Below are 69223 nucleotides of genomic sequence, written 5' to 3' on the forward strand. Positions count from 1 at the left end.
CCCAGCTGCTGCTTTCAGCACACGGCCCTTGGCAGGAGGCAAAGGGAAGCAGGCCGATGGGTAGAGCTGCCAGAGGCGCTGTGGGAAGCCAAGGGCAGAGGCAGGGTGAGGCAGCACAAGTGAGATCCTGCACAAATCCAGCCTTCCTTCAGCACAGCCGGCATCTCCAGAGGGTCCTGCTGAGCACCCACCCAGCCTCGAGCCTCCTGCTGCTCTACAACCTGCTCAGTCAGGAGATGGACGCATCCCTCCTTCCTTCCTACCCCTCCAAGTGCTTTCCCTCTCTTCCCTTCTCCATATGTGGGAGATGTTCTCCCTGGCTCTGTTTCTTTACCAGTCAGAAGCTAGTCATCCACAGGGAGGTCACATGCTGTTGCCAGGGAAGCAATAAATTTAGGCAAATAAAAGATAAAGAACACAGCCAGATTATTGTAAGACAAGGGTAATGCTTTGAATTTCATGGCTCTTCATGGAGCCAGGCACAGAAATCCCACCACCAGTGATGCTATGTAGACCCTTCTGCTTGGCACTGGATGTGTTCTTGCTCCTGCCAAGGATTCTGGGCCCTGCTCAGCTACACTACCAGCAGGGTACCCTTTTAACATGTTTAAATAATCCAGTCAGTAGGTTAAATATGCAAAACACACAGCACAATCTAGCAAATCAGGTTTTTTTGAGTATTTGGAACTGCTTCATCCTGGCTGCTGCAGCTTGGGAGGACAGGGATGGGGTCACCTTTGTCTCTACCCCAAAATGGCCATGTTTCAGGGTGATGGGCTGATGCTCGTGTTGCACAGTGGGCAGAGGCTCTCGGGCCTCCTCCATCAGGCAGTTTGTTAATGAAATGTTAATGCACAGGCTGTCGTCATCTGGCAGCACCACCGCCTGCCTTATGAAATAACTCAGCATGACAGCTCTGCTTGCTCGCAGGCAAGCCCATGTCTGGCTTCTAATCTGGCATCAGAAAGCACTCCCCTTCCTTGAGCTGCAGACTAATACTAAATGTTTCATTTGCATTACTCCAGATAACGCGCTGGAGAGCGTGGGGAGAAGGGGATGGCAGCCAAGCTCCTCCAGAAGCCCACACGTGGAGCGTTGCACCAGCCCCATCACGCTGGATCTGCTCACTGCGCTTGCCGCCGGCACTGTGGCCCTGCCAGGATTTACATTTCAGATTCCCAACGTCAGCCAGCGTTCATGAGCTCCGCGGACCGGCCCGTGCAACTTTCTTCCAGGGACTTTCTTCCCATGTCATCAGAAGGGAAAAGTCACGAGGATAGCACAGAATCGCTCCGGGCCCAGCGTGTGCTCAGCTGCAAAGGTCTCGGTGACTTCTCAGGCATATGTTGGCTGGCACAGTGCCAAGGCTCCCTGAGCAGCCCACACGACACAGGCAGAGGGGATTAATCTCATGCTGTGTGGAGATGCTAATACAATAAGGGTTCTTTGTGGCATTAGCTGGAATCATGAGACCAGCTCTGAGATGTCATTGCCTGGCAGCCGTAGGGAGTGCCAGCCAGGAGCTCTCTGTAAAGAAGGAGCCTGTCTCCTGTTCCCAACCCTAAAGCTGCTGTGGGGTAAGGAAAGTGCAGTGAGCTCTCCTTTTTCTGGTGACAGCTTGTTTGGGAACAGCACGCAACTTCTGTTGGTGAATCCAAGGACAGCTGAGGGAACAATGGTTATTTTAACAGGGCTAACACATTTCCATGATTTTTCCAAGAGCTGTAAAGCTGTGGATGCCAAGGGGATGCTCAGAACCACAGGATCACATCTTACCCCACTGAAGTCTCCACGGAGATTTGCAGGACTTGCGTTTTGCTATAAAAAGTGTTGCAAAACCAGCCGAGCTCAATGAATGGTTTGTGTTGGTTCCAGCAGACACTTTCATCTCCCACATCAGCTTTGTACCCACAGAGCTTCAGGGCCTGATCCTATCCTAACCCCTGTGCCAGCAGGGAAAGCTCCATCCTGCCCAGCATGTTTGTGCCGCTGGACAAACAGCATCAAGCACCAGCAGAGAAGGTGGGTAAGGGTCTATGAGGTTTGTGTCCCTCACAGTGCCCTGAGGGACACAGACTCCCTCACAGCATGGAGGAGACCAAAGCCTTTCCATGGCGCCACACAGGCAGTGAAAATCCCCCACAGAGCTCCATGAGAGTCTCAAAGGCCCACAGGGCTCCATGAGGGTTTCATGAGGGGACCAAATCTCCCACAAAGTTTTATGAGGAGACAAAACATTCCCAGGGCTCCATGGGAGTCCCAAAACTCCACATGATTCCATGAGGGTCCCAAACTGCCACGACCAAACCCCCACAGGGCTCCATGGGGAGACCAAACCCGCCACGGAGCTTCACGAGGAGACAAAACGCCCCCGGAAATCCATGGGGGGGATCTCAAAACTCCTCATGCTTCTATGAGAGTCCCAAACTTCCTCCATGCGGGGACCAAACCCCCACAGTGGTTGGTGAGGGCACCAAACCCACACAGTGCCCCGTGAGGGAACCAACGGCCCTCCTCCCCTCGCCATGGCCACGGCGTTCCCCGCCCAGCAGCCCGAGGAATGCCCGCTCCACAGGGAACGTTCCCCGCTCGTTAGCCCGTCCCGCCCCGCCGAGGGAGCGGCAGGGCGGGCAGGGCCGCCCACATAAGGCGGGCTCAGCGCGGGCTGCCCGGGGAAGAGGCGGCAGCAGTAGCGGCTGGTCCGGGTGGAGCCGTCATGGAGATGGGGTGGCTGCTATGGAGCACGGCCGTGCTGCTGCTGCTCCACGTCCTCATGGAGCTCAGCCCCACCGTCAACTTCGCGCTGCGCATCGGCTTCTACTGCGTGCTGTGCCTGGTGGCCTCGGCGCTGGCGGCCGTAGCCTGCCTGCTGATCAACGGCGGCCGCACCGTCAAGAACATGAGGTGAGAGGGGAACGGGGGCCGGGGACAGCGGTGTCACCGCCCCGCCGCTGCCCGGAGCTCCTGGGGTGGTGGCGGCCTCTGTCACACCGGTGGCAGCGCAGCCCCGGGGGTCCCCTCTAGGCTCAGGGGTGGCTGTCCTGGCCTGTGGCAGAGCCCTCGGCAAGGCATGTTTGGGGATGAAGTGTCTGGAAGGTGGCGGTGGTGGCTTTTTAAGGGAAAGCTGGAAGAGAGCGGTGTTTGTTGAGAGTAGCAGAGCGCTGGAGCAGGCTGTCCAGGGAGTGTGAGGAATCTACCTGTCTGGAGACATTCCAAACACACCTGTGTCACTGGGTGACCCTGCCGTGGTAGATGGAGCCGGTGTCTAGAAGGTTCCTTTTGATCCTGACAGTTGGGTGGTTGTGTTTGGGCTGTTTCCTGCCCCGGCAGCAGAGGCTGGCAGGCTGTGTGCCATGTGCTGCCGGGGCACGGCTCTCCTGCAGCTGTTGTCCGGCCCTGTGTCCCCTGACAGGACACCTGTGACAAGGGCCAAGGGGCTGCTATCATCCAGCACCTCCTCTCCGTGCCAAGGTACATTCTATGTACAGAGCTGGCACTTCTGCTGGCAGCACAGGACAGCTCATTTCCTGGTTTTGCTGTCCCCTTGGCAGCTTTTTACCTCTGCTGAGCATGTCGTGTGGATGCAGCGGAAAGGAGAGCCTTAACATCCTTTAGGATCAAAGGTTGGCAGCATCCGAGCAGGTGGAGCTGGACTTTGCTTTGCAGTGTGGCTTTCACATGTAGGACTCAGGGCGGAGGGAGCTGATGTGGTGCCTTGAGGGCTGTCCTCTGCCGGTCCCAGCTGGTGCCATGGCCCCAGGCAGTCTGCTCTGTGATCTCCAGCCTGGCTCTCTCTCCAGCTTTGGTTGCCTTGGCTCACTCAGGAGCAGCTTTCCAACACTCAGCTAGCTCTGCAGCTGGGAGAATTTATGATGTCAGTGATGGAATTGCTATCCTTTTATTTCCCCCCCAAAATAAAACCTCTAAACTTTATGTAAACTTCAAGGAATTATTTGGGAACAAGAATTTGCATTGGATAACTCCTCCTGTTGAAACCCAGGCTGAATTTTGGCCAGAGCCACCCTTTTCCTGTAACTTAAGCCTGTTGTTTCCTTGTAGTGGCACTAGCTGAAGATTCTGGTGATGTATCCCAGCCCCTGGGAGGTCCATGGCTGAGGTGATGCAGTGAGTTCCTTATTTCTCCAACATCCCAGGCTGTTTATTCCAGCTTGGGAAAGGGGGCTGGAGCAGAGCTTGTGCTGGTGGACAGACAGTGATAATGGTGTTGTTGCCTGGCACAGAACACCCCGTTCTTGCTGTGCTGCTGGCTCCAGTGTTGAGCTGGTGTGACTTGGAAGAGGTTACCCAGGGTGTCTGATAGAGATAGAACTGTTTATCTGGGGTAAAACATCTTGCACGAGCCTCCAATCTGGTAAGCAGATTTCAGTAGTCCTTGAAAATCAGAGCATCCCAAACAAGCCCCTGTGACTGGCTGTGGAGCAGAGCACGTGAATCTGGGGGCTGCTGGCTTTCATACTCACACTGTTAGGGATGCACTGAAAAGTCCCATTCCCTGTCATTTTTGTGCTCCTTGTCTCTGGCAATAAGTGCACTGGTTTTACAGCTCTCTGCAGCTGTGGCTGCACCACGTCTGACTCAATGATTCTGACAGAGAAGTCACTTGTGGGGTTGTGGGGACTCAGATCCATCCTTTAACCCTGTGGGTGACGTGGCCAGCCCAGCAGGTCACCCCTGCTCTTTGTCTGCTCTGAGCTCTGCCCCTTTGCCTCTTTCAGCAGCTCACGCCACATCTTGTGCAAGGAAAGTCTGTCCCCGGGCTGGCAGGAGGAAGCTGGATGGTTGCTCTTGAGTAATGTGTAACCAGCCTCTCCCAGCAGCCAGTGAGCACTGTGACTTCCAGAGCGGTGACCTCTTTTTTGGTTGGCAGTCAGAAGGGAGGAGAAGTGTGATTTAGGTCACCCTGGTGGCCTGGCATCCCCCATGACCTCTGTGGTTTGTGTCACCCTGCCTCTGATCACCTGTACTCCCATCTCTTCACCGGCACTGCACCCCTGTAACCTTGGAGCAGCCTGCACCCCTGTAACCTTGGAGCGGGCTGTGGAGCTCTGCATTCCTCCCTGTGTCCTTTCCCCGGGTGTGGCTCTTTGCAGCAAGTTGAAATGAGGACTGATAACAGTGTCACCTCGGGGCATTGGCCTGGCCTGAACTCCGGTGTCACAGCCAGCTCGGGTGGTCTGCATGGGGGGACACCCCACGGAGATGTGAACCCTGCTGTGGGTAGGAGCAAGCTGGGAAAAGTGCTGTGGCTCAAAAGTTTATGGCGACTTTCAGAGAGCAGATGCTGGGAGCTGCTGTCAAGAATGAGATGCTGTCCAGGTGCTCACCTCCCACCTGAGTGACAAGATGCCTCTCAGCAGGATGGTGCTGCACAGTTTCCAAGCTGGACCCTGTGGTGGGGACAAAGCTGGCTGTCCCTCACTCTCCTGCAGGAAGGAAAGCTCCGTCCCCTGTCTGCCAGGGGAGAAGGTGGCCCTGAGGCAGGACATCCAGGTGCTTGCTGGAGGTCAAGTCAGCTTGAATCAGCTCTAGGGAGAGCAGATCCAAGCTGGTGGCTGTTCCTGGGAGCCTTGTTCACGTGCAGGCTCCTCTTCCACCTGTCCTGTAAATGGCTGTTCCCTTGCCCAAAATAGCCCCTGTGTTCTGCCAGCTTCTGCCTGTGTCCTTTGGCCTAGCTGGAGAGTCCCCAAGTGCCCCGGTCAGGGGGTGGCATAGATGGGCCCTGCTCCTGTGGGCTGACAAGGAAATGTGCTCCAGTGCTGGCATGGCTGTTGGAGTGTTCCAGCTGGGAAAAGCTGGGAGCTCTGTCAGACCTGTACATCCACTGGGGAAGGGCAAAAGCTTCAGCACGGTTTTGCTTGGGGGCACGCAGCCTCTGCCAAGCCACGTGGGGAGCATCCTGTTTGCTGCCTGCATCCTTGCCTTGTGCAGGGAAATGTTTCTCACCTTCATTCCCCTCCTTCCTTGTGCACCCCGGGTTTGTTTGTATCACTGAGCCCCATCTCCCAGCACTGCAAGGAGCAGACCTGGCACAGCCTTCCTCGGGTGTCGGGTGTGCTGGGGAGTGGCAGCTCCTGGGAGAATTGTTTGACAACTTTTGGGGCCCTGCTGCTTGCAGGAGGAAGAGCCTGGTAGCACCAGGGCAGCCCAGAACCCTGGCACTGAACAGCACTCCTGCAGCACATGGGACCGTGCAGGACAGACACCTGGGTGGACCACAGCACAAATAAGACTGGAGGTTCTCTGTCCCAGAGCTCTTCTTGTCTCCTTCCACCCCCACTGGGTATTGCAGGCCTTGGCGCCTCTACTCTGCTGCTGTTTTTTTTTTTCCTTCTGCAGAATCATCAAAGCTGTTGTCAAGACCTTCAAGTATTTCTTTGGCTTGAGGTTTGAGGTGAAGGGACTGGAGAACTTCAAGGTGGAGGGCCCTGCTGTCATTTTGTCCAACCATCAGAGCATCCTCGACATGATGGGTGAGGAGCTGGTGGGAGGGAAGAGAACATTTCTCCTGCTCACCTTTGGGAGAAGTCCTGCTTGTACCTCCTGGACAAGCAGCCTTGGTGCAGCTTCCCCATCAGTGCTGGTTGTAGGGAGGGTCTCCTGTCACTCTGAGCAACCCCACACCTCTGCAGCCCCCCAGGTTCTGCTGTCCTTGAGGTGCTGGCCCAGCACATGTGCCAGGGGCCCTGCTGGACTCCCTGGGGCTGGGGAATCAGCTGCTGTCACCTGCAGCCACCCTGCCCACTAACTGCTGTGTGCCAAGCCTCCTGCTCTCAGAAGCCAGGAGAGAAGCAAGGCAGCAGCCTGTCCCTGGTGCCCCTGTCCTTGTCCCAGGGGTGACTGCTGGGTCTTGCCCTCTGCCATCCCACTAGGGCTGATGGAGGTCCTGCCCGACAACTGTGTCCAGGTGGGCAAGAAGGAGCTGATGTACATGGGCAGCGTGGGGCTCATCATGTACCTGGGTGGAGTCATCTTCATCAACAGGAAGAGCACCAGCAGTGCCAAGATGGTCATGTCAGAGGTGGCCAAGACTATGGTGGCTGAGAATGTGAGTGTCGCTGCGGAGCTGGGTGGGGTGGCATGGGGGCATTGTGGCACTCCTGGTGCTCCTGGCTCAGCTTGGCAGAGCTGGCTGGTGGCTCCCACCACTGCAAGTGGATTTCTGGAGCAGAGCGTTGTCTCTCCATGTGCAGGTGAAGGTGTGGGTATATCCAGAGGGCACGAGGAACTGCACTGGGGATTTGCTGCCATTCAAGAAAGGAGCATTTCACCTTGCTGTCCAGGCACAGGTAACGGTGCTTTGCCCCTGCATGGGAGCTCTGAGTGCTTTTGCAGTGGCACTGCACACTGGTCATGCAGTGTGTGGTTTGTTTGCTCTCAGATGAGCTGTGTTCCCAGATAAACCACTGGTGTCAGAAGTGCTGCCCTGCAGCAGCCAAGGGCCTTTTCCATCCCCTCTGGGAATGGGCATGAATGGCTGTGGACAGTGGAGAATTGCCCTGTCCTCTCTCCTGCCTGCCTCAGTCCTGGTGTCCCCTCTGGAGGGAGGGCTGTGAGGGACAGGCACACTTGATCCCTATTTCCAGGCTTTCCTGGCAGCATGGCAGGGCATTGCCAGTGCCCAGGGCTTCCTGGGGGCATGGCTGCAGCCCAGAGCTCGCTCCTGGCAGGGAGCCCAGTGGGTTCTTTCCTGGGGAAGCCCAAAGCTGACGATTCATTTCTCAATCCCCCAGATCTCAATTGTGTAGTGATGATTCAGGATTGTTAATTCTTGTGCTTTAGAGCAACATCTGGGCTTGCTCTGTGTGAAAATAGCTGCTGCCTCCCTGGCAGCCATATGGCAGTTCTTGATGTGTCTTTTCTCTCCAAAATGACAGCATCCATGAGCAGTTAGTGGGGGAGCAGGCCAGAGCTGTCTCAGGAGCAGGGTGTTTGCCTGGGCACAGTGCTGGGGCAGTGTGCCAGAGACTGGGATGACTCGAGGCCTTAGGGGAAACTGGTGCTACAGCAGGGATTTTGGGAAAGGGAAGAGATGCCAGCTCTCTGACTGGGTTCCTTTGGCCAAGCCCAGGGTGTAGCCTGTGTTGTACCATCCCCATTCCTGCCTGGGTGATGCAGCCAAGGCAGAGCCTGGCAGCTGCTGGAGGAAAGGATGACGTGGAACTGGTTCCTGCCTCTGCTACACCCCCCTGAGTCACCAACTGTAGATCCTGGCTGTGTTACCAGCACTGCAACAACAGCTCTGCCTGCCCTCCTGGCCCTGTGTCTGTGTGAAGCTTCCCCAGGAGCAATTGATAACAACTGGTGACTCCTTTTCTTAGAAACTGAGAGCAGAGCAGCCACCCTGCCCCAGACACGTGCCTGTACAGCAGGCAGGGCCTGTCACAACAGGCAGCCTGCAGTGTTTGATTGCAGGACAGAAAATACCTGGGGTTTGGAGCCTCACTTGGGTCGAGGAGCCCTAAAAGCCAGTGCTGAGCTGAGGCTGGGGTGGAACTTGGCCCTGGTTCCTAGAGTATCCCTGTGCCTTGAGTCTTTGGGGAGTGCTTTTGATTCCATTTGACTGCTGATTGTTCTGCCCTTTGGGAGTGGGTGTTGCTGGTGGGGCTGTGTGTGCCCTGTGTGTCTGAGAGCCAGGCCAGGTCAGCTTTGCAGCATGGGATTTGCTGCCTGTCTCTGGCCTGCCCTGAGCTGCTGAAGTGTCACTAACTCCTTTTTTTCTTCCCTTCCCAAGGTCCCAGTGATCCCTGTGGTGTATTCCTCCTTCACCAGCTTCTATAACCCAAAGACAAAACTGTTTACATCAGGTAACAAACAGTCACTTGGAGACAGGGTTGCTGTTGTCCTGTGTGAAGATCTGGCTCACAGGGGTGTGGGAGGGAAGCAGAGCTGGGGTGAACAGGAGGAACCCTGCTGGGAGATGTTTGGAGGCAGTTCAAAGCACTTGGCACCAGAGCCTGGGCTGGGTTAACTCAGGAAGGGCTGTAATTAAATACACTGGGGGATGTTTTCATTAAAAATTGGGTGCCACCTCCTGCTCTGGGCAGGCTCTGGCTGGGATGGCAGTTTGGGGCGCAGGGGGATTATTCTGGGTGGCACAGCTGTTGGAGCTGGGATCTAACTCTGCCTGTGCTCCAGGGGTGGATGCCTGAAGCCCTGGGAGGGGCTGAGGGCTGTGCTGGGGCTGTCCAGGGTGGGGACAAGGCACAGAACAGAGCTCCTGTGGTGAGTGGGTTTCTCACAGGCTCCTCTCTTGTCCCCAGGCAAAATCAAGGTTGAGGTTCTGCCTCCAATAGAGACCAAAGGGCTGACGTCAGACGATGTCACCGAGCTCTCTGACAGATGCTTCAGCACCATGAGGGAGACCCTCTTCAGGCTGTCAGGCCACCCAGGCCAGGCAAAGGACTCCTCCTAGAGCCTCCTCCAGTGGTGTCACCGTGTGGTGGTGGCTGAAGGGACCTACCTGTCTGTTCTCGCCAAATACTGAAAGATCTTCTCCTCCTCTGCAGTGATTTCTAACTCTTGGGAGCACCACAGACTGGTACACACAGGGTGTCAAGCCAGCACTAAGGTTCCCCTCTGAGTGGATTTCTCTTATGGGTTCATTTTCTCACTTTGCAATATCTCCTTTTTTCTGAATTTCTCAGGCATCAAACTTGTGCTACCAAAGGGCTCAATGACTAGAGAGGTGAGTTCCCCCAGCTCTTGCAGCTAGCTTGGGGTGACAGCAAAAACCTGCCTGGACCCTGAGCTCTGCCTCGTGTGACTGTCCCTGCAGCTGTGTTCCTGCAGGCTCAGCTCCTGAGGTGGCCCTGTGATGTCCCAGGTGGAACCCACCAGGCAGCAGTTTGTATCAGCACAACCTTGATGCGCCAACAGGGCTGAGAACTGGGGCGAAAATCCAGATTTTGGCTTTTCAGCAGTGCTAGGAGTGTGGTGTCCTGCCTGGACAGCCCAGAGCACTCCCACCCACCAGTGGGACACACAGGCCTGTCCCCTTGAGGTGCCCTCGTGTCACAGCAGCATCACGTTGGGAAACTGCTGCCAGCTCCCCGCCGTGCTGGTGGCTCAGCCTGGTCACATCCCTGCAATGCCCCTTCTGGAGGCAAAGGGCTCTGTCGCGCTCCGTTTGTCACTTGTCATGGTCAGCGCTGGCCGAAAGATGGTGCCTGTCCCGCGTCTCTGCTGCTCTGCGGGGCGGAGCCGCTGCCCTCCAGGGCTGTCAAACCCCTGCAGAGCCACACGGTGGGTGAGCTGCAGCTGGAACGCGGCTGGGAAGGCTTCAGCTCCCCCTTTGGGGGATATAAACCGCTTTTCCAGCCGGATAAAACGGGTTCCCCTGTGCCTTGGGGTGATGGACCAACAGAGCTCCTGCATCCCTCACCGGGACCTGTGGAATGTTGGGGCTGGCTCAGGTCCATGGTTCTTTAGCTTTAGCTCTCCTGTTCATGGCACAGGGGGCCTTGGGATAAACCAGCTGGGGCTACTCAGGTAAGCAGCACACCCAGCTCCTGCAGCCTGCTCTGGTGCAGGTGTGTTTGTCTGGCCTCAGCTGGGAAAGGCAGGGAGCTCCATGGAAGGAGCCCTGGGGCCCAGCTGGTGCTGCCAGGGCCTTCATTGGAGGGGCCTTAGTACAGACTCAGGGGATGGGAAGGGTCGGGGTGGGAGGATGGGAACCAAACCAGCACTTTGTGAGAGTGGCAGATAAAGGGCTGTCATGGAGGGTCAACCCAGGAGGGCCCTGGGAGGGCTCCTGGGGAGGGGAACCATGTCTGACTCCTCCTAGGAGGAGGGAGCAGTGCTTCTATGTGCAGTTGTCTGCTGTTCACTTTTAATTGGGCTGAGAATGTTATCTGCTTTACAAAAAATCAACCAAAAAAAAAAAAAAAAAGGAAATTACACCTTTGGTTATTTAAATAAAGGAGCCTCCTTGTCTTTTGTGGGGGCTGAGGGAGGAGGATGTGGGGTGCTGAGCTCTAGCAGGGGTTGGTTTGGTGATGGAGGGGCAGGGGGGGGTCCTTGTCACCACCCTGTGACCCCAGACAGGAGGGCTGTGCCTCACCCAGCCTCACTGCTGAGGCACCATCCACCTCCAGAGCAGAATGGGAGCTGCAGGCATGGGCACCCACTCCTGTACCCAGCTCTGCAGACACCAGGTGCTCCTGTCCCTGCTGTGACACCTGGCTTGGGGCTGCAGGGACTTGTCCCCACCTTCTCCCTGCGACAGCAAGCCCAGGGAGCGTGAGCTGGGCCAGGTGTGTGTTCCACAGCCAGCCCTGTGCCTGCTGCTCCCTGGGAGCTGTTACCCCAGGATAGTGCTGAGGGGCAGCTGAACACCCCCAGGTGACACACAGGCAGTCTGGCACAGGCAGGCACTCATGGCACGAGGTAAGGCATTTATTTGCTGCCTCTCCAGCAGGGAGAGGGCTCAGAGTCCAGTTTGGAAGGAACTGTGTTGCCTCTGCTGAGGTGAGCTGGAAGAGAGAATGATGAAGATGGAGCTCAGCCTTCTCCTGCTTTCTCCTGCCACCCTATGCCTTCCTGTGATGCTGAGGCTTCGTCCCCAGCCTGGGGCTGGAGAGGGAGAGAAGAGCTGTGGGCACACTCAGCTTGCTCCAGGTCCCCAGGCACTCTGCTAGAGTTCGTTCTTGCAGGAACCTGGGAAGATTGGAAAAAAAAAAATAAATTCAGCCTGATAAATTCAGTCATTAGCCTGGCAGAATGAGACTGAGCTGAACCTCTGGGAATGTCACCCACACTTGCTGCTTTCCTTTTGGCAAACAGCCCCAGGCTGGCTTCATCCCCCCCACACTCAGGAGTGTCACTGTCACCTCCCTGGCATGTCACAGTCCTTGCCTGGGCCCTGTGCACAATGTCCCCAAATCCAGTGACAGTAACAGCCTGTGCTGGATCAGGGGCCAAAATCGTTATGGCTCACAGAGCTCTGACCTGGTGCCTCTGCTGGTGGTTTAAAGAAGAGAAAATGGGGGTTTTGGTCATTGCACACATCCCCACTGAGCAGTAAATTGGGGAGTGCAGTTGTAGGGTTGCATTCAGTTGGGAAATGTTCCACCAGGCACAGAACAGGGATGGCTGAGTGACTCCATGGGATACCCTGTGAGCCCAGAGCTCACTGGGGTACAACAGGACAGCTTTGTGTCCTATGGGGACCATGAAAATAGACAAAAACATGGGGTTTTTTGTGCTGAGACAGACTTGGGAGAAATTAACTTCAGGACTTTGGAGTCATCCCTTGGAATGAATCCATGTTACCTTGTGATACTGCTCACATTCCTCGGTGCTGTCACTAATAATATGTGCAGGGCACTACTAGAAAACCCAGCCTGCTGGAACACTCAGTGGTTCTGGTAATTACCCCTTTCTGAGATGGTTTTTAAGTGTCTATTTGCAGCTACTTTGTCTTCAGACAAGTTCTTTGAATTCTTTTCCTCTCTCAGCCATTACTGCAAGCACTGAACTGGGACTGAATATGCCCTGAACCAGTTTCTCCTGAGTCTTTCCAAGACTCAGCAAGCTGCTGTTGCACACCCCAGCCGTGCCTAGTTTCTGGAATTATTTAATGGGAAAATGAGCTGCAAAGAGCTGCCTATCAAAAGAAAAGAGTTCAGATGGTTGTGTTCTGCTTGGAGTCCAGGTGAGCACCACAGGGACCCGAGGGGATGCTGTCCCTCTGCATGGTGGGGACACCAGGCAGGACCCCCACCTCCAGCCATTTCACACATGACAGCTCTCACTGGGGGCCCTTCCTCACTTTGCTACCTCAGAGACCCTCTCTGGTGCCCTTACTGGTCTGTAAACTTCCAAAAGAAATGCCTAAAACTTCCCAGGCTCATAAATCTGCCAACTTCTGCACGCTCCCTAAACTTCCCTGATTGACTTTTTGGGCTGTTAATTTCCCAGGAGTTGGGGGATCTTTCCTAAGGACTGAGTTACCAGAAAGGGACAAGAGTTGTGAGGTGCTGCCTGCCCAGTGCCTCCCTCAGCCCCACAGCCACGTTTCCATGTGCCAGTCCTACAACTTCTGGCTGCTACGTGGGCAGTCAGATGGTGCAGCCATAGAAACAGCTTTGAAATGAAGCTAATGGGCTGTTTGTGTTCATCCTTTATTAATTACAGGCTGCTGAGCTTGAGGCAGATCCAGATTAACAGTGGCATATGTGTTACTGATCTCGCTGGCCCACATGGCTGCAGGGACATCCTCTCCCACTGATTTTCCAGGCACTTACAGGTCTCCAGCCTCTCCTCCAGGAAGGAGATCTGCTCGCTCAGGGAGTCAATCCTGTCCAGCTGCTGCAGGGAGTGCGACAGGCGGCTGATGGGGTCTGCACCCACGTCCTCAGGCGGCATCAGGTTGTGGAAGGGGGCCAGCACCAGCTGGAGCTTCTGCAGGGAGAAGGGGAGCTGTGAGTGCATCCCCCCGGCCAGCAGGACCACCCGGGGGATGCAGCACCCACCCGGGAGGGCTCAAGGGGCTGGAAAAGCCGTGGCGTGGGCGCTGCCGGCGGCTGCTGCGGGGAGCACAGCTGGGATGGTAAAAACAGAGCCGGGGAGGAGGGAAACCCTGGCTGCAAACAGCCCCTGGTGGGAGCAGGGCACGGGGATGTGCTGCCACTCACCTGCTCCAGCGCTTCCACTCTGCTCCTCAGGTCCTTCATTTCTTCCTTCATTTCACTGGAGGCACCTGAAAAAGTGACCAAGGGGATGTCAGTGAGTTAAAGCCCACTGCTGAGGGAGGTGGAAGCTGCTGGGGAGGAAGACACGGCTGCAGGGCTCTGGCCAAGCCCTGCTGCTTTCCACCCCCAGGGTCATCCCCCAGAGCATCAGCTGGACCTGCTGGCATCTGGTCCAGCTGCTCCTGCTGCTGCAGCACCTGCAACAAAGCGGGGAGGGTTTCAGGCACTGGGGTGATGCTCTAAGGACAAGAGATCTGGTGGATCCTGGCCTTTTGTGCCCGTGCTTCCACAAAACACCCAGCTCTGCCCTGTGCTCAGTGGGCACAGGGGGTTGTCCCTGTCAGGGCCCTGCACAGGGGCAGAGGCAGGTGGGGCAGATGCAGGCTGTCCCAGATGTTTGCTGCTGATGCCCGTGCTGGCCACAGCGCATTATTACTCACGGTACGAGTTTGAAGTGTCACAGCGCGTACCAAAAGTAATAATGGGCCGTCACCAGCGCCGCTCCTCGTGGCTCCACAGCTGCCCTGCAGGAACCAGGATGATGAGGGAGAGAACAGACACATCCCAGACAGCTCCAGCCACAGCCAGGCCCTGCCACCCTCACAGGGATGGATTTGTGCTCAGGGGAAGCTGTTTGGGTGGGAGAAGCACTCCTGGCTCAGAGAGAATAAAGCTGAGGGGCTCTGGCTGTTGTCCCCTCTCCCATCTCCTGCCATTCTGAGTGTTCCCTCAGCTCTCACTGGGGCTCAATGTGGGGACAGGATACCTGCTTGGCTGGAGGTGTCTGTCCCAGGGGCTGGCACCAGGGGCTGGCAGCCCTTGGCATCGGCAGCCAGGCTGAAGCCGTCCTGGCAGGCGCACTGGAAGCTCCCGGCTGTGTTGATGCAGAGCTGGCTGCACCCGTGGCTCTGGCTGGCACATTCATCCACGTCTGGAACACAGGAACAGCTCAGTGAGGAGGGGACAGGGTGAGGGACACAGGGGGGCTGCAATGGAACCCAGGGAGTGCCCTCCAAGTGAGCTGGTGTTTGGGCTGGGCACAGCTCTGGGTGTCTCAGCGCCTGGGGACAGCCCTGGATAAACCTGGGCTAAGCTGGAGGGGGTCTGACCTCCTCCCCTCCTCCCCTCCTCCTGCTCCCCCCACAATACCACCAGGAGGAGAAGCTGTGGTCAGAAACGTCCCAGCTCTGGCCAGGCAGTGCTCGCTCTCATCCCGGATTTACGGCCGGGGTTTTGGTTCCCGCCAGCTGTGGCGAGGAGCTATCAGCCTTTCAAGTGTGTACAGAACCCAGTAACCTCTCCTCACACGGGGGAGTTATTAAAGCTGTTCCCACAAAGCAGAAAGAGCTGAAGCTCTTCCCACGCCCGGGCAAATCTGTTTTAGGCAGTGGGAAAATCCTTTCCCTCGGAGCTGGAGCTGTCAGCGATGGGCTCAGCCCTGCCTGGCCCAGCATGGGTCAATGCCACACGCTCCTCCTCTGCCTTACAGGAGGCTGGAGAGCTGGGAAAAGCTGGGAAATGCCGTGGCAGGGGTTTGCAGCACTGGTGTGCAGCACACTGCCTGGTTTCTCCATGCTGTGAGGAGCACTGGGGCTGTTCCTGTGCCTGGACATCACCAGGCTTCCCCTCCACCCCCAGATATTTTTGGTGCATGGCTTTTTGGTCTCTGCAGTAAAAGGGCATTTTAGTTTACAGCAAGAGTTTACAAAGCCTGGGAGGGATGATCACAAACACACAATCCCAGGCTGGCCCCACAAGGGCTCTGTGCTGCAGAGAGGCTCACAGCTCTGCTCACTCTGACCCAGCACAGAGCAGCAGGCACAGAAAATGGGGCTGCACAGGAGGGAGCACTGAGGGAGCCAAAGGGAGCCACACTCCCCATCCTTCCCTGGAGCAAGTGTCATGTGTGTGCAGAGGGACAGAACCAGACACGGCCCACGGTCTGATAAGGGATAAGCTCTGACAAGGTCCCTGTCCCCGCTGAGGGGTTGGTGTGGGGCAGAGGACACCCAGAGCCCCATGGCAGCTCTCCCAGCAGCAGGGTGGGTGTGACACAGGGGCAGGGACAGGGGGACATGGCCAGTACCTGTCTGGCAGGCTCTCCCTGTCCAGCCAGGGGGGCAGGAGCATCTCCCAGGGAAGGCACAGCTCCCTCCGTTCTGGCACGGCTCCCAGCACACAGCTGTGACAGGAACACAGCACAGCATCACCCAGCTGCTCCCCAGCTCCCTCCCTGCCCCCTGGGGCTGTGCACACCCCAAAACAGCAGCACACAGCTGGGCTGAGCTGCCCAGAGGGAACAGAGCTCAGGATGGATGGGAGGAAGAGGAGCTGGGAAGAAGCTGAAGGCCCTGCAGGCAGCAAAGGTGGGAAGGAGGAGGGCAGCAGGCAGCAGCAGCAGCCCCTGATGCCACACTGAGCCATTGGCTGCTGCTGTGGTTCGTATTTGTTGCCTCCTGACAGCATTTCTCATCCATTTCTGCTGATTTAGATGGGAAGGAATTGTTTTATTGATCCTCTGGTAACTCTAAAGGTAATAAGCGATCCCAAAGGAAAAAGGCCCAAGAGGCAGCAGGGAAAAGCTGGGAATTAATCAGATATTGAACCACATTTGGCTGTGATGCTGAAAATTTAATTCAGGGAGAATCCACTGACAAGCGGAGGGTTGGTAAATGAGAGATGTGGTCCTGGGGCTCCCTCCAGGGACACGAGGGCTCTGGGGACAGGCAGTGGCACCGGGGTGACCCAGCAGCTCCTTACCTCTGTTACAGCCCAGTGTGTGCCCGTTTGCTCTGCTCCATCCAGGACAGCACGAGGCCATGGGCTGGGGCAGCTGCCTGAACCTCTGCCTGTAGGCAACCCTGTAGATGGTCCTGCAAGGCAAGGCTGGGCTGAGCAGGGCACCCCAAACCCCTGCCCTGCTCTCAGGGGCTGGGATCCCCATGGCTGTGGGGGGAATGTCACAGACATCTTTCATGAAAAATCTTTTCTTCAGGATTTTTCTTCTTAAGAAGCTGAGAGGCTTCAAGAACAAAATGTAAACAATGGTTATCTGTGGAATGCAACAAGCAGATCTGTGATTAGCCCATGTTAGTTGTTTTTAATTAATGGCCAATCACAGTCAGCTGGCTCAGACTCTCTGTCTGAGACAGAAGCTTTTGTTATCATTTTTTCTTTCCTATTCTATTCCTAGCTAGCCTTCTGATGAAATCCTTTCTTCTATCCTTTTAGTATAGTTTTAATGTAACATATATCACAAAATAATAAATCAAGCCTTCAAACATGAAGTCAAATCCTCATCTCATCCCTCTACCTGAGACCCCTGTGAGCATGGTCACACGGGACAGAATCCCCACACCTGTGGGGGGACGGAATCCCCAGCGTCCCCACGCCTGTGGGGGCACACAATCCCCAAAATCCCCACAGCTGTGGGTGCAGCAGGGTCTGTGCTGCCCCTGGCACGGACAGGAGGGCTCACCTGTAGGTGCTGCAGAGCCTCTGGCCCGGGCAGGTGGTGAGGTAGGGCTGGTACACGGGCTGCACGTGGGACTCGGTGTGGGCGCTCGGTGTCGCCGTGGCTGAGCACACCCTGCGCCTGGGCACACAGAGCTGGGTCAGTCCCACACCCTGACACGGCCTCAGCTCCCCTCCCTGCACTGGGGTGCCCCAGTGACCTGGGAAGCCACTTCAAGCTGTTTGGGGTCAGTGACACAATTCTGGAGCGGCGCGGGCGCTTCCTCCCCCGTCCCAAGGGACCCAGATTTAGGGATGATCTACTCATTGCATCCATTGTCTCCCTTCCCCTAAAATCACTCACTTTCTGGGCGGATTTTTCCTTTCTGAGACATTCCTGAAACGGATGCCCCTGTGGTCACTGAGAAATTAATGATTTCACAGGAAGGGTCAGGCTCACCGCAAAAAAAAAATTAGAGGTTGGACAAAAGGCACTCCCCAGCCTTGCTAAGATAAGTGTTATCCAGGCAAAAACTTTCCCAAGGTTGACAGCCAAAGTGGTCTTGGTTAAACATCCTTTTTTCAACAATTTCCAGCCCAAGCAGGTCAGTCCCACTGAGGAACCCATCTCCTTGTCTCAGCCTCCCAGTTCAATTAGAAACTAAAATAAAGAGCCTGGGAATTAGCATGGACATCAGATGGTTTCCATTAACTCCAGAAAACTCCTCTCAGCCTCATGATTAATGTTATACAAGATGCAATTTTTAAATGGCAATTGTTTGCTTTGTAAAATCCAGAACAAAGTTTTAGCTGCAGCCTGTGCGTGTGAGCGAGGAATTCAGCTGCGGTTTCAATCCTAGACAGAATGTGAAAGGTTTGACACTGGAGGAGCATTTCAGTGTAAGAACAAACTTTGTAGAAAATGTGAGCTGTGTCTGGGGGAGGGTTTGGAGCTCCAGCTCCTCTCGGCTCAGGAAGAAACTGGGGCAGTGAGCTCTGGGCTCCCCCAGAGCAGCAGGAGCTGAGCTGTGCCTGCCCTGGCTGTGCTGGGAGCTCTCCCAGACCCATTTCCCACAAAGGGAAGGGGAATTGCTGGAGCTGCCCCTGCTGGGGAGCACAAAGCCCAGCCCAGGGTTTCCACACCTGTGCCTGGGTGTCCATCAGAGCTGGAAGCTGCATCCTCTTCCTATGGGAGCTGCATCCTCCAGTGACAGCTTGTTCACAGGGCTTGATTTGTGTGCTAGCAGGATTTCACACATATTTTCATGAAGGATGTGCTTGAAAGAGAATGTAATAATTCCTGAACAGCTCAGGACCTGATGAGCTTTTGGGACAAAAAGCCCAGAGCGTCTTTGTGTCCCTGCCTGGAGTTAAGCAGAGCTGGGACATTTCCTCTGAGAGATGCTTTAGCTCCAGTGAGAAAGCAAACAACCAGCAATGGGCTGCTGAGGCATGGGAGAGCTTTTTCCACCTCCTCACCATCCCAGAGAGCCACACAGGGCTGTTCCCCCCCAGAGAGGACCTGGATGGAGAACACACCTGAGAGCTGCAGACAAAACAAAGCCTTACCCTGCTGGGGCAAAGCCCTCCGTGCTGGCGGTGCTGAGGATGAGGAGGAGTCCCCAGAGGAGGCAGCTGAGGCTCCTCATGTCCCGTTCCTCCTGCAGCACTGCGTCCTGCTGTTCCCTGGGATGTGCTGGCTCCTTCCTACTGCATGGCTCGTCCTTCAGCGGGGCTCCCTGCGGGCAGGAGGGCACCACTGTCAGTGGGAGGGCATTGCAGGAGAAAATTCTGAATTGAAAGAGAGATTGGGCACTGGGATGGGCTGCCCAGGGGGGCAGCGGAGTCACCGTCCCTGCATGTGTTTATAAAAAGACTGGATGTGGAATCAGTGCCATGGTGTGGTTGATAAGGAGGTGTTAGATCAAAGGGCTTCATCTCAAAGGTCTTTTCCAGCCTGGGTCATTTTGTGAGGTGTCCCTGCCCAGCTGGTGACACCCAGCAGAGCCATGGGGACCAACCCTGGCAGGGTGGGAGCTGCCCCAGGCACAAACCCACCCTGCCCTGCTCATCCCATCACTGTGCACAGCATTAATTCAGGAATTACCCTTGATTTACCCCGGGGGATGCCTGGAGATGCTCTCAGGGCACCAGGGGCTGCCCAGCTGTGTTGAGGGGCAGGGAGGGGATGTGTTTTGCCTCCAACTCGCTGCCAGTTCCAGGCAGTGAGGGTAAAACAATGGCCTGTCATTTCTTAATGCACACAGCATTGTAAAGCTGTGCTTTCCCACCACATAAAACGCTGAAATCTGATCTTCTTCTCTTTAAAACACAAATTCGTGACAGAGAAAAGTGCTGTAAGGGCCATATGTACCATCTGCAGAGTGAGCTCTGAGCACAAACCCAGAGGTTTTGATTTTCCAGCACAAGACAAATACAAAACAAAGCTGAAGAGGGTCAGTAACTATATCCTATTGAAACAATATCTCATTTAAACAAAGCACTTGGCCTCCGGAGGGCAGCAGCTGAAGGAGGAAGAAATAAAGAAACCCACCTTAAATATGCACCAATTAAAGAAAGAATCTTCTGGTTAAATTTTCTGAAATGGGAGACTACACAACAAGAAACCTCCTTCTGAGACTGCAGATTTGGTGAGCTGCAAATCAACTTTCTAAAATCCCCACACGCTGTGGGGCAGGATTGGACTGGAAAATTGCAGTTTGATCCCCAAACTCCACTGGGAAATCCCAACTCTGAGGCAGGATTTTACAAATAACCATGGCAAATCTGCAGACATGCAGGTCCCCAAGCCCTTCTCCAAGGATTGTCCTTTCCTTGGTGCAGGAGAAGAATCTGAGGCAGGGAGAAATGGAGATTCACATCTGGGGAGAACCCAGCCTGGTGCCTTCCTCCTTCATGTCAAATATCAAATATCAAATATCCCAGCAGATTTCCATGCAAGCCCAGCCCTGAGGATGCAAGGAGGATTTTGGTGCTTTAAAGCCTGTAGTCCTCCATTGTTCTTCAAACAATGCAATTAGTTTTATTTCCTAATGAAGAATTCATGGTACCTCCACCATCAGGAAAGCAAATCTCACTTGTCCTGCAGGAATTTTTTTTTTTTTTTAATAGTGAAGGAGCTTTCCCTGTCCCCATTCCTCCTGGAAACATTCCAAGGACACTGGTGTACAGACACACACCAACTCCCCTTGGCTCCATCAGCCAGCTTTTCCCAGGGCTATACCGGGACACAAAACTTCCCTGCAACCCCAGATGCTGAATTCTGGAAGCCAAACTCTGCCAACCATCCCCATCCTCCCACAGGATTCCCGTGGCTGCCATGGCAGCTCTCCTTGTGGGGATGGCAGCAAACGCAGGGCACGAGCCTGAAACACAGAGTTTGTTTTTTCACTTTGAACTGGAGCTGCACTGCCCTACCTCGAGGGCCATAAAATTATGGTTGCTTAGTACCAGAAAAAGCTGTAAAAGTAGAAAATATCACAGTCTAGACTCATATTTTTTTATGGGTTTACAAAAATCAACCTCTTTAAAGCTGCTGAGGATCCTCCAACCTGTTGCCACCATCTATTCCATGCTTAATAAAGCACAGAACTTGAGGAAGAAAAAAATTTTGCTGAAGAAAAAAAGAAATATTTTTTTGTCTCTGCCTTTTAAGCCTCTCACATGAAGAGGTCTGAGAAGTGAAATTATGTCTTAGGGGTCAGCAAACCCTCTTTGGACCACGTGCTCTGCGAGTCTGGGGGTCCCCATCCCACCAGCCAGAACCATTCCCAAAATTCTCATAAATTCCCGAAATTCTCCTAAATTCCCAAAATTCTCCTAAATTCCCCGAATTCTACTCTGGCCTCTCACCTGCCACAGCAGCCGAGGGGACACACAACCCACGGCGCAGGTGAGCAGCACTTTCTGCAGCTCTGCCCACGGAACCAAAACTCCAGCTGAGGGCAGCAGGAGGAATCGCTCTGGCTGCGGAGGGATGAGATGAGATGAGATGAGATGAGATGAGATGAGATGAGATGAGATGAGATGAGATGAGATGAGATGAGATGAGATGAGAGAACCCAGCCCCGGGCGAGGATGCGGTGGCTCTGCCGGGACCCGAAGCTGCTCTTTGCCACACAGCCCGGCCTGGTTGTGCAGGTGAAGCCGGGATCCCGTGCCCTCAGAGCCGAACCGTGCCGGGAGGGGCAGCGCCAGCAGCAGGGGATGGATTCTCCCTCTCTGACACCTCCACCGCGGGATGGAGCGGGATGGAGAGGGACACGGGCATGGTGACACCGCCGAGGGGGCTGTGGCACTGTCCGGAGGGACACGGGGACAGCGTCACCATGCAGGGAACCGGGTACCGCGGGGGCTGCGGGGACACAGGTGTCCCGGGACGGCTGTAGGGACACGAGTGTCCCGGGGGGCTGTAAGGACACGGGTGTCCCAGCACGGCTGTAGGGACACGAGTGTCCCGGGGGGCTGTAGGGACACGGGTGTCCCGGGGGGCTGTAGGGACACGGGTGTCCCGGGGGGCTGTAGGGACACGAGTGTCCCGGGGGGCTGTAAGGACACGGGTGTCCCAGGACGGCTGTAGGGACACGAGTGTCCCGGGGGGCTGTAAGGACACGGGTGTCCCAGGACGGCTGTAGGGACACGGGTGTCCTGGGACGGCTGTAGGGACACGGCTGTCCCGGGGGAACGCGGATGTCCCGGGGATGCTCCCGCGGCCGCATAGCCGGAACCCCGAGCCCTCCGGCCGGTCCATCCCCCCCGGCCGCTCCCCGCGCTCGGTACCGAGCCCCGCTCCGCCGGTACCCCCGTCCCCGCTGGGGCTGCGGCCGTGCCGAGCCCCCTCCGGCCGTAGCGAGCCCCCCCAGCCGTGCCGAGCCCCCCCGGTCTGTACCGAGCTCCCCCGGTCTGTACCGAGCCCCCCCAGCCGTGCCGAGCCCCCCCCGATCTGTACGGAGCCCCCCCGGTCTGTACCGAGCCCCCCCGGTCCGTAGCGAGCCCCCCCAGCCGTGCCGAGCCCCCCCGGTCTGTACCGAGCCCCCCCCGGTCCGTAGCGAGCCCCCCCAGCCGTGCCGAGCCCCCCCGGTCCGTGCCGAGCCCCCCTGACCGGGACTCACCGGTGCCGGTGGCGGACTCGCTCCGTCCCTCGCCCCCCGCGCGTTTCCTCCCCCGGCCCGAGCCGGTCCCTCCGCCCCGGCCCAATGAGCTCCGGGCGGGGAGGAAAGCGGAGCCTGCCCGCGGCTGCCCGGGGCACGGCAGCGCCGCCGGGACCCGCGGGAGCCATGCGGGGACACGGCAGGAGCCCCCAGCGCCCCGCCCGGGTGAGGGACACGCGGCGTGGTGTGCCGAGCGTCGCTGATGGGGACGGGGTTGCGGGGACACGGGTGGGTGTGGAGCCTTACCTGTGACCCCAGGGCCCCACACGCGGTCCCTGAGCCCCCAATGGCCCGGCCCGGCTGGGTGGGCTGGGGATCAACAGCGAGAGATCGCGGCTCGGCCCCGCAGACCCCTCCGGGGATGGCCCATCACCAGTGCAGTGCCCAGGGCAAACTGAATTTTCGGTACTAAAAATGACTGTCCTGCTCCGCGCTCCCCACCACTGAGGATTTTCGGAGACATCGCCCCTCCCTGGGTTAGAGACCTGCTCCAGACCCTGTCCCTAATCCCCCTGAGCTCATCCCAAAGTCCTGCAGGCGCCGGTGAGGAACCACCAGGTTTCCAGCAAATCACAAAGGATGCTTAGGGGATTCCTCAGAAGCCCCCCAGCTGCAGAGGGACTCTCCAGGGTGACACCCAACACCTGCCCCAGCACAGCCCCAGCCCAGCTGCCTACAGGCTTCTCCTCTTAAACACCCGGTATTTTATCAAAGCTGCTCGGTTTGTGCCAAAATGCCACTTGTTTTGTCTACATTTTTGTCTGGAAAATTAAAGCACAGAGGGTTATTGTTTTTCAAGTGACTTAGGTGCCTGCCCATGCACAGAACCATTCTTGAAGATAGCAGGGATCTGATGTGCAAATGAATGGCAGGATACAGCCCCCTGGGAATATTTGTTCCCATTAAAGCCCTGTAAGGTTTTTTGAAAGCATGTAAGCATTTAAAGGAAATATTTACCAGTTCAACAAGAATGGCTCCAGGAGAACAAGTGAGATCACTGGCCCATCCCCTCTGTTTCCTCAGGGATACGCTGGGGCTGCTGGTGGAACTGGAGCTCTGGGGAAGCTGATGGGTGCTTGGGGCTCTCAGTGTGAAAGGAGCTTTGGTGGGAAGGGAGAAGAGGGGAATCCTCTCTGGAAGTGCTGCTGGAGATGGAGATCCCTCCCAGCAGCAGGGAAAGGTTTGCTGGTGCTGGTGGAGGTGCAGCTCTGTGCTGTAAATCATCTCACACAGGTTTGTTCACCCTCTGGAGCCATCCTACCTCTGGGGAATGATTTCAGCTCCCTTAATTTCATCAGCACAGGCAACTTCTCCCAAGAGCCTTGGAAGCACAGTAATTATCTTGTTATGAGAGAGCGTACTGTTTTTTTTTTTTTTTTCTGGTGTATGGGGGAGATGAACAGAGCCTGAATTATTGTCTAATAATTGCAAAATGCACGTGGAAGCCAGAGCTTCTCTGTGTGGCCATGCTGAAAACACAGGGTCTCATTTTGCAGCTGAGACAACTCACCTCACCCACGGTGCTCCATCAGGTGTGCTGGGCAGGGATCCTTTGCTTGTGGAGCATCCTGGTTTCTCTCTGTGAGGACAGAAAAAGCCCAGTGTTACACTCCCCTGGTCAGGCAGGCAGAGAGCAGAGACCCAGCCCTCACCCACCACGGACCTGGTGCTCCCTGGACACTCCCGAAATCCCCGCAGGGTGGTGGCCACAGAGCCCCTGTGGCACTGAGCTCACGCTGCTGCTGTGCCACAGAGGCACAGACACTGTCACACCCATGGCAGGGCACGAGGAAACCCATCCCCATCCCACAGGGGGGTTTGGGAGCATCCCATGGCCCTGATCCTCCCTCACCTTGCTGTGATCCCAGTGGGAATCAGAGCCACGGTGCCTTTGCAGCTTTTAGGGCTGAGCAGGCTGGGGGATGAGCAGGGGCTGATGAGCAGAAGGGATTTGCTGAGCAGGATCTATCCCCTCCAGCAGCTCAAGGCTGGGATTTTCCAAGGACCAGGAGAACAGGAGTGCAGCTGGAACACTCTCCCAGATGTATCCCTGATTTGTGATCCCATCTGCTGTTCCCCAACACTCTATTTTACCATTACATTCTATTTTACCATTACACCCTATTTTACCATTTACCCTCATTTAAGGACAAGCATCCCTCACTTCCCAGGAAACCTTTGCACGAATCTCTGGGATTCCAAGTGTAATTTGATGGTGAGGAAGAGGATGGACTCATCCTTCAGCTCCTCACAGGACTCAGCACGCTCCCCCAGGGACCCCACTGGAGCCTGCTCTGCCACAGGCAGCCACTCCTTAAATGCACTGAGCATTTTAAAATTCTGCCAGTATTTTAACTGCAGAAAGTTTCCTTTCCAGTTCCATTTATTGGGTCAAATCGTTGCTGAAGAAAAGTGCCCGTGTCAGCTGCTAAAGAACTGCACACAGCCCATTAAAAGAGCATTTAATCCTCCGCTCTCAGGGAGGGTTCTGTGTCTTCTGTGCTAATATTCATTATGCTGGGAGGGAAATCCCCCAGGACAAGGCCTGGCAAGGTTCCCTTGGAAGCAGAGGAGTTATGGCAGTGCAGGGTGGGGGAAGATCAGATCTGCTGGCACTGTTAATGTCAGTGTGATGAGCTCCTGACAAAGGCAGCAGGGGATTCTGGCTCCTGCCCGCGTGGCCGCCCAAATTCAAAGTCCTCCCTTGCCCCACGTTTTACATTTTCCCCCCACAGCTTTCTCCCTTGCACACCACAAGTGTACTCCCACGACATCTAATATTAATGCTTGTCTCCAGGCCAGCAGAGAAATGTTTCTGCCCAGCCTCCCTCTTGGATCCAACCATGTGAAAACCTCCTTGTCTCCCACTGCATTTACCACCAGCGTGAGCTGGGAGGGACGGCGAGGGCTGAGCACATCTCAGGCTGAGCACCAGGTGAGATTTTCACCCACATCCCAATTTCCTAGAGCCTGCCAAGCCCCCTGCACCTGCCTGGGCATCCAACATCCCCCTGAGAGCATCCGTGGGGATTGAGGGCTGGAGATGAGGGCTGGGAGCGCTTCCCGGTTTGGTAGAAGGGTGGGAGGTGTCTGGGGCATGAAGAAGGAAGGATGAACAGTGGAGAATTAATGGATCAGCACCACAGGCCCACATCAGGAACCTGCTCTTTAGCATTTCCAGCCCCTGGCAGCAAATGGGACGTGCCCAGGCACACGAGCTCTCCCAGAGTGCAGTGACAGATGGATGGGGACACGGGCAGCAGTGACACACATACAGATGCAAAACCTTTCAGCCCCCCAAGCCGTGGCTGACCCCACACCTGCAGTGCACAATGGGCTCCACGGGGGTCTGGCACAGAGCTGGAGCCACTGGCTAAAGCAAAAGGGAATTTTTGGTGCTTCTCAAAAATAGAAAAAGGAGGAATGGCTTTTGCTGTTCCAGGACAAATTCTTCTGCCCGGGACTTCATGAGGCTGTTTGTAAACTTTACACTTTGGAGCAGCCCCTGTTCTGCAGGGCTCTGTGAGGAAAATGACCTCCCACTATTCTCCTCTGGCCCACATTGTTCTCGGCTGCGTCAGCTGCACTGCAGCTATCTCAGAGGAAATCTAGGAGCCCACTGATGGCAGTGGGATAAAACCAGGTCAAACCAAGAAAAGGACTTGACCCATAACTCTTGCCACCAGTGGCTCAGGACTCTGCATATTAAAACTGAGACCTGAGCCCCACAAAGTGATTTAATTGTTGGCCTGAGTGAGGATTCACAAGCATTATTTGTCTCAGGACCAGTGTGTTATAACTTAAGGTGCCCATAGGGACAACCAGCAGCTGAGCTGGAGCTGTGCAAACACAAATGCAGGAACAGGGCACACCCCATAGCCAGCTTTATTTTCCCTCCCATGCACACTTGAATTTTTATTTACATTTAGAGGAGAAGCAATGGCTGCAGTGTAAAAACTGGGAAATATTCATCCCACCCAGGAATAAACTGAATTTTGCGTCTCTCTGTAAAATTTCCCCGGCAAAACCTGGCAGTGAAATTTCTCAGTGAATCAGCCCATGGGAAGTGTGGTGGGATAGCTGCAGGATGGCTCAGCCCCTTCCCCATCCCAGGGAGCAGCTCAGCACAGAGCCTTTCCCACAAAAAATCCTTGCTCTCATTGTCTTTTCTCTTCCAGGGGAAATTTTCCAGCTGCAGGAACCTGCCCTAGGCAGGACAGGAGCTCACTTTGGGACAGAGGAATGAACAGTTCTGATCCCCCCTTCTGTTTGCAGAGATATTTTTGTTTCCCAGCCTGGTCTGGGACCTCTTCCCCGGTGTTCCTCCCAGCCCTCCTGCCGCTGGGACAGCGGGCCGGGCTCATTTTCCCCGATTTGCTGCAGTTTGTAAATCTGCCTGCCCGGGGCCAGCCCCATCTGCAGCACGGAGCCTGGGAAAAGGCTCAGACGGATTCCATTTCTCGTCCTTACCTCCGGGGGAACCTGGCAGAGCTGGAACAGCAGAGAGGGGCAGCAGCTCCATCGGCGCATCCAGGGAGGGACGGGAGGACCTGCGGGGGCAGATCCGCGTTCCCACCGCTGCCCAGAGGATGAGGATGCTCCAGCCACATCAGCTTTCCACAGCCTCCCAAGCACTGCCAGACCTTCCCAATCCAGCTGGAAATTTATTGAATCACTGGCCAAGGCTCGCTGTTTCTTTCTGTGTTTGGTTCTCTGCTCGCTGCTCCGCGAATGTTGGACCCTGGGGGAAAATGTGCTGGGTTATTTCTACCAAGAGCCCCTCACTGGTGTGATTCTGCTCCGTATTCCTGCACAGCCAGACAGCGCCTGGTGCTCCTTTATCCCAAAGGAGTAAAGTTCTCCTCCTGCCTGCACTGTGCAATGCCACAGACGAGGACAGCAGGACCCACAGACAGCATGAAAAGCGCCCAGCACCGTGGTTATAAACTGGGGGGCTTTGCTGAGCTCCTGGTGTGCACACCCAGCACGATCCAGGCTCGGCTGCTCCTCAGGAAAAGCCTTGGTGGGACAGCCAGGACAGTCCTGCCCATATCCCTGTCCTGCCCATATCCCTGTCCTGCCCATAATTCCTGTTTGCCCCACATCCCCTTCCTGCCCCACATCCCTGCCCTGCCCCACATCCCACCCGGGTCTGGGGTGAATTCAGCAGCACTAGAGGAGAGCAGGGAGGATGGGCAGCCTGGGGATGTACCCTGGGTATCCAGAGAGCAGGCACAGGGAAAAGGGAGGCAGTCACAGAAAGAAAAGAGATTAGCCAAGAATTCCCAGCTATCTCACAGGAATTTGTGCAAGTGTTTGCAGCCTCTACATGCACAGGAGGTAAAATTTACCCACTGGCTTCTCCTCCCCGTGAAAACAGCCTGAATGCCAGTGGGGTGACTTAAAAACAACAGTGCTGGAGGCTGTGCTTAGAGCAAAGCCCTGCTCAGCACGTGGCTGAGAGCAGATCCAGCCTCACCAGGAGCAGGTGGAGGCTGCCTCACACACCTGTGTGCTCCAAGGTTTGCTTTGCACACCTGTGTGCTCCAAGGGATGCCTTGCACACCTGCTCACTCCCTGCTGGGTGTTCAAGCATCCCCAAAGCCGCCAGCATCACGAGCAGGGCCAAAACCCACTCAGAGCTCACAAGGACCTGCTCCCAAGGAGCTCATGCTCCTGCTGCCCACAGAGCTCACAAGGACACATTCCTGCTGCCCACAGTGCCAGCTCCCTGTGCCATGCCATGCCATGCCATGCCATGCCATGCCATCTCATCCCATCCCATCCCATCCCATCCCATCCCATCCCATCCCATCCCATCCCATCCCATCCCATCCCTCCATGCCTCCTGGGGCTCTGTGGTACCTTGGGTGCCCCCCTGTCCCCTGGTGGTTCCTGGTGGCTCCTGGTGTCCATCCCTGCCTTGCCACCCTGTGTCCAGCAGCCTCATTGTCCCCGCTGTCCCCGCTGTCCCCATGGCTGGCTGCTGGCTGTGCACAGGCAGGAGGTGGCTGCCGAGGTGGAAGGGCGGCTTTTTATGCTTTTCTTCCTGTATAAATCAGGCCGGGGATGGACAATCCCAGACAGGACTTCCTGTGTGTGTTGCGAGCTGATAACGGCGCCGCGAGGAGAACAAACACGGGCGCCCCGAGGGGGAGAGGGGCACGGGGCGGGACCCCCACGCCGAGCCCACCACCAGGGGAGCAGCCACCGGTCCCTGGGGACAGGGGAGGGACGGGGCTGCAGGCCCAGGCACCTCCTGAGCTCACACCAGGCCTGGGATGGGTGGGACCCAGCCCAGGGCACATCTTGGCAGCTCCCGCTCCCGTTCCCCCCCCAAAAGGGGACACTGGGGACCCCCACAGCACCAGGGACATGTGGCAAGCATGGCAGGGTTGGTGGCCACCTCCTCAAGAGGGGCCATGTCAATGCTGATCACCATTGGAGCGCCTTCTGGGGTGTTTGTGACCCAACAAAACTTGGGTACAAGGCTGTGCTCGGGTTGTTGTCACCCTGTCACGCTGTGCTGGGTTGGGAAAGAGGGAGGTGTGTGGCTTGGGCCACTAAACCTGCAGGACACCCCCTGACAGAGGGGGAAGTGTGGCAACAACTGCCCTGATGCCCTGAATTTCAAACCCATTTGTGTGCAAAACTGATTGTATTCCAAATTTAATTTCTCTGTGTGTGTGTGTGTGTGTGTGACCTCAGTTCTGGGCAGCCAAAGCAGCAACAATTCAGTTTGTAAAGGGATTTTGGAACCTCCATCCAGACTAAAACCAGGCATTTTGGAACTTCCATCCAGACTAAAACCAGGCATTTTGGAACTTCCATCCAGACTAAAACTCCTGCGCAGGCTCAGGGGAGCGCACAGAGTTACTCCCACCCTGATTCAGCAGAACTGTGCTCTGGGCAAATCCCCCGGGAGCTGCAAAATATCCCTGTGTTTATTTATATGAATGCATGGCTAAAGAAAGCCCCCTCTTGTTTTCCTTGGCAGAAAGGGCTTCAGAGGCTGCCCAGCGCCAGGTGATTGTGTGCCCCATGTGTGAGTGCAGCACTCCCAGCTGAGGGAATCTTTGGGAGCACAGATATCCAGGGAATCTCACAAACGAGTCCCTGAGTGCTCACACTGACTGCAGGGAGGCTCAATCTCCCTCTTTTCCTCTCAGTGATGGATTTTGAGCAGCAGCTCCCCATGGAAAGGCTCAGGGGTGGCTTGTGCCACATGAGGGATGTCAGACCCAGGGCTGAGACCTCTCCCCACCATCAGCACACACACAGATTCAGCCCTGCAGTGCTGAACACCCCCAGAGCTCTCCCTAAAACTCCACACCCCAATTTCACCATCTGCAGCAGCCCTGCCTGGCGCTGTGCCATCTGTGCTGGGATGAGAGCAGGTCACAGAGGACACCACGGGGACACCATCCTGTTCCAAAATCCTGTTACAAATCCTATCACCCACCCCCCCTGAGCCCACACTGACTGCAGGAGTGAAATGGGACGTGTGGAAAACCCAGGTTTGGAGCCCTGAGCAGTCAGCAGGGGCCACGTGAATGGAAGGGATTAAATCTGAGCTTGGGACACCAGTGTAGGACCCAGGTGGGCAGAGTGACCCACACAACCTCTGGGATGCTCCTTGTGCACTCTGAGGCTCAGCCACCCCTCTCTCCTGACAGACAGCCCAAGGGAAGCCTGGTAAGAGAAGAGGAGAAAGTGAGGGAGCAGAAATTTAGTATTGTGCAAGTCTTGAACACAAGCAGCAAAGGCTGGGGGAGAAAGAAACTGCAGCTCAGGGCTGGAGGTGTGATCAGAGGATATCAGATATGTCATTTGCTTTGCTCTGTGGAGGTTTATTCACAGAATCACAGAATGGTCTGGATTGGAAAGATCTTAAAGATTTCCAACCCCCTGCCTTGGGCAGAGACACTTCTACTGTCCCAGGTTGTTCAGAGCCCCTTCCAGCCTGGAATTGGACACTTCCATCCACAACTTCTCTGGCAGCCTGTGCCAGACCCTCACCAGAAACACCCCTGTGGGTGTATTGACAACCATTAATTTATTTTTGCCATTATTTGACAACAGAGCCCAAATCCTAAATGCAGAGCCTTGCTTTCAGCAAAGATCCAAAGCACGTATTTTGAATTCTCTGCCAAAAGTAACAGCAAATTATGGATCAGGTAAGGACTCCCACAGACCTGACATTGATTTCATGAAATCCCAGACTGATCTGGGTTGGAAAGGATGTTAAAACTCATCTCATTCCACCCCTGCCATGGCAGGGACACCTTCCACTGGCCCAGGTGGCTCCAAGCCCCATCCAGCCTGGCCTTGGGCACTTCCAGGGATCCAGGGGCAGCCACAGGGAGGAATTTCTTCCTAAAATCTAACAAAAATCTACATTCCTTCAATTTAAAGCTATCCCTCCTTATCCTATCCCTCCATGTCCTTGGAAAGGTGACTTCTGGGCTATTCCATCCTCAGCAGAGTCCTGAAGGCTGAACCCTCCTCTTCCTCTTCCTGGCCTGCAGCCAACCATCTCCTTCCCAGCAACTCTCACTGGTCACTGTAGACGACAAAAATTGACATTTTAAACCTTCCTAGTCACAAAACAAAACACCTGCAACTGATTAAAACATTTTCTACCTTGAAAAAATACTCTGTGCATGGGAAAAATGCACTCTAAGGGCTGGTTCTGGTCTGGTTGTGTGGGACAAAGCCCAGAGGAGCTCTCCATGGAGAGGACCTGAAGAATGGACAGGACGTTACATTAATGGTGTTGCACACAAATGATCCAGCCAAGTAAGCCCCAGCTGAACAGAGCTCCACAGCCTTTTTATAAAATTAATAATGCGTGGAAGAGATAAGTGTGTCCCATTAATGGGTTTAATACCTTGGCTTAAAAGTCCTACCCAGGAAACTTCCATGGCTTTTCTGCTGACTCCGCTGGATTTCAGAGCATAAGAGAGAAGTGGAATTCAGCCTAAAAGGCAGACAGTCAATGCAGAAGTCAGGACTTAGGAAAAAGATTTTTTTTTAAAAAAAGAGCTGTTGATATTTCTCCTCTCTGACACGTCCCAGTCTGTCAAAATGGCCACTGCCTTTATTTTGTTTAATCACTTATCTCCACGGAGGGAAGAGGAAATTCCCAAGAACGCGCGGTCGTTAAAAATATTAACCAGGCACTGGTGATTATTTTTGGTAGCTAAAAACTTCCTGGCTGAGGGGTCTGGGTTTGCATTGGACTCGAGTGAATGTTTTAGGATAACTTTCATAAATACCCATTATGCTGAAACCAGTGGGCAGTTTACAATTCAGCTGGGAAGGGCGGGGACATGTTTCTCTTTCTTTTGTTCTGCCTGGCCGCATGCTAAAGTGCATAGATCCACACTGAATTAGCATTTGGCTATTTTCTTGTATCCTTAAATAAAAGACCAGTTCACACAGTCAGAAATCTCTGTTTCCTTTCGGGCAGGAAAAAGGAAGTGAATGCGAGGGGCAGATTTGGAGTTTGCTTGCAAGAACAATTGAACTCCCATCCAGAGGGGAAGGGGATCTGCGTCAAGAGGAATTCACTTTTTTTTTTCTCTTTTTTTTTTTTTCCCCCCACCCCCAGCTCTGGAAGGGAAGAGAAAAATGACCTTTAGTTTAAAAGCCTGAAAGAATAAAGGTCTGAGCCTTGAGAGCTGCCTGCACAAACAGAGCCATGAAGGGTTTTTCCTGAGCAAAGGCTCCTCCAGCGGCCGCGCCGCGGCTCCAGCTGCTCCCCGCTTCTTATCCCAGGTGCAGGGCAACACCCAGACCTGTCAGCAGCTCCTGCCCACCAGGGACAGGCCCTGGGTGGTGCTGAGCAATATCTGACATTTTCCTCGCTGTCCCTCCCCAGTGCTGCCCGTGCTGCTGGGCTGGATGAGGTGGGATTGAGAGGATCCCCTTGCCTTGCTCACCCAAAATCTCATTTATAGATGTGTGTGCATTGATTCAGCACCTCACACTGGCCCCATTTTGGTCCTTTTACTGCCCACCACAAAGCCTCTCCCAGCTTCTCTGGGCAGGGGAAGTGCACTGAGCTCTCAGCGGCTTGACCAAGCATCAAACCATTTTCTGTGTGGTCTCATCTCCATGGTCTCACCCAAACCATTCCAGTCCTCAGCACTACTCTCCATTTAGTGGGCCTTCAATATCCACAGACTATTTTTCTCTGTATTTTTCCCCCATGCAAGCCAGATTTCCAAGACAAGCTTCCAAGGAGCTGGAGAACACAGAGGTTGAACCTTGTTAGGATGTTTGAGCATCCCCAAGGGCATTAAGGGCTTTGGGATGAAGGTGGGTGACACAGGCTGGGGTGCCCCCATGGTTCCCAGTGCAAGCCAGATTTCCAAGACAAGCTTCCAAGGAGCTGGAGAACACAGAGGCTGAACCTTGTTAGGATGTTTGAGCATCCCATTAAGGACTTTGGGATGAAGGCAGGTGCCGCAGCTGTGGTGCCCCCATGGTTCCCAGTGCAAGCCAGAGCAATCCTGGCAAAAGAGGGACACACATCAGCCAGACCTGTTCCAAAGCCAGGCTCAGACCTGCCTGAGGGGTCTGTGCCCCAGAGCAGAGCCAGCCCAGCAGCTCCCACCCTGCATCCTGCAGAGCATCACTGCATCCCTGCAGGTGATCCCGAGGGAGCACAGGGGATCCAGCTCCACTCTGCGTACCCACAGAAGCTCCTCAGAGCACTTTTCCTCCCATCCAAGGAAAATATTTGCTGGGAGAGGGGAGCTGTGGCTGGGCAGTGTCAGCAGCAAATGTCAGTGAGTGCTGGCAGAGAGGAACTCAGGCAAAGTGGCCAAATTCCCCCAGGAGGAGCTGCCCTGTGATCTCTGCAGCAAGGATGGATTGCCCAATCATCACTGACATATTTTCTGAAAAATACCTTTGCCAGGATCTTTCTTTTCTCCTGAGAAGGTGGGAAGCCTCGGCTTCTCCATGTTTTGCTGCTTTGGAATGTGATTTGGAGATTGTTTACCCAGCATGTGAGATTGTTTTTAATTAATATCCAGTCACAGCCAGCTGTGTCAGAAGATTTTATTATTCATTCTTGTATAACCTTCTAATGACTCCTTTCTCTCTCTTTAGTATTGTTTTAATATATCACTTTCTTTTAATATAATATATATCATAATATAATAAATCAACCTTCTGAAACATGGAGTCAAGATTCCCATCTCTTCCCTCATCCTTGGGACCCTCAAACACCACCACACCTGATGGTTCCATGGTCATTTTGTGCTCTCTCTTTGCCCCTCTCCTGGTTTTATCTCAGGGGGCCGGTGACCCTCCTGACAGCACACCACAGACACCTCCCAGCTGAGCTGGGCTGAAATCACCTCTCAGTGTGGGTCTCTGAGTGTATTTTGGCAGGTTTCCACTTTTCTTCTCTGGGCTGTCCATGCCCAGTGAGTGCAGCTGCAGGGATGCCCCCAGCAGCCCTCGGAGGGACAAAGCGGAGCAAACAGACCCAGAGGGACAAACAGCCGGTCCCAAAGCAGGCAGGCATCCCCTCTGCTGGGCTCAGGTGTCTGCAGGGCCTGGCACCAGGCAAAGGTGCATCTGGGAGTGCTGGGCTGAGTCAGTCCTGGAGGAAATGCTGTCACCTCCAGCCCCGTGCAGCAGCCCCACTCCCTTTACCCTTCACTGCCAAAACTTCCTGACCAAACCCCGCCAGTGTCGGAACTCAGTGCATCCCTCCACTGTCCAGAGCTGCCAGGACCCCATTGGGGGGCTCAGAGACCCTGGCACACAGCCCAGAACACCTGAGGACTTGAATTTTACCCTTAGAGCAAGTTACCAACCTTGTATGAGGACATGGAAGTCACACAGGTTTGAATAGTGTAATAACAAAATGAGCACAGGGTGAAAATGTAGATTTTAGGATTTTTGGTATGGGGGTATGGGGACAAGATGGAGGAACTTGGGCATGTCCAGCCTTTCTTCTTCTTCTTCTTCTTGGTCTCCATTTTCTGCAGTGCTGTTGGCACTTTGGGATTGGTTTCGAGTAGAAGTGCACTGTCTAACACAGGTGATGGGTATTGGGAATTAAGTGTAAATATGTTATAGGTAGTTTGTAGTATAAGAGGACAACACACAGAGTGCCTGTGGCTGCCCTGCTGAGCAGATCTCAGAAACAGAAAATTTTATAGATAAGAATTAATAAACAACCTCAAGACTGAAAAGTGAAGAGTCCAGACTCGTTCTTCAGAAGCAGAGACATCCTGCACATCTCGGGGCAGCAATGAACAACCAAAACCCGAGACTCCAGCTGGAGCCTGAGTGAGGTTCCAGGCCCTGCTCATGGCTCTGTTACATGAGGGAGCCCAGCTGGGAGCCCATCCCCACATCCAGCCAGGGTGGGAGCAGAACAGCAGTGGGAGAAAGGCAGGATCCCACTGAGCACGGGGAATCTGCCATCCCCGTGGATTTCCAACCTTATTCCTGTTCCCCTGGAGCTCCCAGCGTGCAGGGGCTGCACCTCCTGCCTTGGTGCACCAAGGTAATTCATTAACTGCAGGAATGAGGAGCCTCAACTTTCCCCCAGTGCCTGGGACAGCAGCAGCTCCCGTGGTGCTGCCAGGCTGGGGACAGTCCCCGGGGTGGGGACAAGGCAGGGCATGTGTGCCCAGCTCCTCAGGAATGCAGGGAAGGCACCAAGGCCAGCTGGGTGTGAGGGGCTGGGAGCAGCAGGGATTTTGTTCCCCTCATGGAAAGGTTGGGTTCAGCAGGGTCACAACACCAGGTTTGGGGTTCCAGGGCTGTGCAGAGGCTCCAGGCAGGTTCTTCCCAATGGAAAGCAGATTGTGACAGGGTTCTGAGTGCTTGTGCAAGGCCAGAGATGGTGGCAGAGCTGGAGCTGTGAGCCCACAGCACCTGCAGGGCTGCCAAGTGCCCTGTGGGGCTGGAATAAGCTCATTGCCTCCCCAGGCCTTGATTTACCCACCAGAAGCAGCAGAACCAGTCCCAGAAAGGGCTGAGCAGACATTGGGATTGCTGCCCCAAATATCCCAGCAAAGAGGATAAACCTGTCCAGAGGGAACACTGGAATGACCCAACTTGAATTTACAGCAAAAGAACATTTTCCTTCTGCTCCTGTGGCACCCCCAGGGCTCAGGGCTGCTGCTGGAGGCTGTGCCAGCCCGCTGGGGAGCCCTCAGCTGCTTTATTCATAGAAACCCAGAGCAGCCCTGGAGCTGGCAGCAGCCCAGAGAGGGTCTGTGCTCTGTGGAAATGGGCAGGGCAGCCCAGGGCCGGTGCTCCTGCTGGGGAGACAACATCTGGATCAGCCAGGGCAGTGTCCCAGCAGCACAGATAACATCTGGATCAGCCAGGGCAGTGTCTCAGCAGCACAGATAACATCTGGATCAGCCAGAGCAGGGTCCCAGCAGCACAGATAACATCTGGATCAGCCACAAAGGGAGTCATTGGGGCAGGACCCTGTCGTGCCCTGCTCCTCCTGCTGCACACACGAAGGGTTCAGGCTGGATCATCCTATTTTCCATAAACACTCCAGGTTTGTAATCCTGGATTTGCAGGACAGCGCTGCTGGCACGGCGCTTTGAGCTCGAGTGTCAGCCCTAAACCTGAGCTTTGCTGAGATTAGTCCCAGGTACAGAGCCAGCAGCACCCAGCAGTTTCTGTATGAGCACAAAAATTGGTTGGATCAGGATTCCTGTGGCACACTGAGCGAAATCACTGGCCTGTTATTTCTAAGCTCCTTTTCTTTCCTTTCCTTCTTTGCTCTGTTTTGATTTTGATTTATTTCTCCCCCGTCGGAAGCAGCTCAGAGATTGGTTGTGACACAGCCCAGGTCACCAAAGCCTGTTTTCCAAAGGAAACATTTGCCATCTCACTCCCAGCTTGGATTTGCCTGTCCCTGCTCACTTGCCAGAGCTTGTTCTGCTGTGTTAATAGGGAAATTTCTTTGCACAGAGCCAATTGTGCCCCAGTGATTTTGTTCAAGGGATAAAAAAGCACATTCACTTGGTGTTTGAGATGACATTTATTTGGTGGGTGAGCTGGAGAGCTCGGTGGGCAGAGAGAGAACAAAAACCCACCCTTGTCAGGAGCTCTTTGAAAAGCAAAGAAACAAGAGCACAGCAGAGATAAGAAAATGACCATTTGCAGAATCTGGGAAAGCCTCGTGCAGAGGGACAGAGACAAAGCACGAGAATGCACTTTATTTGTGACAAGCTTTCCATCCTGGGCAGCCAAACAGGACATCCTGCCTCAGTTCTCCTTCCTCTCTTTAATTAGAGCTGCGTTCAGGACGCTGCCATTAATGTCATCTCAGCATTTCCATGCCAAAGCCCTGTTTTTGCTGGACTTTAGGAACTTGGCCCCAGAGAAGGCTGTTATTGGTGTGCAGAGCTGTTCAGCACGGGGGCTGGAGCAGCTTTGTGACATTTCCATCACAGGGAGCTGCCACCAGCCCGGAGAGAGGCGTTTCCATGCAGGATGTGGGGGCAGTGGGGGAAATCAGAGCCCCTCTCTGGCCACAGAGGGATTCGGGGCTGTTTGTGCTCCAGGAATGTGTCTCCGTTTCAGGTCGGGGCTGTGGCACCTCCGTGACATCTGAAAGTCACTGAAAACACACCACCCACATTTTCCAAACCGTGAGTCACCGTGGAAGCCTCTGTGGCTGCAAATAATTAAAGAAGAGTCTGAAAAGTGGATTCTCCAGCAAAAGTGGATTCTCTCAGGTGTTTTTGCTGCCTGAGAACAGGGCCTGGCTGCAGCCCCCCCAAAAAGGAGCCCCTGAAATCCCTGTCAGCTGTAAAACCCCCATGTTGGAAAGAAGCTGAAATGCACCTCCAACACCAGCACAGCCTGGCAGCTCTGCTGATAAACCAGATTCCTGTCATGCTTGTTCTGTATAAACCCCTTCCTCTGGGTCTCCGGGGCAGGACCTGGGGTTTGTGCACAGCTCTGAGCACATAGACAGGAGAAATCCCCATTCCCATCCCACTGAGAGCCTGTTACCCCAGACTGGGCATCCCTGAGCAGGAGAAGCCAGAGCTCAGTCCAGCCAGCTCCTCTGGGGCTGCTTTTGGCTGGAGAACTGCTAAACATTATTAGCAAAAAGAAAACCACTTTTATTTTTTTTTCCACGATGGAAAAACGAGTCCTTAGTCCTCCCAACCCAAAATATCAGTGAGATTCCAAAATATCAGTGAGATTCCAAAACATTAGTGGGATTCTTCCACTACTGAAGGGAGGGCAGACAGATCCCTTTGTTCCTGCTGCAGCCCCAGGTGCAATGCTGGCAATCCAGAGCAGGGCAGGCTCTGGAAGAAGCTGTAAAGCAACATTTCATCACAGGATACTCCAAAGCAGACAGGGTTAAGCCAAACATCCTTTCAGTGCTCCTCTTTCACTTCCCATTCGAGGGGAGAGCGCACAATGGCCCTGCACCCTGAGCTAGGGCTCTGCTGGGGCATCCCCAGCTGCATTTTCTGCTGGCTCCCTGCATGGCCAGGCTGCTGTGTCCCCTGGCCCAGGAACTCCCACCAGGAATTCCCTGCCTTTCCCACCAGGAATTCCCTGCCTTTCCCACTGGTGCTGCTACCCCACAGCTTGCTGAGGAGCCAAATCAGAGAATTCCCACCAGGAATTCCCTGCCTTTCCCACCAGGAATTCCCTGCCTTTCCCATTCATGCTGTCACCCCACATCTTCCCTCCCTTGCTGGGGAGCCAAACCAGAGAATTCCCACCAAAAATTCCCTGCCTTTCTTACCCTACAGCTTCCCTCCCTTGCTGGGGAGCCAAACCAGAGAATTCCCATCAGGAATTCCCTGCCTTTCCCAGCCCTGCTGCCACCCCACAGCTTGCTGAGGAGCCAAACCAGAGAATTCCCACCAAAAATTCTCTGCCTTTCTCACCCCCCAACTTCCCTCCTTTGCTGAGGAGCCAAACCAGAGAATTCCCACCAGGAATTCCCTGCCTTTCCCACCCCACATCTTCCCTCCCTTGCTGAAGAGCCAAATCAGAGAATTCAAATGGACTAACAGAGGGAAGAAACAGTGGAATGGGGCTGTTTTGGGGCTGTTTCCCCAGTTCCCCACCTGCTGGAACAACCTGCTTTGGGTACAAGGCACCGATGCCACCACAGGGCACAATCCCACTGTTTTTGGGGTTTGGGCTGAGGGGGTTCGGGATGTGCTGGCCCAGGGTTCCCCAGCAGTGCCCCCCGATGCTGGGCAGCCCCGGGGGGGGCTCAGGGCTCTGTGCCCCCCCAGCAGAGCAGGGCAGGGCAGGAAGGGAGCAGGGCAGATGAGGAGATGAGTGTTTCCTGCCCCTCTCAGCAGCGCTGTCACTCAGCGGCCCCCGCAAGTGCAGCAGCAAGATAACTCCAGACACAGCCACCAGCACTTCCCCCCTTTGTCCCGGGCTTTTTTCAGGCCTTCCTGAGCACAAACGTCCCATCTCCACAGGAATGTCCCTGCTGCTGCTGCTGGCTGCCCCCGGGGATGTGGGTGCTGCAGCAGCCCGGGGTGAGGGGCTGCCCTGAGCTGGGCACTGCCATGGGGGGCATGGAAATGTCCTGGCATGGAATGGAACTGCAGCTGGGCACTGCCATGGGGGGCATGGAAATGTCCTGGCATGGAATGGAACTGCAGCTGGGCACTGCCATGGGGGGCATGGAAATGTCCTGGCATGGAATGGAACTGCAGCTGGGCACTGCCATGGGGGGCATGGAAATGTCCTGGCATGGAACTCAACTGTGACGGTGTTCACAGGGGGTCTCAGGTTGAGGGGAGAGACGAGGATCTGACTCCATGTTTCAGAAGGCTTGATTTATTATTTTACGATATATATTACATTAAAACTATGCTAAAAGAATAGAAGAAAAGGTTTCATCTCATCAGAAGACTAGCTAAGCTAAGAATAGAAAGGAAAGAATGATAACAAAGCTTCTGTCTCGGACAGAGAGTCCAAGCCAGCTGACTGTGATTGGCTATTAATTACGAACAAACTAACATGAGCTAATCACAGATGCACCTGTTGCATTCCACAGCAGCAGATAACCATTGTTTACATTTTGTTCCTGAGGCTCTCAGCTTGTCAGGAGGAAAAATCCTAAGGAAAGGATTTTTCATGAAAAGATGTCTGTGACACTGAACGGCCACAGGCCCTGGTTCCTTGGCCTGAGTCACTCCCCAGTGCAGGAGATGAAGGAGCTCACTGAAAACAACGAGCTCAGGAGCTCAGGGCAGCCTGAGAGGCAGCAGAGCAGTGTGCCACACGTTCCTCAGGCTCCTGGGCTGGCACAATTCCCCTCCAGCCCCACCAGATGCTCCAGGAAGGTGCCCACATGACGTTTCAAGCTCCTTGCCTGTCCCTGTGTGGTGCCCACTGAGCCCGCCTGGGGTAACACCCAGGCACTGCTGGCACAAACCCCTCTGATCTGAAAGCAGGGAGCACTCCCAGCCCTTCAGTTAGGCTGTATTTTCCCCCAAATTCCTTCCCAAAGAAGGCTCTGGGTTTGGCTTTTGGGATGCCCTCACCCTGCAGAGCTCGGCCTGTGACTCTGCCCAGCACAGACCCTCCAGTGCCCACAGCTGCAGAGATCAGCCCCACAGGAGATTCCTCACTCCCACAGCACTGTGGGGCAATGGGGGGCTCTGACAGGAGCAAGGGGGACACGTGGCACCCCCAGAGAGGGCCCGTGGCCGGCACAGCACCAGCGTCCCCAGAAAGCCAAGGCTGGAATGCAGCGAGGCTGTTTCCTTATCTCCTCCCCTGCCTCTCAAGGACACAACAATCTAACGGTTGTAGGAACGCATTTTTCACCACGGGATCCTTCATTAGTGCTCATTTCCTCCCCCCAGCCGTTTCCTGGAAGCAGTGTGTGCTGCAGGAGCTGCAGGGGTGTGTGAGGGAGCACACCCATTCCTGCCATGCTCCATGGGCCAGGTCACACCTGGGCACTCTGCAGTGCCTCTGCCACCAGCTCTGCCTGCCTGGGAACACAGGCAGGCAGGGACAGGGAAAGGAGGATGGTGTTGAACTGGAACAGGAGAGATTCAATTCAATATCAGGGAGAAATTCTTCCCTGGGCGGGTGGGATGCACAGAGGCTGCCCCTGGATCCCTGCAAGTGTCCCAGGCCAGGCTGGACAGGGCTTGGAGCAGCCTGGGATGGTTGAAGGTGTCCCTGCCCATGCAGGGAGTGAAATGCATGATCTTTAAGATCCTTCCAAGCCAAACCAGTCCATGATTTTATAATTATAAGCACCTCACAGACAGGTCCTGGTGTTCCCAGTCCCATGGCTCCTGCACAGCTGTTTGTGCATCAACCATAAATATTTGCTCCTGGCTGCAGATTTCAATCCACGAGCTATTCCTCCATTCTTCCCTGGCTGTTTACTCCTGGAGTTCCTCTGAGTTAAACACAGCTTTATTTCTAGACCAGCAGGAATGGGATATCCATCATCTCCATCGATTACAACAAACCGATTACAGACTGTGCAGCAACCAAACAACGAAAAATTAAAAAAAAAAAAAAAAAAAGAAAAAAAGATCAGCCACCAAAGTGCAGCCCAGGGAGGGAGGGAGGAAGAGGATATGGTGCTTCTGGGAGCCGTGGCCGTTTGAAGGCTGGGCGGGAAGCAGGCCAGGGGTTATCCAATCTCTCGGAGCAGACATTTCCGCCTGGCACGCCCAGAGCGCCGTGCTGGGGCAGCCATCCATCATCAATCACCCGCCCTGCCCGGGCAGGAAACAGGAGCAGGGCCCCGTGTGGGCACTGCAGAGGGGGCACAACGCAGCCAGCAGCCCCCAAAGGTCCTGCCCAGCCTTTGCAGCTCACCTGGCAAAAGGAGCAAAAGGAGCTGCGGTGCCCGAGAGTCAGCACGAGCTGGAGATGTGGCTCTGTGATATTGTCTGATATTTTTCTCTTGAAAAGCTGAGAAGCCTCAGAAAAGAAATGTAAACAGTAATTATGTGATTGCTTAGAATGTGGTATGGATGTTGCTCACCAACAGGTGCATCTTTGATTGGTTTAATGAGAATTGTTTTTACTTAATGGCCAATCCCAGTCCAGCTGTGTTGCCTCTCTGGTCAGTCACAGGTTTTTATTATCATTCTTGTCTAGACTTCTAATGTCCCCTTTCTCTGTCTATTTAGTACATAATTTTCTTTTAATGTAATATAATATCATAATATAATAAATCAGCCTTCTGAGAACCTGGAGTCAATTCTCATCTCTCACCTCATCCTGGGGACTCTCAACAATTGGTGACCAGAGAGATGGACAGAATTCTTCCTTCTACCAAGTGTCCATTCCCCCTTCCCAGCCACAGAGAGCAGCAGATCACTTTCCCAGGGAAAAGATAACTCTCCCAGGGAACAGATAATTTTCCCTTTCCATCATTCTTGAAAAGGCTTTGAGAAGATCAGAAAAAAAAACGAGAAACAATACTTGTCTTCCCTTGCTGCACCTGGCGTTGTGAACGTGTGGAATGTGCTGTGGAGATTGGTTTACCAAAGGGTGGTTTCTTAATTTGCCAGTGGTGGTCATGGTGTTTGGATTCAAGGACCAATTAGGTCCACCTGTATCGTAACTGTCTATAAAAGCAATGTGTTTCTTAATAAAGATTATTATTGATGAACCTTCTGTCAATCATGGAGTCAATGGTAATTATTACCTGGCCAGGGGCCCATTCCAACAACACCCAGCTGCCAACCCTGAGCTTTCCAAGGGCTCCCAGGCTCTCCAGGATGCTCTTCCAGCCCCAAACCATGCAAGCAGCATTGTTTCCCCAGGAACATAAGCATGGTTTATACCTGGATTTTTGGCAGATGAGTTTGAGAAGGTTTTGGCAGCTGTTTGAGCACAGCTAACATGGGCTGTCCTGCTGGATCCAGCCACTTGCTGCTACCCATCATAGCAGCATCCTAACCCTGGTGGCTCCCACAGTGCCCTGACCCCCGGGGATGGATGCAGGGATGCCAGGGGGGTGGCACACCTCATGTCACCCTGTCCTTGCAAGGACACCCTGGCTAGAGCAGGAGGGACAGGGACACCCCATGTGTGGTGATGCAGCCACCCCCGGCCCCACAGCTCCCTGGGGCTGCTCAGTGACACAAATCCCTGCCACCAGAGCTTCCTGTTTTCCTGCTGCAGCAGCTCACGCTTCCCTGCAGTCCTTGACCCCTGGGGCTGTGCTAGGAAGGACGTGAAATTGCCTCTGCTGCAGCCCGAGGCTGGGCTTGGGGCTGCCCCTGGAGCCCTGAGCCCGCAGCTGCTGTGTCTGTGTGTGTGTCTGTGTGTCTGTGTGTGTGTGTGTGCCTGTCTGTCTGTCTGTGTGCGTGTCAGCGTGTCTGTGTGCGTGTCAGTGTGTCTGTGTGCGTGTCAGCGTGTCCATCTGCGCATACACAATGGTCACACCATGCCTCACCAGCTGGCACAGCTGCCAGCAGCCTCAGGGGACAGGATCTGATATCTCAGAGGGAAAGCTGAGCCACGGGACAAAGCAAAGCCCAGCAGAGCTGAGTCTTTGATTACAACCCCTTTTTTCTCCTCTCTGAGCAAGGAAATACAGGCTGCAGTTGTTTTCTCACTTGTACTTCCCCCAGATTCCAAAGCTCCAGGGTTTTGTTTTCCCTGCACAGCTGGAAAGAAACTCTCAAAATCCCTTCCTGGCACAATGGCACGGGCTGGGCTTCCCAAAATGCCAGCCAGGGGAAGGTGGGGTGTCTGTGAGAGCAGGAACTGCTGTTCCAGGCTGTGCAGAGCACCATGGACACACATTCAAGGAAACGGCCCAGCCTGGGCCATTGTTGCCTGTCAGAGCCACCACCTCTCATCCCTGCTGGGAAACGATGCTGCTCATTTCCCAGCTTTTCAACATTTCAAGATTTCGAAGTGTAAAGCAAATGCTGATCACACCAGGATGATGGGTGCTTCACTCTGCTTTTCTTGGGGTGACAAGATACTTCGGCTCTGGTTTTGATTTGTTTTTCTGTTGCAGGAGTGCCAAAAGTCAGAAATCCCTCCAGAAACAAACCCAGGTCTCCCCAGCAGCTGCAGCACAGGGAACCCCACACAGACATTATTGCAGTGGGGACAAAAACATGAGCAGGGCTTTGGGGAGGGGGCAAGGACAAGGGCAGAGGGTACCAGTACAACCAATATCAGCCAGATCCAACTTTCTTTGGAAAAATCCAACATTTGTGATCTCTCTTGCCAAAAGGAGCTGTGATAACCATTTATTTCGATGCTTTTCTAGTGGAGATCTCATGTAACAGTGCTGGGCCAGACCACCCAGCAGCACCTCGGGGACATCATCAAGAGCTCTGCAGAAGGGCTCAGCCCCCAGAACAGAGGAGTGAGGACACGGAGCCACCCAGGGCTGAGCCCTGTGCACAGGTCAGGGAGCTCGGTGCAATCACAGGAACACAAATCCTCCCCTCCCAGCCCAGGGCTCCAGTTACACCACACTTAATCCTGGAGCCACTTTGGCACTGCAGCTCAGGGCTGACCCACTTGTGAGGCAGCGAGGCCCCCTGAGCTCAGAAATGTTAAATACATTGTAATTGGAGCCACCACGGTGCCTCCGCTTTCCTCCCCATGCAGAGGCCCTGGGAAGTGAATTTTCCAGAGTGTTCCTGGAGAGGAGCTGATTCTCAGCCCAGCATGGACACATTGGGATCTTCCCCATCTGCAGGGTGGTCACATCAATGGCAAAGTGAAGGAAACCCAATCCAGCCGTTCCTGGTTCATCCCAGAGGAAAAGGGAGTGGGGCTGGATAAGGGCTGAGCTCCCTGGGGAAGGGAGGGGAGAGCTGAGCACTCCCTGTTCCAACTTTTGCTCCTTTAATATCAAATCTTGCTAGTGATGCTGCCAGAATCCTGGGGAAGGGACGTGTCACCTGTCCCCTCTCCTTGTCCGTCCTGGGGCACTGGGGACAGCATCAAATTGGGAACAAATCATCCCTGATGTGCTGGAGGGGCAGCACAGACATTTGTCCCCACTGTCACCTCTCCCTTTGCCATTGCCAGGTGAGGCTGGAGCTCCTTGGGGCAGAGCCACAGGGCAATGCTCCCAGGTGCTATTTTGGCATAAAAACCAGCATTTCCCCCAGCTTTAAAACACTTTTCCTCCCTCCCAGTGCAGGTGAGCGCTCCTCTCTCGCAGCTGCTGTCCTCTCCAGAGGGAGTTTGAAGGCCACGGTCACAAAATCAGCAAACTGGGGCAAAAGGCTCTGCCAGACACACAGGCAAAGGAAACAGATGCAAGGGGAGCTCTGGAACAGCCTCACTTTGCTACCAAACACTCCAAAACCTCGTGAGGACAAACCCAGCAGGAGCGTGAAACTTCTTCTGGGGACATCAAAGAAAGCCACTTTGTCCTGCTGGAGTTTCCAGACTCACAGGTCACAGCCAGGAGCTGCTGCCTGGGGTGCTGGGGCAGAGCTGGGGCACAGAAAGTCCCGTGGGCAGTGGGGAGCACCCACAGGGGAGGCAGCCAGGCCCCAGCCCTGTTCCCAAGGCTGTGTGGGCTCAGGTTTGGAAGCAGGAAGGGTTTGGATGCTCCCACAAAGCCCTGACACGGCTCCCAGAGGCGTTTCTGCTGGGAGATGCTCTCGTGGTTTGCCTCCCTTTGAAGTGAAAGCCCTGGGAAAGGCAGGAACGCCTCCAAACACACTTAATTAATCCAACTTGTCACATTAATGACATCAAACCACAGCCACTGCAGCAGTCTGGGCCCCATCTCACACCCAGCTACACTAAACAAGGAGACCCCTGTGGCAGGGAGGAATGATGAGGAGGATTCATTCCATGGATATCAGATGGCTAATAAATTACTTTATTATATAATATTTATTATATTATAATAATATATAATAATAAATATACACTATTATATATTTTATAGTTATTATAATAAATATATAATATTTGTTATAATAAATAATTAATGTATAATGTTATATGAATAATGATAATAATAAATTTGTACATTATAACAATGTAATAATAATATAATTATAATATATAATATATATAATTATAATTCTATAATATAGATAATTTATATTATATTATATTATATTATATTACATATATAACTATAATTATAATTTTATAATAATATAATTATTATATCAATATCATATATTTAATAATTATTATCCTAAATAGATATATAATATGGTAATAAATAATAAATAGATAATTTTATATAGAATAGTAATAAATATACAATATTATTTTTTATTAAATACTATATTATTCTACATTATATTACATTACATCTAAACTGAATCTGCCCAGCACACAACTGCCCAGAATCTCGTGACTGTCAGCCCACAGTCCTCATACACACACCTGGCCCTGACAGGCCAAGGAAACAAAACACCATCACTCTGGGTAAACAATCTCCATCTTCCATTCTACTTTGGCACAACACAGGAGCAGGGAATGAGATAAGAATTGTTTAGATCATTCCTTTCTCTGCTTCTCTCGCTGCTCCTCTCTGGTTCAGAGAATGTGGATCCCACACCCAGCAAAGCTCGGGCAGGACGCAGAGGGCTCAGGGCACAATTTGTGCCTGCACTGGTGCAGCAGTGGGGACAGCAGGAGCAGAACCCCATGGGCTGTGCTCAGAGCCCATCCTGAGCCCCCCGAGTGTTCCCTCCTGTCCCCCCTCAGTGTTTCTGTGTCCCGGGGCTGTGTGTGCCCTTTCCCAGGCTGGGGTGAGGGTGTCTGTCCTGTAGCTGTCCCCACAGCCCCATGGGGCTGTCCCTGAGTGGGGCTGAGCCCCCTGTCCCAGCCCTCGCTGCCTTCCCCAGGTGATAACCTTGGGCAGCTCCCTGTGACCTGGAGGAGCTGGGAAAGGGAAATGTTGACTTTTAACCTCCTGCTGTTCTTCATCCTCTCCTAATGGGCCGAGCTCCCCCCTCCACCCTGAGCCCATCCATCTCCTGCTGCCACAGCCCCCAGCTCTTCCCACGATCCCATCTGGAATGGGAGGAAGGAGCTTCACCTCCAGCCTCAAACTCACCTGGAGCCACAGCTCCCTGCTGTCCCTTCCCTGTGACCGTGTTCACAGGGGTCTTAGGATGAGGGAAGAGATGAGGATCTGACTCCATGTTTCAGAAGGCTGATTTATTATTTTATGATATATTTTACATTAAAACTATACTAAAAGTATAGAAGAAAAGGTTTCATCTGAAGGCTAGCTAAGAATAGAATAGCAAAGAATGATAACAAAGGCTTGTGGCTTGGACAGTCTGAGCCAGCTGACTGTGATTGGGCATTAATTAGAAACAACCACATGAGAGCCATCCCAGATGCACCTGTTTATTTCCATAGCAGCAGGTAACCATTGTTTACATTTTGTTCCTGAGGTCTCTCAGTTTCTCAGGAGGAAAAACCCTAAGGAAAGGATTTCCATAAAAGACATCTGTGACACTTCCCCCTCACCTCAGGGCAGCAGCAGCTCCCAGGCCAGGCCCAGGGACACCTGAGGGGCACAGAAATCTTGCCAGGGCTGCTCAGTGCCCAGATTTTGGCCAGGTCACCGAGTGAGGCAGAGCTGAGCCCGTCCCCTCCCAGCCTGGCTGAAAGGAGCCCCACACCAGGCAGGACCTGGAGATAAACCCAAACCCTTTGATGTGCAGGGGAAAGGAGACATCCCTTATCTCCCTTTCCTTCTGTGCTGAAACCCTTCCCAAAGGCATCCCTGGGCTGTGAGGATGTGACAGCAGAGCCACCCCCTGTCCCCGCAGCACAGGCAGGGCTCAGACACAGCTGGGACACTGGGCTGAGCACAGGAGCCATGCTCTGTCCCTCTGCCTCCTTCTGCCCTCCTCTGGCGTCCCCGGGAGCTTTTCCTTGCATCTTTCTCATCCGCTGCTCCGGCTAAATCCACTTTGGAGGCAGAGCTGTAAGGAAGCCCCCAGGGTGGCAGGGGAAATTAATTATTTTATTATTATTATTATTGACATTTTTATTATTTACATTTACATTTCTTAAGCCTCAAAAGCACATTTCAGGAAACCTTTAGAGGAGAAAATATACAAAACGAGGAGTAGCAGCAGCTGCAGACGACAGGAAGGTGGAGTGGGAGAGCCACGCTAGCAGGAGCTGAGCTGTGCGAGAGCAGAGTTTCTTTGGTTTCACAAATAAGAGGTTCAAAGTTGGAAAATGTGTGAAGCTGTCTGCTGGCGTGGCTCAAATTGAGGCAGCAGCTTCACAGGGAAAGAGGAGGAAGGATGGATGCAATAAAAGCATTGAAGTACTTTGCACCAAGGCTTGCCAGCAACAAGTTTAATTCTTGAGCTGCTCAATGTTTTTTGTCTCATCATTGTCAGATATGAAACGTGCTTCTGGTGAGCAGAGTTTTCCCTGAGAAATTGCTCCCAGCCTCAAAAGAAAGAGAAAAAGCCTTTAAAGGATATTGAACAGCCCCCAAGAAGGAAAGGAAGGTTTTAATTTCGTGTGGAACACAGCATTTGCACGATGAACCAGAAAAGGAAACGAGGCAGAGATTCTCCCTTTGGGTCTGAGCCTGTCTGACTTTGCCCTTGTGGTTTTCGGTTCAGCTGCAGAGCAGAAACCTCTGGTTTCCCCCAGATTCTCTCTCTGAGCCCTCGAGAGCAGGCTGCCCATGGACACAGCGTGGGAACTGAGCCTGGCAGTGCCCCTGGAGCTGCATGGATGTGACTCACTCCCTTTGGACGCTGCTGGTTAAAATCCCTCCCCAGTCTTGGTTAAAATGCCTCCCCAAAGCTCCAGGCTCAGCCATGTGTTTCTGTTTACCCACTGTGTGTGCCAGCAGAGCCTCCACACACATCGTGTTTGCATATAAGCTGCAAATTTGAGTTTGATTTGGTGGGCTGGAGCCCCCGGGGCCTCTTGGATGCCTTTGAAAGAGCTGCTGGGTCTGAAAGGTCTGCAGTGCGTGGGGATGTGTGGTCCAGGAGAGGGGCTCAGAGGGGGAGTGTGGGAAGAAGAGCGGGAGGAAAGAGAAAGGAGAAGGAGATGAAAAGGAGGGGGATAATGGAGGAATTGCAGGGAGGAGAGGGATGGCAGGGACAGCACTGGAGGGGCAGAGACATTAGTATTAGTATTAGTATTAGTATTAGTATTAACATTAGTATTAGTATTGGTATTAGTATTATTAGTAGTATTTTAATAATATAATTATTTCTATATTATAATATAATATAATAATACAATAATAATTATATATGTGAAAATTAATAATTAATATATATGTAATAATAAATAATATATAGCTTATATATATTAAAACTAATAATATAATATAATAATATAATATAATAGTTAATTAAGCACAATATAATTAATGATAACGTTATTAATATTAATATAACACTGAGCACCCAGCCAAAGAGAAAGGAAAAGGAGATGCAAAGGATGGGGATAATGGAGGAACTGCAGGGAGGAGAGGGATGGCAGGGACAGCACTTGAGGGGCAGAGGCTACTATTATTATTATTATTATTATTATATCCATATATATGTATATGGGTAGAATAGTTATAATTATATATGTAATCATATTAATATATTATCTTAACATAATAATATTATTAAATTGATGTACATATTATTATAATATTATGATTACTATTATACCCAGCACCTAAAAAGAAAGGAGAAGGAGATGAAAAGGATGGGGATAAAGGAGGAACTGCAGGGAGGAGAGGGATGGCACCCAGCACCCAGCCCGTGCCTACACCCATCCCCAATTTCCCACATCCCATCCCGGGGGATGTGTGGGATCTCAGCAGACCCAGCCAAATCCCTCCCCTGAGAGGGCACAGAGCCACCTCAGGCCACCCAAGCGCCGCAGTGCCCCCCTAACCCGGTGTCCCTGTGCACAGCCCATCCCTGTGCCCCCAAGCCTCACGGTGCCCCCCTGGCCCGTGTCCCTGTGCACAGCCCATCCCTGTGCCCCCAAGCCCCACGGTGCCCCCCTGGCCCGTGTCCCTGTGCACAGCCCATCCCTGTCCCCCCAAGCCCCACGGTGCCCCCCTGGCCCGTGTCCCTGTGCACAGCCCATCCCTGTGCCCCCACACTCCCCCACGCCTGGGGCTGCCCTCCATCCCCAGCACTCCCGTCTGAAACACCCAGCAGGAGGCTGGGAACGTTTGGCTGCTCTCCCAAGGAGATTTTCCTTCATGAAACGCGAGGCAGGCGGGGGCTTTTCACAAGCACCGGGCACGGCTGAATCCCTTTCTCGGCAGCCAGCGGGAGGAGAATGGCAGAGGGACAAGAGACGGGACGGCCACTGCCTTTGTTTGGGGTTTGAGGCAGAAAGAGGATGGTGGGGGGAGTTTAAGGATATAATGATGGGGCTGAATGTGCTGAAGGAGCAGCTTGAGGTGGGGAGGCTTCAGAATGCCATGGGAGGGGACGGGAAAGGTTTGGCTGTCACCGCTCACAGGACAGGGGTGAGCCCCTCATGGTGGGCATCCAAGGGCTGGGGTCTCCCTGCTGCAATCCCTGCTGGTCCAGGAGGGAACAGGCTGCTTGGGAAGGGTCCGAAAGGTGTGTGGGTTGTTGGGGACAGGTGTGAACAGGTTGATGGTGGGTTATCCATGATCTTTGAGGGCTTTCCAACCTTAATGATTCTATCATTAAATAAATTAATAACCCAACAGTGTTTTGCACTTTGGGGTTTAGGCACTGCCTCACCCCAAAAGACTGAGAAGGGACCCCAGTCCTGCTTCTTCACGGGGCTCTGGCTTTGTCCCCCATGCCTGAGGAGCTGGGGATGGTGGGGACAGGGACACGGAGCCAGGGCCACCACTGCCATGGGGACATGTGGGGGGAGCCCATCCCTGTGTCACTAGATGGCGGCCCCACCCCAGGAATGGTGCAGAGGCACTCTGGGGGCCAGCCTGGGGTGTCCTGTCCCCCTGTGGGGGCCCAGCAGAGCCCCCCATGTCCCCCTGCCACCCGTGTCCCCACTGCCACCACGACCATGCAGGAGGGGTTTCTCTCTCTCCTTACTGCAGGAAAGTTTTCTTCCTCCCCTTTCAGCACCATTCCTGCTGGCAGGACCCCAAGTTGCACCCGAGGAGGTTCACGTTGGATATTAGGAATCATTTCCTCACTGGATGTGGGATTCCCTGTATCCAGCTCCTTCCCACGGGGCTGATCCCGAGCCACAGCTCAGCCTGAGTGTGGTGAGGTCAAAGAACCCTGTCCCTCTCTTCCCCCTCAAGGAAACCCAGATGGAGGCATGGAAAAGATCTCATCTCGTGCCTAGACCACCCCGGGCTGAGGGTGTGAACCTCCTGTGGTGGTCTAAAACCCCCTGCAGCACAGAGAGAGCGCCCCTGGAGCCCCAGGGAGGGTGGGTGTGCATCCCACCGGGACCACCATCCCTGCAAAATCACCAGGGATTCCCTGGCAGGTCCAAAAGCCTCAGAAACGAAAAGCAAACCCTCTCCCCCCAGCTGGTGTGCTGCCCTTGGGTGTGCTCACACTCCCAGTATGACCAGCTCCCTCCAGCGTGGGGCTGGCTCCGCACTGAGCTGCAGCTTTAAGGCACAGCCAGGCTGCGCAGGTTCCTCCTCCCAGCGCCCTGCCAGAGTCAACCTAGCCGAGAGTAATTAGTGTGGTTATCAAGGGACGAGTTGGATTAATGTGGGAAAGTCATTGACGAAGGCAGAGAAGGGCAGATGCTTTCCTGGAGTCCCCAATCAATACAGACCTTGGAGGACGAATGGGCGCTTCAAAGAAAAGCATCAGCCGACAATTGAGCGCTTTTAGCTCCCGGCCGGCTGCTGTGCCTGCAGCAAGGAGTGAAGCAGGGCCCAGGGCAGCCTCACACCCTGACAATTATCGCTCCTTGTGCCCGGCAGGAGCCTCTGCCCACCGCGGGGAGGAGGAGGATGCTGCTGGGGATGCTGCTGGGGTGGAGATGGGCACCGAGCGTGTGGAGGTGGCCGTGTGTGTGTTGGGAAGGATGAAAGTTTGACAAGAGTCTCACAGATATGTGTGCTTAGCAGGAAGATTTTTGAATGTAGAGTCTGATGAAGGAATAGAGATGGAAGCAAGTTTTGATATAGAAGAAAAGAATTGCTGAGCCACTCTCACTGGATAACCAAGAAGGCAAAATGTGTGTTAGCTAGAAAGAGTTTTTATGACTTACAGCAAAAGATAAACCTACCCTAAACAAGATGATTTTACCAAGCAGAAAGACAGCACAGGCAAACAAGTCAGCAAATGCTGCATGTAGAAAAAAGGTTTCAGAATTTTCCACTGCAAGAAAACTGGAAAACAACTTCTAGCTTAAACTGTAATGTACTGACTTTTAGTGACTGGAGAACAGTAACATGAATGTGGTAATTATAGAAGTTATGATGGGCTATAGGTAAAAGTTAAGGTATAGATTGGTTCTACTGTATTAAGATGCTCAGCAAAGAAAATTATATAATGCAATGTAACCAAAAGAAAAGTATATAATGCATGTAACCTAAAGAAAAGTCTATAATGCATTGTAACTAAAATAAAAGTCTATAATGCATTGTAACCAAAACCAAAGGGTCTCCAGGCCTGCCTGCAGCTGGAGCTGCCACCACTCCTGGGTGTGAGGCGCACACAGACCTGTCCCTGTCCCCAGCCTGGTCCCCTCCAAGGCAAAGCCTTGCCGGTCTCCAGGCTGCAGAGATGTGTTGCTGTTGTTTCGGGGGAAACTGAGTCACGGAATGGTGCCAGCCAGGGGATGGATGGGTGTCCCTGTCCGCACCCCGGGCTCCCTCCATGCCTGCAGCACCCAGCGCTTTACTCGAAAGCCAGGCAGGGCGGGACAGCTCTGCAGAGAGGGAATAAAGAAAACCCAAACAAATCAGAGCATGTTTTTTTTTTTTTTGCTCTCCCGGCGCAGCTCGCAGCCCCTCCTCTGTCATTCCCGCTGGAATGTGTCTCCGAATTCCTCTCTGGCTCGCTGCGTGCTGCTGCCGGCTCTGCCCGCGATTGTTCGCAGCGATTGCGCTTTTCCCACACTCGGATCGCGGCTCGGCTCCAGCGGCTCCGCATCACCCCCAGCGCCAGCGGCGAGCGCAGGCCGGGGCGAAGCTGCGTGGCTGTGCCCTGAGTCACACCTGAGTCACCTCCGAGCCCTTCAGCACCTCCTGCCCCTCTGTCCCGGCTCACTCGGGGCTGGCAGGCAGGGAGAAGTGGCTGCTGCCCTTTGGTGGGTTCCCCATGGGATGGTTCCTGCAGTCTCCATCACCATTTCTGCACAGTCACAATTATTTTGTGCCTCTTCCCCACTGTTCAGGCTGCAAACTTTGGGATTTCTTCGCTTTGGGAGCAGTTTCCCAGCCGGGCTTTGCTGTGTGCTGCCCTTGGGCCCTCTGAGCCCTTCAGCACCTCCTGCCCCTCTATCCTGGCTCACTCAGGGCTGGCAGGTAGCAAGAAGTGGCAGCTGCCCTTTGGTGGGATGGTTCCTGCAGCCTCCATTGCAATTTCACCACAGTCACAATTATTTTGTGGCTCTTTCCCACTGTTCAGGCTGCAAACTTTGGGATTTCTTCGCTTTGGGAGCAGTTTCCCAGCCGGGCTTTGCTGTGTGCAGCCCTTGGAGAGGCAGGTGGGTGGTGCAGGGATGTGTTTGTGTCCTGCTCTGGATGTGTTTGTGTCCTGCTCTTTGTTTTTCCTGGCTGGGGCCGCGTCTCCCTGCCCGGTGTCACTTCCCTGTTCCCTGTGCTCGGGGCAGCTGCCGTTTCCATCAGTCTGGAGGCTCTCAGGAGATCCCTAAGCTCCAGTTCTGGAACATCACAGCAGCAGGATGGTCCCAGAACTGGCTGGGAGCAGCTGTGCTCACACAGAGCCCGTGTCCATCCCAAGTCACCTACTCTCAGCACGGCATCAGCTGGCAGCCACTTCTCCTTGAACACCCCAAAACTCCCTTATCTGCACCATAAACCGGGGAAGAAGCCCTAAGGAGAGGTGTTATCTGCTGCAGACACGCAGGAGGAGGTCAGGAAACACCTGGCAGCCCATGGCCTGGCCTGGCAGGCTGAATCCAGGCTCCCAAAGCCCGGGCAACCTCAGCTCACTCCCAATAATGGACTGTGCTTTACAGGGACTCCATAAAGCAGTTAATCCTTATCTGCAATTTATAAAAGGATAAACTGCACGTGATTAAAACCATATTGTGTGAGGCAGGCAGCTCCAGCAGAGCAGCAGCACAGCCCCTCTGAGCATCCAGCACACGATCCCAAAACCCTCCAGCCCCTCCTGGGACTTGCCAGGGGTCACCCACAGCCCTGAGCACCCTCCAGCTCCTGTCTCCCAGCTCTAATCTCAGGGCTCAGGGCTCTGAGCATGAATAAACTCAGCTGTTATTTGCAAACAATTCACCCACAAGTACTCAATAAACAGAAACCTGTAATTAAGCAAATAAGGAGAACCTTCTTCCCCATTAAACAGCGCTGCAGACGGGCTTCTGTTTGAATTGTTTTATTGCAAAGGGTTTTAAATCACTCTTTTTTATTTGAGATGAGGTAAAAGCTAAACAGACATTAAAAAAAAATTCAGGGGAAGGAGCTGGATGGGTGCCTGGCAGGGCTGTATCACTGCTTTTCCCATAGGAAACCCCCTTAAATCTGCTGAGAAGGGAACAGCCACAGCATCGCTCCTGCTCTGCTGCTATCACAAACCAAACACAGGGCAAGGTGAATGTAAACAGCTCCTTCAGCCCCATCCAATTAACACGGTTAAAGGTTGGCCCTAATTGCTCCTGGAGAAGGGGTGGCACAGCACAACACCCCCAGCCCTGGGGGGACAAGGACTCCTGTCCCCCACAGCAGCCCTGCCTCCCGTGCATGAGGGGTGAGGCAGGATCCCAGGTGAGAGAAGCCCCCAGGGAGAGATTTCCCACCAAAGAGAAGAGAAGAGCCCCTGCAGACTTTCCCTGAGCAGCTCCCTGTCACAGACATATTCTATGAAAAATCCTTCCGCCAGGATTTTTTCTCCAGAGACTCCGAAACAGCTGGACTTTGATTTGGTATTAATTAAAAACAACTACATGGACCAATAAAAGATGCACTTGTTGCATTCTACAACAGCAGATAATTATTGGTTTTTGTTTGTTTTTCTTCTGAGGCCTTTCAGCTTCTCAGGAGAAAAGATCCTAATGAAAGGATTTTTCATAAAATATGTCTGTGACAGCTCCCCAGAGCATCCTCTTCCCCTCAGTTCTCCCAGACCTGACTCTCCTGTTTTCCTTGGGCACCGTGATTCCTTCTGGCTCCTGGCCAGCCAGAGCCCCTCTCCTCCACCCCCTGAGCCATCCCAAACCACCAGAACTCCACATTCCCCTGCTGCTGGGCAGGGACACACTCACTGCATGTGCTGGCACGTGTGGCTGCTGTCACCGCCGGGCAATCCTTATCTCGTTTTCCCAGTCGCTCTCTCCTTCCCCACACAATGAAGGTCAGGGTGCAGAGGGACATTTGGGTTCTTGCCATCAAAACAGCCCGGTTCGGCTTGGTTTGGTTTATTTTATTTTCCTTCTTCCTGCCCATCAAAGCCCGTATCCGAGGCTGAGGTGGCTGACACGGGGATGTGGGGATGGGGCAGCCCTGAGCCAGCTCTGCTGGAATCTCACTCATTTCCACCAGGGAGAGCTGGGAAATGACCAAACTGGGAAATTAATGGAATCAACAAGCCTTTGCCTATTTTTTTTATTTAATTTTTTGTTTTGTTTTGTTTTTAAAGGCTCCGTTTTTTCCAAGGCTGGGAAAACCTGCCCCAGAGCGAACCCGCTGGGATAGCCAAGCCCGGGGGAGCAAGACAGTTCTGGCAAATTTGAAATAAAACTATCTTTTTTCTTTCAGAAAAACAAGTCCTAGGCTGGCCAAAACTAAATATTCAGAGTGTTTGCTTTTAACACTTCCAGTGCCAGCCAGCTGGGGCATCTCATTTTACAGCAGCTCCTCACCTGAAGGGGGGTGTCAGGTTTTTGACTCATAAAATAACATATTTTAATGCTTGGTTTTGTGAGGAGAAGCTTCCTCTGGCCGTGTGGGTTCTGCAGAAGCCAAAGCAGTTTCCTGCTGCCCCCAGGGCCCCCCCAGCAGCCCCCAAACCACCCCTTCCCCACCCAAACTGCTGTGTGTGTGCCGGGAGTGAGGGGCCACATCCAGGCTCCTGTGACCCTGCAGTGACAGTCTCAGAGCTGTTTGTGCCAGCTCCGTGCCCGTGGGCGGTGGAATGAGAGGTCAGAGAGGCACCCAGGGTGTCACTGCTGGTGTCACTGCTGGTGTCACCTCAGAGTCACCGCGTGAGGAGCTCAGCCTTGCTCGACAGCAGAGCGCCCACGCACCAGAAACCGTCCCATGAAGCAGAGAGCTCCTCCTGCAGGGGACAGCAGCAGGGCTTCCTGCCTGGGCTCGGCTGCTCCTGGGGCTGCCCCATGCCCTGAGCCCCTCTGAGCCCCAGCCCCAGCCGTGCCAGCCCCTGTGCAGCCTGGCACTGCAGTCCAGAGCAGCTCTGCCACCCCACCATGGTGCCCGTGGCCCTGCAGCTCTGTCAGGAGTTGCTGCAGTGTGACACAAAGCTTTGCTGAGCTCTTTTTGCTCCCTGTTGATAAAAGAATGTTTCTGTCCATGCTCTCTGTGCAAAGGGGCATCCATCTGGCCTGACCTGACTCCAGGGTGGAGTCACAAACTTCCTTGGAAGTTGAGGATGGGACATCTCCTTGGCTTGGGCATAGCCAGAGGTGGGCAGGGTCAGATTCTCCTTGGTGTCATCCCAAAATGCTGGTGCCACGTGGCCCTGGCAGGGGACAGCTGCTGGCACACAGCACTTGGCAGGGCTCAGAGGAGGATCTCAGGAGTTTGTGTTGGAACCCACAGGTACCTGGGCCTGGGGGGTGTGGAGAAGGGTGGTTGAGTTTTCAAATCCATTGGTTTATGGAGGAGCCAGCAAGGGAGGGGCAAGGAGCAGCCTGCCTCATAATTGTAATTGTGTTAATTACCCGGGCTGGCTCCGAGCAGGATCCCACACTGAGGCAGGTGCCTCACCATCCCCTACCCAGCATCCTGGCCACCATTCCCCACCATTCCCTCCTGTCCCCACCATCCCAGCAGGGCAGCCAGCCAGGCCTGGGCCATGCTGTGATCCAAACCAACATCCCCATCCCTGTCTCACATCCAGATCGCACCTGGGGCCACCCTGAGCGTGCCACGATGAGTTTTGAGAGGCACAGCACTGCTCCTCGTTGGGAGGGCAGGGCAGGGATGCCAGTGATGCTCAGGGGTGTCCCCAGGGTCCCTGCCTGCTGTCCATCACCCAGGCTGTGCTGTGCAGGAGCAGGCAGGGTGGTGTGTGTGGGATCTGGCCCCGGGGCTCTGCCTCAGCCTGGCCAAGTGACGCAATGGAAAGCAGCAAGCAGGAGCGTGCCTTGCCCCTACTTGCAGCTCTTCCAGCTCTAGGGCTCGATGCTGCAGATAAAGGGCCTTGATGGGACGGCAGGACAAGTTCCAACACTGCTTCCCAGTGGCTGCTGCCAGCTCCAGAGCGTGAGAAAATACCAGGCAGGGAGGGAAGGATCAGCATCGCACGGATGTTTGGAGATGATTGATATTTTTATGGTGAAGTCGGGATTTTTGGGTTCCTCCATCCCCTCCACGTGGCAGGTTCCTGGGCTCGGGCTTGCACGCACGTGTTGGGCACCGTGCTGTCCACGGGCACCCAGGGACATGCCAAGGGCTGGGCTGCACCCCAGCTCCTCAGCTGGGCACCCACAGCTGAGTGCAGGCACCCTCTGAGAAACTGCACAGCAGCCTGTGCCCTCTTCACACAGGCTGGTTAGGATGGACCTCAAAACCTGTGAGTTTGAAAGTAAATCAAGCAAAACACTGAAAGCACAAGTGCCCCATGAGTGTCCATCCATCTCCAAGGACAGGGATTCCCTGAGTGCCTGTCATGAATATCCATCTATCTCCAAGGACAGGGATTCCCTGGGTGTCTGTCACTGCTGTCCATCCATCTCCAAGGACAGGGATTCCCTGGAGCTGCCACCTCCCTGCCCACGGGGACTGGCTCTAGGAGAGGGCTCTGGTTAAAGGAGAAGCAGAGAGAACTTGTTGCTTCTCAGGCAGGCAGAGAAAAACCTCCTCTCAGCTCCCAAAATCTCTGGGATCAGAGGGTCTCACTCCCCCACCTTGTTCTGGGTGTTTGCATTTACAGCAGCTCCAGCACTGACCAAGAATGAATTTTCCTGGCCAGCTAGGAAGGACCAGACTCTCCTCAAGATGTTTTAGGACATGGCCTCCCTCTCTTTCCACCAGTGTTCTCTTTGTAGCACTGGGAAGAAGGAAAGCAGTGCAGGGAACTCTGTCTCCTGGCTCTCTCCTAGCAGGTTGTGGGACATGTCTGGGCATAAACCACCTCCTGCTGCAGACACCGTGTGCTCCAGGGATGCTCCCTCCATGCAGGGGTCTGATGTGGGCAGCAGCTTCAGGACACGGCTCCTGTGTCCATCTGGATCCTGCTGGAGAGGGGAAAGCACAGAAAGCCAGCTCAGCTCTCTGGGAAAGCTCCCTGCCTGCATCCCTTGGGGTCGAGCAGAGGAATTCAGCCTGATTATCATTAGAATAAAGGCCAAAGGAGCTGGCTCACCCTGGCTCTCCTCTCTCAGGTTCCCACCATGGATCCAGCTCAGGGACCTGCTCTGGGATGCAGCTGAGAGTCCTGCCTGGTGCAGGAGCTTGCTGTGGGGCAGGCAGGGCTGCTGTGAAACAGCAGGAGATGGGACACGCTCCCAGCAATGCCATTTTATCAGCTCCCAGGCCCTCCAAAATCAGCCACGCTCCTGCTCTGTTACCTCCCTGCTCATCAGCACGTGAAATTCAGGAAGGGGGAGATGTTCAAAGGATGCACTCCTGACCCTCCTGCAGCACCTTGTCAGTGCTTCCTTCCACCAGGACGTGGGTCAGGAGCAGGTGAAGCTGGAGGAGGGAGGCTGCTCCTTCCCAGACCTACCTGCCTCCCCGAGGTGAGGCTGCAATTGCTAAAAGGGAGATTTTCCTGAATAAAGATGAGCGTCAGCCACAGAATTGAACTTTAAAAACACAATCTACTTCAAAATGAATGTCCAGTTTGCAAAGGTGCTCCCCACCCAGCGGTGCCCCCGGCAATCCTCCCGCACCGCCAGAAGAGAGGGAGGCAAATCTACCCGGGTAACTGGGTGTTCTATCAGCTAATTTATGTCTGAGTGTGCAAAAACAACCACCACGCACCCTTGGAAGCCGGGCACGGGCTTTTTTCGCCCGGGGCTCTCCCAGTAAACGCCGCGTTTCCGACGGCACCCGGGGCTCGGCTCTCGCCTCCTTATCGGAGCCGGGACGCGTGTGGGTTTGTGATGCGGATCGTGGCCCCGGGCTCTCCACCTGCCGAGGAGGAGGAGGAGGAGGAGGAGGAGGCTCGGCACCGTGGGATCCTCACGCTCCGGAGCGGCAGTGGGGAAGCGGCCGTGCCCGGGCAGGTCCCGCAGCAGGCGGAGCCGCGCTCCCGCAGGCGCTGGGACGTGCTGATGTTCGCCGGCCGGGAGCTCACCCCAGACACCCAGCGCTGCTTTATTCACCTAAGGAATCCCGGCTCCTCCGTGCAGGTGTGATAGGAGTCTGAGCTGGGGGGTTCAAAGCCCTCACACTGCCCTCCAACACCTGCATGGCTGTTTTCTCATATAGCAAGAGTTCTGTTATCATTATGTTTTGTGGAGATATAGCCAAAAACTCCACAACTTTGTGAAAGTTGTAAAGCCGGTATGTTTATTATTACAGCGCTGGACACATGCAGAGATTGTTCTCCTTAAAAGACATGCGTACCTCTGGGAACTCCAGGTCCCTTTTTATCCCCCTCTCAAATACATATGCATACAATTTCACAACAGATTCATACATATTCCTTTTTACAAATTTCACCTGACATTTGCCACTAGTTCTTCTTTATCTGAAAGAATTCCTAGGTGAGGAATGCTCTCTCTGTCGCTCTTTATCATCCTCTGTCTCCCCCCCCTTATCTCTGTCCTTCACTGAATCCCTGAGCCTAGGCCTTACAGTCAGGCTACATTGCTATGTTTCAAACCACAGACTTAACTCAAAGATGTACATTTCACCTAAATCAAAATTGATTTCTACCCTGGAAAATTTTCCACTTTGCCTCAATTATGGTGCAAGGATTCCATATCACCAGAGAGTCATACCTCCTGTAAGCACTGACTGTTCCTGGTCCTTGCAGTAGCCATCTGACTCCAAATCCCACCAATCCATTATTGTATAACACTGTTCTTATTTGCTACTGTTATCATCAGGCCTGCTCCTCATCTTTAGTAACTGGTTCAGCAGCAACTCTTTAAGATTAAGGTGGTATATATATTAGATTATATTCTATAAGATTACATTCTATACCACCTTCATTTACCCATACTGTATCCCCCTACGCATGGCAATGCTTTAACCCTGCTCTGGTCCCTCTCCAGCCCTTGGGCTGTTTCCTTGCAGGTCTAAAACGTTTCTGTGAGGATTATGATCCTGCAAATTCCTGCAGTGGGGCTGGAGCACAGGAAGTGTTTATATCCAACCTTTAAAGCAGTGATTTTCAGGGAACTGATCTGCATGAGCAGGATTGTATCAGCCTGTCCACATCCCTGTGTCAGTGATGCTGTTGGGGCTGGAGGGCTTGGAATGTCACCCCTGTTCCCCTGTCCTTTCCTGTCCCCCCCTGTCCCTGTCACTGCTGCACTGGCCCATTCTGGGGGCACCCAGGAGGCAGCACCTGATATGGGCACACCTGGAAAGTCCCAGCCTGTGCCAGGACAAGCAGAAATGACACTGAGGGCTGTCCTGATGTATTGTCCCTGTCCTGCTCCCTGAACAGGGCTCAGTGCTGCCCCAGCTGAAATGGGGCCGGTGCTGAGGTGCCAATGCCTTGGAACAAAAGGTTCAGAGTTTAATATTACACCAGGAAAACAACTGGCTGGAAAGCTGCCACAGTTCCTAAATAAACAAGGGACCAGCCCTGACAGGTCCAGCTCACAGCTCTGATGGCACAACCGTTCCTCCCTGTGCCCTTTGAAAAGCAGGAGTGTGGACAGGGAGCATCCTCCCCCTGCCCACTCCAGCCAGGGATTGTGCCAGGCAGCTGCTGCACTGGCCAAGCTTTTCCCAGTGGCTTTTTCCCAGTCCCTGGCCATGGCTCATCCTGAAAAAGTCACAACTCCTTGGCCCATTCCCTTGGCACATCCCACATTGCCCATGCTGGACACTGCGAGGTGGTTCCTGGGCATGGTGATCCTTACCTGGAGAATTCCTGCCCTAACAGCACCAGGGAAGCTCAGGATAGCAGGAAATCTGGTCTCCAGGGCATGATTAACCCCAGGAAAGCGGAGCTGACTGAATGGTTACTGACAGCTGTCAATCTACACATGACACAAAGCAGGAATGGCAATTTGGGTGCATCTGGCCTCCAGTGGGGACCCAGGCCAAGCATCTGCCTGCTGGCTACTGATAAAAAATGGTGTTTTCATAAAACTGAGATTTGGGGGGAGGATGCGTGGGGGGGTGACATTTCCAACAAAACTCTTCTCTAGTGCCGGAACAGCAATCATTTTTATCACTTTTTGGCAGCCAACCAGATTTACAACGGCCTTTCACTGAAGAAACAGAGCTTCTGTTTGTTTTCGGGGCACCCACATTCCCAGGGTTTGACAGAAATTATTATTTCCCCCCCTTTTCTTCCAAATGTTGATACAAGAGTGAAACACTGCTGCCAGGCTGAGGAAGGGAAATGAGCTTGGCCAGAGGAGAGGCCAGGCCGTGGCCCTGGGATGCTCCACCCTGCCAAGGTTGCTCTGAGCTCAGGGCAGCTGCTCTGGGCCTGATGTACCAGAATTCATCTCTTGGACACCGGAGCCGCTGTGGGCTCATCTGACACTGTCCCCTCACCAAGGGGTGTCCCACAGGCTGGCCAGACGTGTCCCTGCACATCTGCCTGTGTCTGTGTCTCCTTCTGCAGGAGCTGGGAGCTGCAGCAGCCTCCCCATCTCCTGTGCTGGGTGTTTGCATCCCTGGGATGAGGGAAGGAAATCTCCCTGGCCATCAGCTTCCCCTGCTGCTGCCAGTGCTGGGTGTGCAGATCCCAGAGCCCTGCAGGGATGAATCTGGGGGTGCAGGGCTGATGGCTGGGCCCCATGGGACTGTGGGTTTGCGTCTCAGCTCTTGGGGATGGTGTTTGCGGACCAGGCCAGAGCAGGGGCAGCTCCCAGCTCTGTGCCCACCATGGCAAAGCCCCGGTGCTTGGGAAGCTGGAGGCACCCTTCCTCTGGAAACATCAGTGCCAGATTCCCAGGGAACTTGAAACAAAGCAAATCCAGTCCAAGACACGCATCTCCAAGCTCTGTAGCTGGAGGGCACCGGGGGAAGCTCAGGGGGGAACAGGCTGAGGGGAATCAAAACTCCCTTTTGCAGCCAAGTGTTCCTTTTCCCAAATCCTGTGCAGCGCTTGCATCACAGGCTGCAATCACCCTCTCTTACCCAGACTCGCCCTCTCTGTCTACACCAGGCTGCTCTGCTGGGTGCTGCCCCATGCTTTGAAGTGGCTCCTCACAGCAGGGTGGAGGTTCATTGACTCTTTGGGGATGAGCAGAGAGACCTCCAGCATCTCCTGAACGGTCAGCAGGGAGAGCACCGAGCATCGGCACTTTGGAGTTGGTGTGCCAAGCACCTGCTGCTGCCACAGCTGTGCTGGCAGGGCCACCCTGCCGCGCTCCTGCCCTGCTGCCAGATGGGGACATCGGCCCGGGGAGGGCTCAGCCCACATCCTGCAGAGCTGATGTTTCCTGAGCGCTGACCGGCGGCACGGCCCGGCGTGTCAGCAGATGGCAATGTTTCTGTGCTCTGCTTATCTCTGCTGCTGGCTGCTTTTCAGCCCACAGCCCACCACCAAACCCCAGCAGGAGCCTCCCGTGGGCCCCAACCAGCACCCGACCCAGAAAATCCAGAGATCCCATGGTACAAACACCTCCAGCACCCTTCTAGCAGGATCTCCCAGCCTTTCTCCTGTGCCCATGCCCTGGACGTGGTCATCTCATCCTCTCCATCGTGGTGTTGCTGTTTCTGGTCTCAGCCCGGCCAGGAAGGGCAGAGGCACTGACAGAAATAGCCAACAAACTGTTCAATGAAGCTTTTTCAGACGCTTGGGTGTGGTGTGACTTTTGGGCAAGAGATCAGGGGTTGGCTTTTCCCATCCAGCACTGCTCCCCTGCTCAGCTTGGCTTGGCTTGGCTCGGCTCAGCTTGGACTTTGGGAGCACTAAGGGAAGCAGGGAGAGGCTGGGAACAGCAGAGGAGGTGGAAGAAGCCTGTTCCGGTGGTGAAATGTCAGCCAAAACATCCCTGTGGGGAGCTCTGCAGTGCGAGGTGTGAAGGGCAGCAGGTCACAGGTCGGGGCTGTCTGTCCTCACCCTCCTCCGGCCACAGCACCCCCTGAGCTGTGCCAGCCCAGCCCAGCCCAGCCCAGCCCAGCCCAGCCCAGCCCAGCCAAGCCAAGCCCAGCCCGCCTTGCTCGCAGAGGCAGATTTCGATTTCCCAGACTTCCTCTTTCGGGTGAGATTTATGGAGGTCTGATCACAGCAATCAGGAACTGGGAATGACCCAGCGAGGCTGCCCCGAGGGGGTAAAAATAGCCCTGGCTGGTGACTCACTGGGGACACACAGCCCTGTGTCACCCTGTGTGCCCTGCTCCTGTCCTGCCCATGTGTGTCCCACATGGTGAGCCCAATGGGGATATTCCCGAGGCATCCAGGTGTGCAGAGTGGGAACAGTTTGCATGGTGGGGGCTCCAGGTGTGACCCAGCTCCCTGGAGATGATGTTCACACCCTGGCAGAGCCTGGCCAGCCGTGCCCATGGATGGGGGCTGCCTTCCCAGGAGCTTCACACCCTGCCTGGGAAAGCAGCAAAGATCTGCAAGAAGCCAGGCTGGATTTTGGGGATGTTTGGGGATTAAACTTCACCTCCTGATGCCAACACCTGCAGCCAGCAGCTCTGTCCCTCCCTGCCTGCAGGCTGGGACTGGAGAGGGGCCAGACCCTTGGTGTGAGCACTGTGTGTCCCTGCCACATCCCCGTGCTGTTCCCTTTCCCTGTCTGATCCCATCAGGCACCAAACTCTGCTGAAGCACAGCCCGGGCACACTCAGCCCAGCCGAGCAGCGGTGTCTACTGAGGGCGGGGGTAATTGTCCTTCCTCCCTGCCAGCTAAAAATAGGTGTCAGAGCTCAAAGAACCAGGTGCTGGGTGCACCTCAGCAGTGGGAAGCAGGATCTGGGGAGATGTTGCAAGAACAGCTCGATTCAATGCCCCCCTACGCTCCAGTTTCGGGACTGCCTTTTGTTTTCACGGGAGATTTGCACTTGAAAAGCCACTGTCAAATTTGCATGCACAAACATGTAGGCAGGCCAGGAGCAGGAATGGTGCCCTGTGCTTTCCAGAGCCATGGCAGTGCCTGTTGCACACCCAGGGAGCAGCACCAGGATGCCAAGCTGGCCAGGAATGGAGGCTCCATGGCAAATCCAAGGGACACTCCATGGCACATCCAGTGTGTGCTGACCCCTCATCCCACCACAGGACAGACAGAGCTGCCCTGCCCGGTGATTAATGACCCTCTGCTGAGATCTCCCAGAAGGAAACAAACGTCTTCCCATTGGAAGGAGCTCATTTCTAACCCTGACAGCTCCCTCCATCCATCTCAAAGGGGCTTTGACCGTGAACTCCACCCCGCAGGCTGACTGTGCATTCCCGGCTGGGGAACAGCAGCAGTGCCAGTCCCTCCAGCCCTGCCGTGCCCCGGGGCACTCAGAAATCAGCACACATCACCCTGGAGCGGAGCAGAGCTGATCCCTGGCTCAGCCCTGCTCTCCTTTCACAGCAAGAGCTGTTCCCTCGCGTGGCGACACGTCCCCAGCCGAGCCACCCAGCGCAGGCAGTGCCGGTGCCAGCTCCTCTGTAAAGCTGAATTCTGAGCCGCTGAAGAGAGCTGTGTGCTCTGAGCATCACAGCCAGGCTGCCCCAGCAGCTGAAGGGAGCTGTGTGCTCTGAGCATCACAGCCAGGCTGCCCCAGCAGCTGAAGGGAGCTGTGTGCTCTGAGCATCACAGCCAGGCTGCCCCAGCACACGAGGCTGCACCGTGCCAGGGGCTGGGGGGAGTGGGGCTGCTCAGGCTGGAAATGCTGAAAGGAGACACTTTTAGGGCCAGGGTGTCCCCACACACACGGTTTGCACTCCTGCAGATGGTTTTGCATCATCCCAACACTGTGCCACAGGGGAAATGGGGCAAATCACAATCCTGGCCAGACTCAACCATCCCGCTGCCTCAGCTGGCACCCCCGGGGCTGGCCACATTCAGGGAGAAAAGCTCCAAGTGCTTTTGGTCAAGCACAGAGAGCTGCAGAGGGTTCGTGCCAGGAGCTGGTGCTCTCCTACTCGCCTCTGGAAGGGTTATCAGGACAGGAGTGAAATCTGGAGCAGGGCCGAGGTGGGAGAGGTGTGGGAACACAGACAAGGCAGGGTTATTTCCCCTGCTCTGCAGAGAAGCCAGGCAGGAAAGACACACAAATAGACATAATTGAGGCTAAATGTCTTAGATTTTTGAATCAACATGCACCACTGAGAGCACAAGCAAAGGCTCTTTAGTAATTTATTGACTTACCATGAAGTAAAATTATCTGCGTGTATTTATCACACCCACACCCACCCCCACCCCTTCCTATTAGGTAACTGAGTCCTTCCAGAGCGCTCAGCTCCCCAGTGCCACACGCCAGGGGAAGGAGGATGGGCTGTGGGACAGGGAATTCTGTGCAGGAGCCAGCCCCACACCAGCCAGGGGCACAGCAGCACCCACAAGGTGCAGCTTTGCTGCAGGTCAGTGGACACAGATGGATCCTGATGCTCTGAAATTCAGATTATATCCAAAAACACAGCTCCAGGCACATCCCCAGTGGGCTCAGAGCTTCTCCAGACACATCCCCAGTGGGCTCAGTGCTTCTTCAGATCTTACTGCTCTGAAATTCAGATTATATCTAAACACACAGCTCCAGACACATCTCCAGTGGGGTCAGAGCTTCCCCAGACACATCCCCAGTGGGCTCAGTGGGAATGGGACACAGGGAGATTCTCCTGGCTCAGCAGCACCGTGCCGTCCATCACACCTCCCTGCCCAGCCCAGCAGCACAGAGGCTCCCTCAGGATGCTGGAGATGCCTCAAAGATGATTTTGGATTCCTCACCATGTCCCAGCTCCCCGTGCTGGTGCTCCTTGAGGGAGTGATACACCTCCCTGCTCACACCCAGGCAAGCTCAGGGCAGGGCTGTCCCTTCCTGCCCCCAGGCCAGCCCCGGTGACATCCCTTGCAGGCAGGAAGGGGAAGGTGGCAGTGACAGGAGCAGCCAGCAGGCCCCGAGGACAGGCTCTGTTTCAAAAGGCACGTGCAGGTTCCCTGTGCTTGCAAAACTTCCCCAGCCCTCCTCTTACGAAAGACCCTCGGCTTGCAAAAGAGCAGGGCCTGGGGAGCACGCAGGAAAATAAACAAATGGGAAAGAAAAACCACGCTTGAGGTGTCTGGCTCTGACTTCCCCTGCACGCCAGCTCGTGCCTCAGTTTCCCCTTCAGCTGGGGGAGCAGCCAGCGCTGCTCCCAGTCCTGCTCCCAGTCCTGCTCCCATTCTGGCACCCAGCCCTGGCCCAGGGGCTCGGAAAAACCTTCCCTCCCCAGCCCACAGTGCAGATCCAGAGCACTGATGTTGATTCCTGACAAATGAGGCGGCAGACAATGGAGGAGGAGGCCAATCCTGACCCCACATCCCTGGAAAGCACCAAGTGCAGCTGTGGGCAGCTGGGATGCACGCTTCCAAAAGGGCTCCAGCTCCCACAGAACGGGAGATAAATCACCAGGAGGTGAATCTTCTCCAGTGGGAAACCCCAGCACCAGGCACAGCCCTCCCACAGGGCATCACCACACCCCAGGGTGGTTATAGGGGGCAGAACACAACTGGAGGGGGCAGAAGCAGTTTTACATGCCAAGGATTCATCCCTGGGCAGCACTGTGGGGTAGAAAGGAGCAGAGGCCATGCAGGCTCCAGCTGGATAGGTGCAGGGTCCAGCCTGACTCATAAATGAGGGGGGATCACGCACACCAAAGCCCCCAGGATCAGATTTGGGGTGTTTCCCTCTGCTTTGCTCCAGCCCTATCGCCCAAAGCCAGCATGGGAAACTGTGAGTGTGACAAAGATAGTGCCAAGGGCAGATATCAGCCACGCTTCCTGCAGCACACTCAGCCCTCCACCCACCCCACAGCCCCTCCGGCTCCCAGCTCATCTACCCTGGCATCAATTAGCCTGATTAACACCAGAACTTGGGTAGTGATTAGAGGGAGAGCCCCATCCTGGTCTGTGCATGGATCAGGGGATGCTTCTTCCCAGGATGGTGTTACCCCTAAAAAGGAGGAGAGCTGAGGGCCCTGCTCCATTTTGGTTGGACACTATCCCAAGACACAGCTGGGACAAGCCTCAGCCTTCCCTCCAAACCATCTTTGGCTGTACCCATACTCACACTGCCCATGTGGTCCCAAACCTCTGCCAGACACCCACTGCAGCTGCCTGATGGGGAAAATTTGACCCCAAAAATTCGAAACCTCACATTCTTGAGCAGAGTCATGCCTGAATCCCACTGCTGTGCCCAAACCACTGAGAGGGAAGAGCTGTGTCATGGGTGCGAGTGTGCAAGGACAGGTGAGCGTGCAAGGACAGGTGGGTGTGCAAGCACAGGTGAGCATGCACGCCTCAGGATGTCACTGGCAGCAGGCACGAGGTCAGAGCCCAGGTCAAGCCCTTCCCCGTGCAGGCTGTGAAGCCCAGGAGCTGGGAAGGGGCTGGATGGATGCTGGCCTGGTCCCCAGTGACAAACCAGCCCTGGGAACAATCTGCAGCAGCTCGGCTGGGGCTGCCCTGAGTGCTGGACTCCTCTCCCCGTGGCAGAAGGCACTGCTTGGGTTCAGCCCTCCCAGCTGCCTCCCCAGGGCTCCCCGGGGATGGCAGCCCTGGGAACGGGCACGGGGGGAGCCCAGCATCCCAGGATGGGACCAGCAGCCTCTGCTCTGCCCTGGCAGCACCATTGTCATGTCCTGAGGTGAGGCAGAGCCACCCCGGAGCTGCTCGTGCTCCCACCACAGCCCGTGGGGGTCCTGCAGCTGGGAAAGGGAAATCCAGCCCATAAATCCATCAGTTTTAGCTGAAAAAAACATCTGGGAATATCACACAGTCACAGAATCACCAGGTTGGAAGAGACCCTCTGAGTCCAATCCAGCCCCAACAGCTCAACTAAACCCTGGCACCCAGTGCCACATCCAGGCTTTGTTTAACACCCCAGGGATGGTGACTCCAGCTCCTCCCCAGGCAGACAATTTCAGAACTTCATCACTCTTTCCATAGATGTCATGGGTAAAGTCACCAGAGTGCTGTGCTCAGCTCAGGGAGGTGTGGGGTGAGATGACAACAAGGGCTCCTAAAACTCTGGCAGCAACCCCATCCTTAAATGTAGGATTGATCCATAGTGAAGGATTCGTCCCTATCACAGGGCCAAGGTGTCCCATTGGGGTTTTCTCACCCAGTCTCACATGTCGGAGTGTGGAGTCTCTGTGCTGGCTCACAGCAGGATAAATCCTGGCCCTGGAGCAGTGAGGAGCCTGCATGAGGCAGCTGGTGACAAGCCCTGGGCAAGGAAGATGTGTGGGGGCAGGAAAACACAAGGCAGGGAAATGTGGCAGCACTGGGAAAAGTCAGCACTTTTTTTTTTTTTTTCTTTTATTATTGTTGGGGTTTTTTTGTTCTTCTCCTTTTTTTTTTTTGGAAGGTGCCTGGGAAAGGAAGCGATTGTTTGGAGCAGATCTTGATGGCTCCAGGCCCCTCATTGGGGAGATAACCAGGCACAGCCTCTCGGCCGGGCCTGGCCCCGGTGGGAAACGTCCCTCTGCAGCTGGGCAGCTGCAGGGGGGGCTCAGATACCAAAACCCACCCCCCTCATCCCCCTCAGAGCTCGGGGATGGGGTTCTTGGGGTCCCCCAGCAATGCCACCCCACAGCCACAGCTCCAGGCCGTGTCCCCACCTCGGTCCCGTCTGTTTGAGGCTATTTTGGGGGTAAGCAGGAATTAGGTAGCTTTAACTCCTTTCTGATGTTGCTGCCAAAAATCTTGGCTAAGCATATGTAATGAGGGACTCTGTCACTCTTGGAGCTGTTACCCCCCTGCCCGGCGCTGATTTGCAATACCCACATTTTAAACACCGCCGGCCTGGCCCTCTCCTCTGCTTCCCACCACCCCTCACAGCCTGAGCTGGAGATTAGGAAACAAGAGAGGGGTTTGGGGCCTCGCTGTCCACCAGGAGATAGAGCCGGGTTTGCTGTGAGGAGGGAATTATTCTGGGTATGAATTATGTCATTTTCCTCTCCGGAAGCGGCGCATGCTCCCGGGTGTCACAGCTGCCGGGGCCGAGGGGGAGGCTCCTTCCCCGGCACGTCCCGGCTCCCCAAACCACGAGGAGAACAAGGGGAGCAGCCAGAGGGGGAGGGAGAATGAGGATGGCTCCTTTTCCCTGTTCCCCTCCACCCCAGCTGCCCTCCATGAGGGGAGGATGAGGCCGCAGTTGTGAGGGGCCGTGCTGGGCCCGCGGACTCAGCTGTGCCCGGAGCAGGGGAGATTTGGGGTGGATCAAAGAGCCCGAGCCCCCTCCCAGCCCCACAAGGAGCCCCCACGGGCTCTGTGGCATGTGCAGCATCCCAAGAATCAGAGCAAATGGTGGGGGGC

The 69223-nt window shown here is 54.4% G+C and overlaps 2 protein-coding genes across 9 annotated transcripts; one reads left to right on the plus strand and one right to left on the minus strand.

The window, feature by feature from the left end:
- Positions 1–2675: 2675 nt before the first annotated feature.
- On the plus strand, positions 2676–10939 carry AGPAT2 (1-acylglycerol-3-phosphate O-acyltransferase 2). The gene is made up of 6 exons (XM_059486455.1): positions 2676–2904; positions 6358–6491; positions 6891–7066; positions 7212–7307; positions 8753–8825; positions 9282–10939. Exons 1-6 carry the CDS (start codon positions 2717–2719, stop codon positions 9431–9433), a joined length of 819 nt encoding a protein of 272 aa, XP_059342438.1. The 5' UTR covers positions 2676–2716; the 3' UTR covers positions 9434–10939.
- A 455-nt stretch (positions 10940–11394) lies between these two features.
- EGFL7 (EGF like domain multiple 7) lies at positions 11395–28357 on the minus strand. 8 transcript variants are annotated; one of them, XM_059486451.1, is made up of 11 exons: positions 28202–28357; positions 26807–27077; positions 23847–23915; positions 18735–18904; positions 17191–17307; positions 16473–16585; positions 15799–15894; positions 14479–14643; positions 13656–13720; positions 13266–13422; positions 11395–11676 (listed from the first exon to the last, which is right to left on the minus strand). In XM_059486451.1, exons 4-11 carry the CDS (start codon positions 18812–18814, stop codon positions 11654–11656), a joined length of 816 nt encoding a protein of 271 aa, XP_059342434.1. In that variant the 5' UTR covers positions 18815–18904; positions 23847–23915; positions 26807–27077; positions 28202–28357; the 3' UTR covers positions 11395–11653. The 8 variants fall into 8 exon arrangements, with proteins under 8 accessions (XP_059342434.1, XP_059342437.1, XP_059342435.1 ...); XM_059486454.1 differs by lacking the exon at positions 17191–17307; XM_059486452.1 differs by lacking the exons at positions 23847–23915; positions 26807–27077; positions 28202–28357 and adding exons at positions 21039–21152; positions 22298–22337.
- Positions 28358–69223: the final 40866 nt, after the last annotated feature.

This window comes from Ammospiza nelsoni, chromosome 20, assembly GCF_027579445.1.
Source record: "Ammospiza nelsoni isolate bAmmNel1 chromosome 20, bAmmNel1.pri, whole genome shotgun sequence".
Taxonomy (NCBI): domain Eukaryota; kingdom Metazoa; phylum Chordata; class Aves; order Passeriformes; family Passerellidae; genus Ammospiza; species Ammospiza nelsoni.

Coding starts and splice junctions, on each gene's coding strand:
- AGPAT2 (XM_059486455.1), top strand. CDS start 2,717: ATGGAGATGGGGTGGCTGCTATGGAGCACGGCCGTGCTGCTGCTGCTC. Junction 2,905..6,357: donor CGCACCGTCAAGAACATGAG/GTGAGAGGGGAA, acceptor TTCCTTCTGCAG/AATCATCAAAGCTGTTGTCA. Junction 7,067..7,211: donor AGACTATGGTGGCTGAGAAT/GTGAGTGTCGCT, acceptor CTCCATGTGCAG/GTGAAGGTGTGGGTATATCC.
- EGFL7 (XM_059486447.1), bottom strand. CDS start 23,560: ATGATTTACAGCACAGAGCTGCACCTCCACCAGCACCAGCAAACCTTT. Junction 13,423..13,655: donor GAGTGGAAGCGCTGGAGCAG/GTGAGTGGCAGC, acceptor TTCTCCCTGCAG/AAGCTCCAGCTGGTGCTGGC. Junction 11,677..13,265: donor GGAGGAGAGGCTGGAGACCT/GTAAGTGCCTGG, acceptor CAATCTTCCCAG/GTTCCTGCAAGAACGAACTC.